A 66,916-nucleotide genomic window follows, 5' to 3' on the forward strand; every position below is an offset into this window, starting at 1 on the left:
ATACTATATAATGTTGTTGGGTCTGTAACCATGAAGAGGAGCTACTATATAATGTTGTTGGGTCTGTAACCATGAAGAGGAGCTACTATATAATGTTGTTGGGTCTGTAACCATGAGGAGGGGATACTATATAATGTTGTTGGGTCTGTAACCGTGAGGAGGGGATACTATATAATGTTGTTGGGTCTATAACCATGAGGAGGGGATACTATATAATGTTGTTGGGTCTGTAACCGTGAAGAGGAGCTACTATATAATGTTGTTGGGTCTGTAACCGTGAAGAGGAGCTACTATATAATGTTGTTGGGTCTGTAACCGTGAAGAGGGGATACTATATAATGTTGTTGGGTCTGTAACCGTGAAGAGGGGATACTATATAATGTTGTTGGGTCTGTAACCGTGAAGAGGGGATACTATATAATGTTGTTGGGTCTGTAACCATGAAGAGGAGCTACTATATAATGTTGTTGGGTCTGTAACTGTGAAGAGGGGATACTATATAATGTTGTTGGGTCTGTAACCATGAGGAGGGGATACTATATAATGTTGTTGGGTCTATCACCATGAGGAGGGGATACTATATAATGTTGTTGGGTCTGTAACCATGAGGAGGGATACTATATAATGTTGTTGGGTCTGTAACCATGAGGAGGGGATACTATATAATGTTGTTGGGTCTGTAACAGTGAAGAGGAGCTAGTATATAATGTTGTTGGGTCTGTAACCGTGAAGAGGAGCTACTATATAATGTTGTTGGGTCTGTAACCATGAAGAGGAGCTACTATATAATGTTGTTGGGTCTGTAACCGTGAAGGGGAGCTACTATATAATGTTGTTGGGTCTGTAACCGTGAAGAGGGGATACTATATAATGTTGCTGGGTCTGTAACCATGAAGAGGAGCTACTATTAAATGTTGTTGGGTCTGTAACCATGAGGAGGGGATACTATATAATGTTGTTGGGTCTGTAACCATGAAGAGGGGATACTATATAATGTTGTTGGGTCTGTAACCATGAGGAGGGGATACTATATAATGTTGTTGGGTCTGTAACCGTGAAGAGGAGCAACTATATAATGTTGTTGGGTCTGTAACTGTGAAGAGGGGATACTATATAATGTTGTTCGGTCTGTAACCATGAGGAGGGGATACTATATAATGTTGTTGGGTCTATCACCATGAGGAGGGGATACTATATAATGTTGTTGGGTCTGTAACCATGAGGAGGGGATACTATATAATGTTGTTGGGTCTGTAACCGTGAAGAGGGGATACTATATAATGTTGTTGGGTCTGTAACCATGAGGAGGGGATACTATATAATGTTGTTGGGTCTGTAACCGTGAAGAGGAGCTACTATATAATGTTGTTGGGTCTGTAACCGTGAAGAGGAGCTACTATATAATGTTGTTGGGTCTGTAACCGTGAAGAGGGGATACTATATAATGTTGTTGGGTCTGTAACCGTGAAGAGGGGCTACTATATAATGTTGTTGGGTCTGTAACCATGAGGAGGGGATACTATATAATGTTGTTGGGTCTATCACCATGAGGAGGGGATACTATATAATGTTGTTGGGTCTGTAACCATGAGGAGGGATACTATATAATGTTGTTGGGTCTGTAACCGTGAAGAGAAGCTACTATATAATGTTGTTGGGTCTGTAACCATGAGGAGGGATTCTATATAATGTTGTTGGGTCTGTAACCATGAGGAGGGGATACTATATAATGTTGTTGGGTCTGTAACCATGAAGAGGGGATACTATATAATGTTGTTGGGTCTGTAACCGTGAGGAGGGGATACTATATAATGTTGTTGGGTCTGTAACCATGAGGAGGGGATACTATATAATGTTGTTGGGTCTGTAACCGTGAAGAGGAGCTACTATATAATGTTGTTGGGTCTGTAACCGTGAAGAGGGGATACTATATAATGTTGTTGGGTCTGTAACCATGAAGAGGGGATACTATATAATGTTGTTGGGTCTGTAACCATGAGGAGGGGATACTATATAATGTTGTTGGGTCTGTAACCGGGAAGAGGGGATACTATATAATGTTGTTGGGTCTGTAACCATGAGGAGGGGATACTATATAATGTTGTTGGGTCTGTAACCGTGAGGAGGGGATACTATATAATGTTGTTGGGTCTGTAACCATGAGGAGGGGATACTATATAATGTTGTTGGGTCTGTAACCGTGAAGAGGAGCTACTATATAATGTTGTTGGGTCTGTAACCGTGAAGAGGGGATACTATATAATGTTGTTGGGTCTGTAACCGTGAAGAGGGGATACTATATAATGTTGTTGGGTCTGTAACCATGAGGAGGGGATACTATATAATGTTGTTGGGTCTGTAACCATGAGGAGGGGATACTATATAATGTTGTTGGGTCTGTAACCATGAGGAGGGGATACTATATAATGTTGTTGGGTGTGTAACCATGAGGAGGGGATAATATATAATGTTGTTGGGTCTGTAACCATGAGGAGGGATACTATATAATGTTGTTGGGTCTGTAACCATGAGGAGGGGATACTATATAATGTTGTTGGGTCTGTAACAGTGAAGAGGAGCTAGTATATAATGTTGTTGGGTCTGTAACCGTGAAGAGGAGCTACTATATAATGTTGTTGGGTCTGTAACCATGAAGAGGAGCTACTATATAATGTTGTTGGGTCTGTAACCGTGAAGGGGAGCTACTATATAATGTTGTTGGGTCTGTAACCGTGAAGAGGGGATACTATATAATGTTGCTGGGTCTGTAACCATGAAGAGGAGCTACTATTAAATGTTGTTGGGTCTGTAACCATGAGGAGGGGATACTATATAATGTTGTTGGGTCTGTAACCATGAAGAGGGGATACTATATAATGTTGTTGGGTCTGTAACCATGAGGAGGGGATACTATATAATGTTGTTGGGTCTGTAACCGTGAAGAGGAGCAACTACATAATGTTGTTGGGTCTGTAACTGTGAAGAGGGGATACTATATAATGTTGTTGGGTCTGTAACCATGAAGAAGGGATACTATATAATGTTGTTGGGTCTGTAACCATGAAGAGGAGCTACTATATAATGCTGTTGGGTCTGTAACCATGAAGAGGAGCTACTATATAATGTTGTTGGGTCTGTAACCATGAAGAGGAGCTACTATATAATGTTGTTGGGTCTGTAACCATGAAGAGGAGCTACTATATAATGTTGTTGGGTCTGTAACCATGAAGAGGAGCTAAAATATAATGTTGTTGGGTCTGTAACCATGAAGAGGAGCTACTATATAATGTTGTTGGGTCTGTAACCATGAAGAGGAGCTACTATATAATGTTGTTGGGTCTGTAACCATGAGGAGGGGATACTATATAATGTTGTTGGGTCTGTAACCGTGAAGAGGGGATACTATATAATGTTGTTGGGTCTGTAACCGTGAAGAGGGGATACTATATAATGTTGTTGGGTCTGTAACCATGAAGAGGAGCTACTATATAATGTTGTTGGGTCTGTAACCATGAAGAGGAGCTACTATATAATGTTGTTGGGTCTGTAACCATGAGGAGGGGATACTATATAATGTTGTTGGGTCTGTAACCGTGAGGAGGGGATACTATATAATGTTGTTGGGTCTATAACCATGAGGAGGGGATACTATATAATGTTGTTGGGTCTGTAACCGTGAAGAGGAGCTACTATATAATGTTGTTGGGTCTGTAACCGTGAAGAGGAACTACTATATAATGTTGTTGGGTCTGTAACCGTGAAGAGGGGATACTATATAATGTTGTTGGGTCTGTAACCGTGAAGAGGGGATACTATATAATGTTGTTGGGTCTGTAACCGTGAAGAGGGGATACTATATAATGTTGTTGGGTCTGTAACCATGAAGAGGAGCTACTATATAATGTTGTTGGGTCTGTAACCATGAAGAGGAGCTACTATATAATGTTGTTGGGTCTGTAACCATGAGGAGGGGATACTATATAATGTTGTTGGGTCTGTAACCGTGAAGAGGGGATACTATATAATGTTGTTGGGTCTGTAACCATGATGAGGGGATACTATATAATGTTGTTGGGTCTGTAACCGTGAAGAGGGGATACTATATAATGTTGTTGGGTCTGTAACCGTGAAGAGGGGATACTATATAATGTTGTTGGGTCTGTAACCATGAAGAGGAGCTACTATATAATGTTGTTGGGTCTGTAACCATGAAGAGGAGCTACTATATAATGTTGTTGGGTCTGTAACCATGAGGAGGGGATACTATATAATGTTGTTGGGTCTGTAACCGTGAGGAGGGGATACTATATAATGTTGTTGGGTCTATAACCATGAGGAGGGGATACTATATAATGTTGTTGGGTCTGTAACCGTGAAGAGGAGCTACTATATAATGTTGTTGGGTCTGTAACCGTGAAGAGGAGCTACTATATAATGTTGTTGGGTCTGTAACCGTGAAGAGGGGATACTATATAATGTTGTTGGGTCTGTAACCGTGAAGAGGGGATACTATATAATGTTGTTGGGTCTGTAACCGTGAAGAGGGGATACTATATAATGTTGTTGGGTCTGTAACCATGAAGAGGAGCTACTATATAATGTTGTTGGGTCTGTAACTGTGAAGAGGGGATACTATATAATGTTGTTGGGTCTGTAACCATGAGGAGGGGATACTATATAATGTTGTTGGGTCTATCACCATGAGGAGGGGATACTATATAATGTTGTTGGGTCTGTAACCATGAGGAGGGATACTATATAATGTTGTTGGGTCTGTAACCGTGAAGAGGAGCTACTATATAATGTTGTTGGGTCTGTAACCATGAGGAGGGATTCTATATAATGTTGTTGGGTCTGTAACCATGAGGAGGGGATACTATATAATGTTGTTGGGTCTGTAACCATGAAGAGGGGATACTATATAATGTTGTTGGGTCTGTAACCGTGAGGAGGGGATACTATATAATGTTGTTGGGTCTGTAACCATGAGGAGGGGATACTATATAATGTTGTTGGGTCTGTAACCGTGAAGAGGAGCTACTATATAATGTTGTTGGGTCTGTAACCGTGAAGAGGGGATACTATATAATGTTGTTGGGTCTGTAACCATGAAGAGGGGATACTATATAATGTTGTTGGGTCTGTAACCATGAGGAGGGGATACTATATAATGTTGTTGGGTCTGTAACCGTGAAGAGGGGATACTATATAATGTTGTTGGGTCTGTAACCATGAGGAGGGGATACTATATAATGTTGTTGGGTCTGTAACCATGAGGAGGGGATACTATATAATGTTGTTGGGTCTGTAACCATGAGGAGGGGATACTATATAATGTTGTTGGGTCTGTAACCATGAAGAGGGGATACTATATAATGTTGTTGGGTCTGTAACCATGAGGAGGGGATACTATATAATGTTGTTGGGTCTGTAACCATGAGGAGGGGATACTATATAATGTTGTTGGGTCTGTAACCGTGAGGAGGGGATACTATATAATGTTGTTGGGTCTGTAACCATGAGGAGGGGATACTATATAATGTTGTTGGGTCTGTAACCATGAGGAGGAGATACTATATAATGTTGTTGGGTCTGTAACCATGAGGAGGGGATACTATATAATGTTGTTGGGTCTGTAACCATGAGGAGGGGATACTATATAATGTTGTTGGGTCTGTAACCATGAGGAGGGATACTATATAATGTTGTTGGGTCTGTAACCATGAGGAGGGGATACTATATAATGTTGTTGTGTCTGTGACTGTGAGGAGGGGATACTATATAATGTTGTTGGGTCTGTAACCATGAGGAGGGGATACTATATAATGTTGTTGGTTCTGTAACCATGAAGAGGAGCTACTATATAATGTTGTTGGGTCTGTAACCGTGAAGAGGGGATACTATATAATGTTGTTGGGTCTGTAACCGTGAAGAGGAGCTACTATATAATGTTGTTGAGTCTGTAACCATGAGGAGGGATTCTATATAATGTTGTTGGGTCTGTAACCATGAGGAGGGGATACTAAATAATGTTGTTGGGGCTGTAACCATGAAGAGGGGATACTATATAATGTTGTTGGGTCTGTAACCGTGAGGAGGGGATACTATATAATGTTGTTGGGTCTGTAACCATGAGGAGGGGATACTAAATAATGTTGTTGGGGCTGTAACCGTGAAGAGGAGCTACTATATAATGTTGTTGAGTCTGTAACCATGAGGAGGGATTCTATATAATGTTGTTGGGTCTGTAACCATGAGGAGGGGATACTAAATAATGTTGTTGGGGCTGTAACCATGAAGAGGGGATACTATATAATGTTGTTGGGTCTGTAACCGTGAGGAGGGGATACTATATAATGTTGTTGGGTCTGTAACCATGAGGAGGAGCTACTATATAATGTTGTTGGGTCTGTAACCGTGAAGAGGGGATACTATATAATGTTGTTGGGTCTGTAACCATGAAGAGGGGATACTATATAATGTTGTTGGGTCTGTAACCATGAGGAGGGGATACTATATAATGTTGTTGGGTCTGTAACCATGAAGAGGGGATACTATATAATGTTGTTGGGTCTGTAACCATGAGGAGGGGATACTATATAATGTTGTTGGGTCTGTAACCGTGAGGAGGGGATACTATATAATGTTGTTGGGTCTGTAACCATGAGGAGGGGATACTATATAATGTTGTTGGGTCTGTAACCGTGAAGAGGAGCTACTATATAATGTTGTTGGGTCTGTAACCGTGAAGAGTGGATACTATATAATGTTGTTGGGTCTGTAACCGTGAAGAGGGGATACTATATAATGTTGTTGGGTCTGTAACCGTGAAGAGGGGATACTATATAATGTTGTTGGGTCTGTAACCGTGAAGAGGAGCTACTATATAATGTTGTTGGGTCTGTAACCGTGAAGTGGAGCTACTATATAATGTTGTTGGGTCTGTAACCATGAAGAGGAGCTACTATATAATGTTGTTGGGTCTGTAACCGTGAAGAGGAGCTACTATATAATGTTGTTGGGTCTGTAACCGTGAAGAGGAGCTACTATATAATGTTGTTGGGTCTGTAACCGTGAAGAGGAGCTACTATATAATGTTGTTGGGTCTGTAACCGTGAAGAGGGGATACTATATAATGTTGTTGGGTCTGTAACCATGAAGAGGAGCTACAATATAATGTTGTTGGGTCTGTAACCATGAGGAGGGGATACTATATAATGTTGTTGGGTCTGTAACCATGAGGAGGGGATACTATATAATGTTGTTGGGTCTGTAACCATGAGGAGGGATACTATATAATGTTGTTGGGTCTGTAACCATGAGGAGGGGATACTATATAATGTTGTTGGGTCTGTAACCGTGAGGAGGGGATACTATATAATGTTGTTGGGTCTGTAACCATGAGGAGGGGATACTATATAATGTTGTTGGTTCTGTAACCATGAAGAGGAGCTACTATATAATGTTGTTGGGTCTGTAACTGTGAAGAGGGGATACTATATAATGTTGTTGGGTCTATAACCATGAGGAGGGGATACTATATAATGTTGTTGGGTCTGTAACCGTGAAGAGGGGCTACTATATAATGTTGTTGGGTCTGTAACCATGAGGAGGGGATACTATATAATGTTGTTGGGTCTATCACCATGAGGAGGGGATACTATATAATGTTGTTGGGTCTGTAACCATGAGGAGGGATACTATATAATGTTGTTGGGTCTGTAACCGTGAAGAGGAGCTACTATATAATGTTGTTGGGTCTGTAACCATGAGGAGGGATTCTATATAATGTTGTTGGGTCTGTAACCATGAGGAGGGGATACTATATAATGTTGTTGGGTCTGTAACCATGAAGAGGGGCTACTATATAATGTTGTTGGGTCTGTAACCATGAGGAGGGGATACTATATAATGTTGTTGGGTCTATCACCATGAGGAGGGGATACTATATAATGTTGTTGGGTCTGTAACCATGAGGAGGGATACTATATAATGTTGTTGGGTCTGTAACCGTGAAGAGGAGCTACTATATAATGTTGTTGGGTCTGTAACCATGAGGAGGGATTCTATATAATGTTGTTGGGTCTGTAACCATGAGGAGGGGATACTATATAATGTTGTTGGGTCTGTAACCATGAAGAGGGGATACTATATAATGTTGTTGGGTCTGTAACCGTGAGGAGGGGATACTATATAATGTTGTTGGGTCTGTAACCATGAGGAGGGGATACTATATAATGTTGTTGGGTCTGTAACCGTGAAGAGGAGCTACTATATAATGTTGTTGGGTCTGTAACCGTGAAGAGGGGATACTATATAATGTTGTTGGGTCTGTAACCATGAAGAGGGGATACTATATAATGTTGTTGGGTCTGTAACCATGAGGAGGGGATACTATATAATGTTGTTGGGTCTGTAACCGTGAAGAGGGGATACTATATAATGTTGTTGGGTCTGTAACCATGAGGAGGGGATACTATATAATGTTGTTGGGTCTGTAACCGTGAGGAGGGGATACTATATAATGTTGTTGGGTCTGTAACCATGAGGAGGGGATACTATATAATGTTGTTGGGTCTGTAACCGTGAAGAGGAGCTACTATATAATGTTGTTGGGTCTGTAACCGTGAAGAGGGGATACTATATAATGTTGTTGGGTCTGTAACCGTGAAGAGGGGATACTATATAATGTTGTTGGGTCTGTAACCATGAGGAGGGGATACTATATAATGTTGTTGGGTCTGTAACCATGAGGAGGGGATACTATATAATGTTGTTGGGTCTGTAACCATGAGGAGGGGATACTATATAATGTTGTTGGGTCTGTAACCATGAGGAGGGGATAATATATAATGTTGTTGGGTCTGTAACCATGAGGAGGGATACTATATAATGTTGTTGGGTCTGTAACCATGAGGAGGGGATACTATATAATGTTGTTGGGTCTGTAACAGTGAAGAGGAGCTACTATATAATGTTGTTGGGTCTGTAACCGTGAAGAGGAGCTACTATATAATGTTGTTGGGTCTGTAACCATGAAGAGGAGCTACTATATAATGTTGTTGGGTCTGTAACCGTGAAGAGGAGCTACTAAATAATGTTGTTGGGTCTGTAACCGTGAAGAGGGGATACTATATAATGTTGCTGGGTCTGTAACCATGAAGAGGAGCTACTATTTAATGTTGTTGGGTCTGTAACCATGAGGAGGGGATACTATATAATGTTGTTGGGTCTGTAACCATGAAGAGGGGATACTATATAATGTTGTTGGGTCTGTAACCATGAGGGGATACTATATAATGTTGTTGGGTCTGTAACCGTGAAGAGGAGCTACTATATAATGTTGTTGGGTCTGTAACTGTGAAGAGGGGATACTATATAATGTTGTTGGGTCTGTAACCATGAAGAAGGGATACTATATAATGTTGTTGGGTCTGTAACCATGAGGAGGAGCTACTATATAATGCTGTTGGGTCTGTAACCATGAAGAGGAGCTACTATATAATGTTGTTGGGTCTGTAACCATGAAGAGGAGCTACTATATAATGTTGTTGGGTCTGTAACCATGAAGAGGAGCTACTATATAATGTTGTTGGGTCTGTAACCATGAAGAGGAGCTACTATATAATGTTGTTGGGTCTGTAACCATGAAGAGGAGCTACTATATAATGTTGTTGGGTCTGTAACCATGAAGAGGAGCTAAAATATAATGTTGTTGGGTCTGTAACCATGAAGAGGAGCTACTATATAATGTTGTTGGGTCTGTAACCATGAAGAGGAGCTACTATATAATGTTGTTGGGTCTGTAACCATGAGGAGGGGATACTATATAATGTTGTTGGGTCTGTAACCGTGAAGAGGGGATACTATATAATGTTGTTGGGTCTGTAACCGTGAAGAGGGGATACTATATAATGTTGTTGGGTCTGTAACCATGAAGAGGAGCTACTATATAATGTTGTTGGGTCTGTAACCATGAAGAGGAGCTACTATATAATGTTGTTGGGTCTGTAACCATGAGGAGGGGATACTATATAATGTTGTTGGGTCTGTAACCGTGAGGAGGGGATACTATATAATGTTGTTGGGTCTATAACCATGAGGAGGGGATACTATATAATGTTGTTGGGTCTGTAACCGTGAAGAGGAGCTACTATATAATGTTGTTGGGTCTGTAACCGTGAAGAGGAGCTACTATATAATGTTGTTGGGTCTGTAACCGTGAAGAGGGGATACTATATAATGTTGTTGGGTCTGTAACCGTGAAGAGGGGATACTATATAATGTTGTTGGGTCTGTAACCATGAGGAGGGGATACTATATAATGTTGTTGGGTCTGTAACCGTGAAGAGGAGCTACTATATAATGTTGTTGGGTCTGTAACCGTGAAGAGGGGATACTATATAATGTTGTTGGGTCTGTAACCATGAGGAGGGGATACTATATAATGTTGTTGGGTCTGTAACCGTGAAGAGGGGATACTATATAATGTTGTTGGGTCTGTAACCGTGAAGAGGGGATACTATATAATGTTGTTGGGTCTGTAACCATGAAGAGGAGCTACTATATAATGTTGTTGGGTCTGCAACCATGAAGAGGAGCTACTATATAATGTTGTTGGGTCTGTAACCGTGAGGAGGGGATACTATATAATGTTGTTGGGTCTGTAACCGTGAGGAGGGGATACTATATAATGTTGTTGGGTCTATAACCATGAGGAGGGGATACTATATAATGTTGTTGGGTCTGTAACCGTGAAGAGGAGCTACTATATAATGTTGTTGGGTCTGTAACCGTGAAGAGGAGCTACTATATAATGTTGTTGGGTCTGTACCCGTGAAGAGGGGATACTATATAATGTTGTTGGGTCTGTAACCGTGAAGAGGGGATACTATATAATGTTGTTGGGTCTGTAACCGTGAAGAGGGGATACTATATAATGTTGTTGGGTCTGTAACCATGAAGAGGAGCTACTATATAATGTTGTTGGGTCTGTAACCATGAAGAGGAGCTACTATATAATGTTGTTGGGTCTGTAACCATGAGGAGGGGATACTATATAATGTTGTTGGGTCTGTAACCGTGAAGAGGAGCTACTATATAATGTTGTTGGGTCTGTAACCGTGAAGAGGGGATACTATATAATGTTGTTGGGTCTGTAACCATGAAGAGGGGATACTATATAATGTTGTTGGGTCTGTAACCATGAGGAGAGGATACTATATAATGTTGTTGGGTCTGTAACCATGAAGAGGGGATACTATATAATGTTGTTGGGTCTGTAACCATGAGGAGGGGATACTATATAATGTTGTTGGGTCTGTAACCGTGAGGAGGGGATACTATATAATGTTGTTGGGTCTGTAACCGTGAAGAGGAGCTACTATATAATGTTGTTGGGTCTGTAACCGTGAAGAGGGGATACTATATAATGTTGTTGGGTCTGTAACCGTGAAGAGGGGATACTATACAATGTTGTTGGGTCTGTAACCATGAGGAGGGGATACTATATAATGTTGTTGGGTCTGTAACCATGAGGAGGGGATACTATATAATGTTGTTGGGTCTGTAACCATGAGGAGGGATACTATATAATGTTGTTGGGTCTGTAACCATGAGGAGGGGATACTATATAATGTTGTTGGGTCTGTAACAGTGAAGAGGAGCTACTATATAATGTTGTTGGGTCTGTAACCGTGAAGAGGAGCTACTATATAATGTTGTTGGGTCTGTAACCGTGAAGAGGGGATACTATATAATGTTGTTGGGTCTGTAACCGTGAAGAGGAGCTACTATATAATGTTGTTGGGTCTGTAACCGTGAAGAGGGGATACTATATAATGTTGTTGGGTCTGTAACCATGAAGAAGGGATACTATATAATGTTGTTGGGTCTGTAACCATGAAGAGGAGCTACTATATAATGCTGTTGGGTCTGTAACCATGAAGAGGAGCTACTATATAATGTTGTTGGGTCTGTAACCATGAAGAGGAGCTACTATATAATGTTGTTGGGTCTGTAACCATGAAGAGGAGCTACTATATAATGTTGTTGGGTCTGTAACCATGAAGAGGAGCTACTATATAATGTTGTTGGGTCTGTAACCGTGAAGAGGTGTAACAGTCCTGACCTGTTTTATGTTGTTTTTTATGTGTTTATGGTCAGGGCATGTGTTTTGGGTGGGCAGTCTATGTTATCTGTTTCTATGTTGGTTTTGGGTTACCTGGTATGGCTCTTGATTAGAGGCAGGTGGTTTGCGTTTTCCTCTAATTAAGAGTCATATTTAGGTAGGGCGTTCTCACTGTTTGTTTGTGGGTGATTGTCTCCTGTGATGTCTCTCGTGTTGTCGATGTATATTCACATTCGGGACTGTTTGGCTGTTCGTGCGTTTTGATGTAACGTTCCTGTCCGTGAGTTAACGTTTAGTGATGTGAGTTTATGTTCAGGTTTCGTTCTACGTCGTTTTCTTATTTTGTAAGTTTGAAAGTGTTTTGTTTTGTTTCGTGTGGCCGTTGTATTTTATAATAAAGATGGCTTATTTCCCTGAAGCTGCGTATTGGTCTGATGATCCTTCTCTCCTCACCTCTTCCGAGGATGAGGAGAGCGACAGCCTTAACAAGAGGGGATACTATATAATGTTGTTGGGTCTGTAACCGTGAAGAGGGGATACTATATAATGTTGTTGGGTCTGTAACCATGAAGAGGAGCTACTATATAATGTTGTTGGGTCTGTAACCATGAGGAGGGGATACTATATAATGTTGTTGGGTCTGTAACCGTGAGGAGGGGATACTATATAATGTTGTTGGGTCTGTAACCGTGAGGAGGGGATACTATATAATGTTGTTGGTTCTGTAACCGTGAAGAGGAGCTACTATATAATGTTTTTGGGTCTGTAACCGTGAAGAGGGGATACTATATAATGTTGTTGGGTCTGTAACCGTGAAGAGGGGATACTATATAATGTTGTTGGGTCTGTAACCGTGAAGAGGGGATACTATATAATGTTGTTGGGTCTGTAACCGTGAAGAGGAGCTACTATATAATGTTGTTGGGTCTGTAACCGTGAAGAGGAGCTACTATATAATGTTGTTGGGTCTGTAACCATGAGGAGGAGCTACTATATAATGTTGTTGGGTCTGTAACCATGAGGAGGGGATACTATATAATGTTGTTGGGTCTGTAACCATGAGGAGGGGATACTATATAATGTTGTTGGGTCTGTAACCATGAGGAGGGGATACTATATAATGTTGTTGATTCTGTAACCGTGAGGAGGGGATACTATATAATGTTGTTGGGTCTGTAACCATGAGGAGGGATACTATATAATGTTGTTGGGTCTGTAACCATGAGGAGGGGATACTATATAATGTTGTTGGGTCTGTAACCGTGAGGTGGGGATACTATATAATGTTGTTGGGTCTGTAACCATGAGGAGGGGATACTATATAATGTTGTTGGTTCTGTAACCATGAGGAGATATACTATATAATGTTGTTGGATCTGTAACCATGAGGAGGGGATACTATATAATGTTGTTGGATCTGTAACCATGAGGAGGGGATACTATATAATGTTGTTGGATCTGTAACCATGAGGAGGAGATACTATATAATGTTGTTGGGTCTGTAACCATGAGGAGGAGATACTATATAATGTTGTTGGGTCTGTAACCGTGAAGAGGGGATACTATATAATGTTGTTGGGTCTGTAACCGTGAAGAGGGGATACTATATAATGTTGTTGGGTCTGTAACCGTGAAGAGGGGATACTATATAATGCTGTTGGGTCTGTAACCATGAGGAGGGATACTATATAATGTTGTTGGGTCTGTAACCATGAGGAGGGGATACTATATAATGTTGTTGGGTCTGTAACCATGAGGAGGGGATACTATATAATGTTGTTGGGTCTGTAACCGTGAGGAGGGGATACTATATAATGTTGTTGGGTCTGTAACCATGAGGAGGGGATACTATATAATGTTGTTGGGTCTGTAACCATGAGGAGGAGATACTATATAATGTTGTTGGGTCTGTAACCATGAGGAGGGGATACTATATAATGTTGTTGGGTCTGTAACCGTGAAGAGGGGACTCTATATAATGTTGTTGGGTCTGTAACCGTGAAGAGGAGCTACTATATAATGTTGTTGGGTCTGTAACCGTGAAGAGGGGATACTATATAATGTTGTTGGGTCTGTAACCATGAAGAGGAGCTACTATATAATGTTGTTGGGTCTGTAACCATGAGGAGGGGATACTATATAATGTTGTTGGGTCTGTAACCGTGAGGAGGGGATACTATATAATGTTGTTGGGTCTATAACCATGAGGAGGGGATACTATATAATGTTGTTGGGTCTGTAACCGTGAAGAGGAGCTACTATATAATGTTGTTGGGTCTGTAACCGTGAAGAGGAGCTACTATATAATGTTGTTGGGTCTGTAACCGTGAAGAGGGGATACTATATAATGTTGTTGGGTCTGTAACCGTGAAGAGGGGATACTATATAATGTTGTTGGGTCTGTAACCGTGAAGAGGGGATACTATATAATGTTGTTGGGTCTGTAACCATGAGGAGGGATACTATATAATGTTGTTAAGTCTGTAACCATGAGGAGGAGCTACTATATAATGTTGTTGGGTCTGTAACCATGAGGAGGGGATACTATATAATGTTCTTGGGTCTGTAACCATGAGGAGGGGATACTATATAATGTTGTTGGGTCTGTAACCATGAGGAGGGGATACTATATAATGTTGTTGATTCTGTAACCGTGAGGAGGGGATACTATATAATGTTGTTGGGTCTGTAACCATGAGGAGGGATACTATATAATGTTGTTGGGTCTGTAACCATGAGGAGGGGATACTATATAATGTTGTTGGGTTTGTAACCGTGAGGAGGGGATACTATATAATGTTGTTGGGTCTGTAACCATGAGGAGGGGATACTATATAATGTTGTTGGTTCTGTAACCATGAGGAGATATACTATATAATGTTGTTGGATCTGTAACCATGAGGAGGGGATACTATATAATGTTGTTGGGTCTGTAACCATGATGAGGGGATACTATATAATGTTGTTCGATCTGTAACCATGAGGAGGAGATACTATATAATGTTGTTGGGTCTGTAACCATGAGGAGGGGATACTATATAATGTTGTTGGGTCTGTAACCATGAGGAGGGGATACTATATAATGTTGTTGGGTCTGTAACCATGAGGAGGGGATACTATATAATGTTGTTGGGTCTGTAACCATGAGGAGGGGATACTATATAATGTTGTTGGGTCTGTAACCATGAGGAGGGGATACTATATAATGTTGTTGGATCTGTAACCATGAGGAGGAGATACTATATAATGTTGTTGGGTCTGTAACCATGAGGAGGGGATACTATATACTGTTGTTGGGTCTGTAACCATGAGGAGGAGATACTATATAATGTTGTTGGGTCTGTAACCATGAGGAGGGGATACTATATAATGTTGTTGGGTCTGTAACCATGAAGAGGGGATACTATATAATGTTGTTGGGTCTGTAACCATGAGGAGGGGATACTATATAATGTTGTTGGGTCTGTAACCATGAGGAGGGGATACTATATAATGTTGTTGGGTCTGTAACCATGAGGAGGGTATACTATATAATGTTGTTGGGTCTGTAACCATGAGGAGGGGATACTATATAATGTTGTTGGGTCTGTAACCATGAGGAGGAGATACTATATAATGTTGTTGGGTCTGTAACCATGAGGAGGGGATACTATATAATGTTGTTGGTCTGAAACCATGAGGAGGGATACTATATAATGTTGTTGGGTCTGTAACCATGAGGAGGGATACTATATAATGTTGTTGGGTCTGTAACCATGAGGAGGGGATACTATATAATGTTGTTGGGTCTGTAACCATGAGGAGGGGATACTATATAATGTTGTTGGGTCTGTAACCATGAAGAGGGGATACTATATAATGTTGTTGGGTCTGTAACCATGAGGAGGGGATACTATATAATGTTGTTGGGTCTGTAACCATGAGGAGGGGATACTATATAATGTTGTTGGGTCTGTAACCATGAGGAGGGGATACTATATAATGTTGTTGGTTCTGTAACCATGAGGAGAGGATACTATATAATGTTGTTGGGTCTGTAACCATGAGGAGAGGATACTATATAATGTTGTTGGGTCTGTAACCATGTTTACCAGAGACAGTCTCTTCCCATTTGTATCAAAAAGATTCAGTAATAGACACATGTAATTTCAGTTCATATTGTGAGGGTTGTTTTGTTTGTGCAATGCGCTGTCTGTGCCTCAGTATATTGTCTATAAAAGGGGATCCTCGTGATTGTATTTCCCTTCCTTTTTAGACCCCATAATAAAATACTTCAAATAGTAAGCTAACATCTCTCTCCCATCTTGCTGAATTTCTCTGAACTAACATCTATCTGAATTTCTGTCGCTGTCCATTTCAGAAGAGCTGAATGTATAGGCCTAGCTCTTCGTAGCTCGTTTGCTTGCACTTGTTATACTTAGAGCTAAGTGTTAATGATAAGAACAATCATTATGAATTTACTAAACATAAATGTAAAAATGTTTGTGTATTGTTCAAAAGACAAAACTCTTGTCGACATTCATTATTATTGAAGGAGAATGTGGTTCTTATCGAGGTACACAAATCCACAAGCAGTCAGTTGAAACCATATTTATGTAAGCAACTCAGCCATATCAGCTATGTTTTTTTAAAAAGCAGAAAATGAGGCTGAATGAACTGTTTTGCTGCCAGACAAGGTGCTGCTGATAGCCAGGTGTAGCAATGGTAAGGATTCACTCCATGGTGCTGAAAAGAAAGCTCTGCTGTTGGGACAGCTTTATGTAGGCTCTAACAGTTTGTGGGCACCGTTATAGTGCAATTAATGTATTGTTTAGTGTTGTGTAGTTGCTTCGCTGGCATGTATCTAAAAAAAAAAAAAAATGGTTGAATTTGCCCCACCAACATTTACATGCTAAAATCACTACTGGTGACGAAAAATCCAATCACCAGAACTACTGCTGCTGTTGTCATACACATACTATTCAGTCCTGACAGGTTCTCTCGGTTTGCACGCAGAATCTTTCCACAAGAGATTAGGGTTAGTATTGCTGTAGCAAAGTATTTTTTATTTACTTTTATTTAATCAGGAGAGCCCAATTGAGACCAGGGTCTCAATTTCAATGGTGCCCTGAGGACATCAAATAAAATAAAAGACACAATAACAACTACATTACATTAGAACTTCACAAACATCACAGGCATCATAATTAAAGTCAATCAAAACAATTGCACACCTCGGTGAACTCATTTATCATCAGGGTTTTAAACTGCCCTAGTGGCACCAGGGAATCCAAATGTAATGAATTTTGTAAGTGATTCCAAAAATGTGGAGCGTTTCATTCTGAACAGAACCACTATTTTTTTCTGTTTCGTTCAGCTCTTTCTGACCAGTAAAATAAAGTTCTGAACCGGTTCGAACCCCCAAAAAGTACTGTTTTATAATTGTTCCTTTCTGTTCCTTTTTAACCTGTGAAATCAAGTTTTTTAAATGTAGCCCACGAAATACTTCACCAATCAGTGCGGATAATGCAGGCAAGCTAGTTGTTTACATGCGTGATGGATAGACAAGTGTGACAGACATTTTGTCGCAAGATGTGACAGACATTTTGCGGGTGGGGAGAGAGTGAAAGAGGTTTGTGGAGGAGGCTTGAACCGCTGGGCATCATCTTATGACAAACGTTATCTGAATTAGGTCCACAGAATTTTACCTAGGAGGAGCAGCTTCTATGGAGGAACTTTTAATGTCCTTTTGAACTAGCTAGCTAACAGGCTTGTGTGTGCATAGCTGCACCAGAATTTAAAGCACGTCTTACTGTACCTTTTTGTAGTTAATAAATCCAACGTGAAAACGTGATAACTAGCCTATGGTATCCTAAACTAGCATTGAAAATGTTAACCCATTCCTTTCTAGCTAATTAAAAATCTATCACCATCTTCTGAATCACACTTGTAACGTCAGTACAGTAGCCTATGCTTTACATGTGTGAGGGCAGGTAGCCTACACAGTCACACACACTGGCAAAGTAGCTTGCAGGCAGACACTGGAATACGTTTCTGAGTTACAGAGAGAGGGCTTTGCATAGGCGCTTTGTTGCGTTTTTTTGTGGAGCTAGAAAAAATGTCTGGAATGTAAAATAATGTTATTAACCGGTTCCCATGCTTTAAAAAATAACGGTTCTATTCCGGAACAGTATGGATCATTTCCCGATTCCATCTTTGTTCCTCGAAAAATGTTGTTATTTTCCGGTTCTCGGGTTCTGCTCCCTGAACCAGTTCCAGCCACTGGTTTAAACTAAAAGCGAATTTACCTAGTTCTGTGTGGATCATAGAACTAAAATAAGAACTAACAGAACTCATTATATTTCTATGGTATGGACCTGTGTGATGTAGTGTTGTAACCAGATACAATAGCTTGAATTGTACTACACTACATACAGTATCTGGTTTGAAGTTGTTTAATATAAAGTAGCATCCTTTCCTGGTTGATACTAACAAGACTAGGGTCTGCATCCCAAATGGCACCCTATTCTCTATATAGTGCACTACATTTGACCAGGGCCCATAGAACTCAAAAGTAGTGCACTGTGTAGGGAATAGGGTGCCATTTGGGAAGTGGGACTTTGAGTTCATCTACATGCAGCCCGTGCGCTTGAACAATTAACCCTTAGTCAGTTCTATCAGGCAAAGTGTTCAAATGAATGCACCTTTGATTACGTGTCATCCTTGTGAAATGGCTGCAATTTGCCACACATTAGATCACATGGACCCTGATAAAACAGAGGAATTAAACACTGAACATTAGAGTGTTCTATTCTAGACATATTGGAAGCCAGGAAAACAACCTGGGAAACACATGAATTATCCTACAGAAACCACACAAATACTCTCTCTGAAGCCCTAGTAAAGACAGGCTCTATACAATGTACCAGAATACAAGCTGTTACTCTGATTAGCTCTGTTAGAAGGTCATAACATTTTCATGAGGTCATATGGCATGATATTATAGCTTATGGCACAAAACATTTGTCAGACAGACATGCTATAAGAGACAAAATTATATTTTGTGATGAGCTGAAATTAAACTAGTGTTCTCTACCACTAATTTCTGTGTCCCCTCTTCAGAAACGCACACAGGCATGCACATTTACACACACACATATTTACAGACACAAACACACACACAATGTACAAGAGTTTATAGGTATGGATCCGGCAGTGAAACAATAGAAGATGAAGATGAATAACATTACACACTTACTTGTCTGGTGTTAAAATAGAGCTACAGTACTACTGACCAAACCTCACATCAGGTGACATTTTCACACTAGGTCCACAAACACACACACACTCACACACAGGTTTGTATTTCTCATTTGTATCGCTGGCTACATATACAGCCTGGGGGTAGAAACATCAACACCTTTATTTTATGCATCATTAGTCCTCATGGTTTTTAATATCTATAGATGTGTGCAGAGTGTTTTTTCCCCCATCAGTTAAATGTCATCAGCTTATTAGATGATGTCAGTTTTAATCAGCCGGCTGATGCATCTTTTTCTATTGTATGGTCACATCAACAGCCTGTGATAGGTGCAGTGACGTGTTGTTTTACAGGGTCAGCCTCTGGAGCAAATTAGGGTTAAGTGCCTTGCTCAAGGACACATCGGCTGATGTGTCACCTTCACGGCTCAGGTATTCAAACTAGCGACCTTTCATTTACTGGCGCAACGCTAGGCTACCTGCCACCCATCACAGGACAAGGTACTGTATAAAGAAAGGCCTTGCTATGTCTCTACACACAAACAGGTTTACATACACACACACATTTGCACACACATTTGCACTCTCTGGCTGTTGATTTAGGCATTAGGAGAAATAACAAAACCATTTATCTGAATACTGCAGAGAAAATGCAACACACACACACAGAAAGAGAGAGTCAGAGAGAAAGAGAGAGAGAGAGAGAGAGTCAGAGAGAAAGAGAGAGAGAGAAAAAGCGTGCCTCTGGGCAAAGTAATCACCTGTATGCTGTAATCACAGGCACTGGGTTAATTTATGTCTTTTGACTCAGACAACCACAACAACAACAACCACAACAACAACAACAACCCCAACCACCACAAACACAACAACAGTAATGGATATGTACAGTAGTATCTTAATGAAGTGGGCTGCTGAGATGAGGATGGACATGTTTATTGGGTATTATACTGAAGTAAAGCTAGACTACTGACGTCTTGTGTCTTCTGCTCTCCCCGCCACCTTGGGGGCTTTCTTTACATTCTAGAGGACGAAAAAAAGAGGAACACAAGGGATGCATTAAGAGACAGTTGGCTTAAGAACGTCATGTTTAAAATGCAACACTCCACCTGCATGCTATATAGAGGGGCTGGGTTGATATACTGGAGTGTGGTTTGAAGATGAGGGTGGTGTGTGTGTGTGTGTGTGGGTGGGTGGGTATATGCGTGTGTGTGTGTGTGTGTGTGTGTGCATGCGTTTGAGGTACACTGCTCACAAAAATAAAGGGAACACTTAAACAACACAATGTAACTCCAAGTCAATCACACTTCTGTGAAATCAAACTGTCCACTTAGGAAGCAACACTGATTGACAATAAATTTCACATGCTGTTGTGCAAATGGAATAGACAAAAGGTGGAAATTATAGGCAATTAGCAAGACACCCCCAATAAAGGAGTGGTTCTGCAGGGGGTGACCACAGACCACTTCTCAGTTCCTATGCTTCTTGGCTGATGTTTTGGTCACTTTTGAATGCTGGCGGTGCTCTCACTCTAGTGGTAGCATGAGACGGAGTCTACAACCCACAAGTGGCTCAGGTAGTGCAGCTCATCCAGGATGGCACATCAATGCGAGCTGTGGCAAGAATGTTTGCTGTGTCTGTCAGCGTAGTGTCCAGAGCATGGAGGCGCTACCAGGAGACAGGCCAGTACATCAGGAGACGTGGAGGAGGCCATAGGAGGGCAACAACCCAGCAGCAGGACCGCTACCTCCGGCTTTGTGCAAGGAGGAGCACTGCCAGTGCCCTGCAAAATGACCTCCAGCAGGCCACAAATGTGCAAGTGTCAGCATATGGTCTCACAAGGGGTCTGAGGATCTCATCTCGGTACCTAATGGCAGTCAGGCTACCTCTGGCGAGCACATGGAGGGCTGTGCGGCCCCACAAAGAAATGCCACCCCACATCATGACTGACCCACCGCCAAACCGGTCATGCTGGAGGATGTTGCAGGCAGCAGAACGTTCTCCACGGCGTCTCCAGACTCTGTCACGTCTGTCAAATGTGCTCATGTGCTCAGTGTGAACCTGCTTTCATCTGTGAAGAGCACAGGCGCCAGTGGCGAATTTGCCAATCTTGGTGTTCTCTGGCAAATGCCAAACGTCCTGCACGGTGTTGGGCTGTAAGCACAACCCCCACCTGTGGACGTCGGGCCCTCATACCACCCTCATGGAGTCTGTTTCTGACCGTTTGAGCAGACACATGCACATTTGTGGCCTGCTGGAGGTCATTTTGCAGGGCTCTGGCAGTGCTCCTCCTTGCACAAAGGCGGAGGTAGCGGTCCTGCTGCTGGGTTGTTGCCCTGCTATGGCCTCCTCCACGTCTCCTGATGTACTGGCCTGTCTCCTGGTAGCGCCTCCATGCTCTGGACACTACGCTGACAGACACAGCAAACATTCTTGCCACAGCTCGCATTGATGTGCCATCCTGGATGAGCTGCACTACCTGAGGCACTTGTGTGGGTTGTAGACTCCGTCTCATGCTACCACTAGAGTGAAAGCACCGCCAGCATTCAAAAGTGACCAAAACGTCAGCAAGGAAGCATAGGAACTGAGAAGTGGTCTGTGGTCACCACCTGCAGAACCACTCCTTTATTGGGGGTGTCTTGCTAATTGCCTATAATTTCCACCTTTTGTCTATTCCATTTGCACAACAGCATGTGAAATTTATTGTCAATCAGTGTTGCTTCCTAAGTGGACAGTTTGATTTCACAGAAGTGTGATTGACTTGGAGTTACATTGTGTTGTTTAAGTGTTCCCTTTATTTTTTGAGCAGTGTATATAATGTCAGATTACATTAGAGTGCGGAGGGGCGGTCTGAGATGCACTCTGTGATAAATTATAGATTAACTTAATCTCAACATGTCTTGTGGCCCTCTTGACGTTTCACCAGGAGGAAAATACATCAGCTATCTCCGGTTCGTAGACAAGCCTGACAAGTTGTGCATTTAGTTAATATTTCTGTCATAATTTATGTAACTCAAAGCTGGTTTGTGAGTTGCATCAAACTAGCAGTGGGATGTGATTATAAGGAGAGGAAGGGAGGGTCGACAGCAGGAGCTGGTTAGCACACTCCACAGTCCAGCCCCAAACGGGACCCTATCCCCTGTATAGTGCACTACTTTGACCAGGGTCCATAGGGCTCAGGTCAAAAGTAGTGCACTACATAGAAATATGGTGAAAGCGTATGTGTGTGTGTGTGTGTGTGTGTGTGTGTGTGTGTGTGTGTGTGTGTGTGTGTGTGTGTGTGTGTGTGTGTGTGTGTGTGTGTGTGTGTGTGTGTGTGTGTGTGTGCGCGCTTGCGCATGCACGTGCGTGTGAGAGAGAGAGCATTTGTGCAGATTACGACATGCCATGATGACTGAACACACATGTTTGCCTTGAATCACCACTCTACTTTATGACTGGTAGCAGCAGGCTGCCTGGGTCACTGTAAATCACTGGCTCATTGCTCAAAATGCAGCCAATAACTTGTTGTATTTGTATTTATTAGGGATCCTCGTTAACTCCTGCCACTCTTTTAAAGTAGAGGGGGCCTTTAAAACTAGCTAGCTAAATACAGTACCGCGGACCAGCGGAGTTAAAGTGTCATTGGGTGTACGGTATAAAAGAGGATATGATCTGCTGTGTTTTTGTGTCTACTGAGAAAGAGACTAGCTACCCGTACATTGAGAATGTTGTGAATGAGTGGGTGGTGTATGTCTGGCCACTGTTGTTGTGATCAGAATATTACAGTAAAGGTAGAGTAGGACATATTTTTCATCAAGTTGCCTGTGTGTGGTGTCTGTGTGTGACAAGTGTCACACCCTGATGTTTCACCTATCTTGTGCTTGTCTCCACCCCCCACCAGGTGTCTCCCATTTGTTCCCATTATCCCCTGTGTATTTATACCTGTGGTTTCTGTTTGTCTGTTGCCAGTTCGTCTCGTCAAGCCTACCAGCGTGTTTTTCCGTACTCCTGTTTTTCTAGTCCCTGTTTTCCAGTCCTCCCAATTCCGACCTTTTCTGCCTGCCCTGACCCCGAGCCCGCCTGCCATACCATTCTGACTGCCCTGACCCGAGCCCGCCTGCCATACCATTCTGCCTGCCCTGACCTCGAGCCTGCCTGCCATACCATTTTGCTTGCCCTGACCCCGAGGCCGCCTGCCATACCATTCTGCTTGCCCTGACCTCGAGCCTGCCTGCCATACCATTTTGCTTGCCCTGACCCCGAGCCCGCCTGCCATACCATTTTGCTTGCCCTGACCCCGAGCCCGCCTGCCATACCATTCTGCCTGCCCTGACCTCGAGCCCGCCTGCCGTCCTGTACCCATCTGACTCTGACCTGGTTTACGAACTTCTGCCTGTCCTCGACATGCCTCCTGCCTGCCCCTTGTCTATTAATAAATATCACAGACTCTAACCATCTGCATCTTGTGTCTGCATTTGGGTCTCGTCCTGTGTTGTTATAGACAGAGGTCCTTGATCACTGATCACTTCACTACAGCGGCTATTAATTGCCTTACAAGACATACAGTGACAGGGCCAATATCATCTTGCTCAATGCTCTTATTGAGAAATCTCCCCATAGAAGTAGAGCATCACAACATTACTCTGTAGGATCACACATCACACATCACACATCACACATCGGAATACTCCACGGTTACATCCCAAAAGGCACCTTGTTCTCACCATATGGGCCCTGGTAAAAAAGGCACCCTGTTCTCACCCTATGGGGCATGGTACAAAAGGCACCCTGTTCTCACCATATGGGCCCTGGTAAAAAGGCACCCTGGTAAAAAAGGCACCCTGTTCCGACCCTGTAGGCCCTGATAAAAAAGGCACCTTGTTCTCACCCTATGGGCCCTGGTAAAAAAGGCACCTTGTTCTCACCCTATGGGCCCTGGTAAAAAGTAGTGCACTACGCAGGCCATGAGAGTAATTGCAGAAGCACTACATTGTTATTTCTCATTGCAACATCAGCAACATCAGCCAGTCAGTAGAAGCAAAGGCTTTATACAGACAGACAGACGGGCGGACGGACACGGACGGACGGACGGACGGACACAGACAGAGACTACAGATTACAGGCAGACTACATGCAGACTACAGACAGACTACGTACAGAGACTACAGATTACATGCAGACTACATGCAGACTACAGACAGACTACGTACAGAGACTACAGATTACATGCAGACTACAGACAGACTACGTACAGAGACAACACATTACAGGCAGACTACATGCAGACTACAGACAGACTACGTACAGAGACAACAGATTCCAGGCAGACTACATGCAGACCAAATGCAGACTACAATGTTGAGATGGGTGAGTAATGAGTGCTGTAGTACTGTAGACTACAGCGTTGAGGTGTATTTGTATTTATTATGGATACACATTAGTTCCTTCCAAGGCAGCAGCTACTCTTCCTGGGGTCCAGCAACAAGGAAGTTAGTAATATACATTATAATACACTTTTTAAACATTAAAAATACATTTTACAGCAGATTTCACAATACATTAAGTGTGTGCCCTCATGCCACTACAACACACAATCCAAATGTACATGTGTGTATAGTGTGTATGTTATATGTGTTTGTCTTTGTGTGTCTGTACCTGTGTGTGTGACGCTTCACAGTCCTCGCTGTTCCATAACATGGATTTTTATCTGTTTTTTTTTAAATCAGATGTGACCACTTGCGTGAGTTACTTGATGTGGAATAGAGTTCCATGTAGCCATGGCTCTATGTAGTACTGTGCGCCTCCCAAATTCGGTTCTGGAATTGTGGACTGTGAAGAGACCTCTGGTGGCATGTCTTGTGGGGAATGCATTGGTGTCCGAGCTGTGTGCTAGTAGTTTAAATAGACACCTCGGTGCATTCAGCATGTAAATAATTCTTACAAAAACAAGTAGCGATGAAGTCAATCTCTTCTCTACTTTGAGCATTGAGAGATTGACATGCACATTATTTATGTTAGCTCTACATGTACATTTAAGGGCCAGCCGTGCTGTTCTGGGCCAGTTTTAATTTTCCCAAGTTCTTTGTGGCACCTGACCACATGACTGGGCAGTAGTCCAGGTGCAACAAAACTAGGACCTGTAGGACCTGCCTTGTTGATATTGTTGTTAAGAAGGCAGACCTCTACCCATCTTAGCTACTGTTGCATAAATATGTTTTGACCATAACAGTTTACAATCCAGGGTTACTCCATGCAGTTTAGAGACCCCATCATAGCACTGAGACTGCACTTGTGAAGGTGGTAAATGACCTTTTAATGGCGTCAGACCGAGGCTCTGCATCTGTCCTCGTGCTACTAGACCTTAGTGCTGCCTTTGATACCATCAATCACCACATTCTTTTGGAGAGACTGGAAACCCAAATTGGTCTACACGGACAAGTTCTGGCCTGGTTTAGATCTTATCTGTCGGAAAGATATCAGTTTGTCTCTGTGAATGGTTTGTCCTCTGACAAATCAACTGTAAATTTCGGTGTTCCTCAAGGTTCCGTTTTAGGACCACTATTGTTTTCACTATATATTTTACCTCTTGGGGATGTCATTCGAAAACATAATGTTAACTTTCACTGCTATGCGGATGACACACAGCTGTACATTTCCATGAAACATGGTGAAGCCCCAAAATTGCCCTCAATAGAAGCCTGTGTTTCAGACATAAGGAAGTGGATGGCTGCAAACTTTCTACTTTTATACTCGGACAAAACAGAGGTGCTTGTTCTAGGTCCCAAGAAACAAAGAGATATTCTGTTAAATCTGACAATTAATCTTGGTGGTTGTAAAGTCGTCTCAAATAAAACTGTGAAGGACCTCTGCGTTACTCTGGACCCTGATCTCTCTTTTGACGAACATATCAAGTCTGTTTCAAGGACAGCTTTTTTCCATCTACGTAACATTGCAAAAATCAGAAATGTTCTGTCCAAAAATGATGCAGAAAAATTAATCCATGCTTTTGTTACTTCTAGGTTAGACTACTGCAATGCTCTACTTTCCGGCTACCACAAAATAAACTTCAGTTAGTGCTAAATACGGCTGCTAGAATCCTGACTAGAACCAAGAAATTTGATCATATTACTCCAGTGCTAGCTTCCCTACACTGGCTTCCTGTTTAAGGCAAGGGCTAATTTCAAGGTTTTACTGTTAACCTATAAAGCGTTACATGGACTTGCTCCTACCTATCTTTCCGAGTTGGTCCTGCCGTACATACCTACACGTGCGCTACGGTCACAAGACGCAGGCCTCCTAATTGTCCCTAGAATTTCTAAGCAAACAGCTGGAGGCAGGGCTTTCTCCTATAGATCTCCATTTTATGGAATAGTCTGCCTACCCATGTGAGAGACGCAGACTCGGTCTCAACCTTCAAGTCTTTACTGAAGACTTATCTCTTCAGTAGGTCATATGATTGAGTGTAGTCTGGCCCAGGAGTGTGAAGGTGAACGGAAAGGCTCTGGAGCAACGAACCGCCCTTGCTGTCTCTGCCTGGCCGGTTCCCCTCTCTCCACTGGGATTCTCTGCCTCTAACCCTATTACAGGGGCTGAGTCACTGACTTACTGGTGCTCTTTCATGCCGTCCCTAGGAGGGGTGCGTCACTTGAGTGGGTTGAGTTACTTACGTGATCTTCCTGTCTGGGTTGGCGCCCCCCCTTGGTTTGTGCTGTGGTGGAGATCTTTGTGGGCTATACTCGGCTTTGTCTCAGGATGGTAAGTTGGTGGTTGAAGATATCCCTCTAGTGGTGTGGGGGCTATGCTTTGGCAAAGTGGGTGGGGTTATATCCTTCCTGTTTGGCCCTGTCCGGGGTATCATCGGATGGGGCCACAGTGTCTCCTGACCCCTCCTGTCTCAGCCTCCAGTATTTATGCTGCAGTAGTTTATGTGTCGGGGGCTAGGGTCAGTTGGTTATATCTGGAGTACTTCTCCTGTCTTATCCGGTGTCCTGTGTGAATTTAAGTATGCTCTCTCAAATTCTCTCCTTCTCTCTTTCTTTCTCTCTCTCTGAGGACCTGAGCCCTAGGACCATGCGTCAGGACTACCGGGCATGATGACTCCTTGCTGTCCCCAGTCCACCTGGCCTTGCTGCTGTTCCAGTTTCAACTGTTCTGCCTGCGGCTATGGACCCTGACCTGTCCACCGGACATGCTACCTGTCCCAGACCTGCTGTTTTCAACTCTCTAGAGACCGCAGGAGCGGTAGAGATACTCTTAATGATCGGCTATGAAAAGCCAACTGACATTTACTCCTGATTATTATTTGACCATGCTGGTCATTTATGAACATTTGAACATCTTGGCCATGTTCTGTTATAATCTCCACCCGGCACAGCCAGAAGAGGACTGGCCACCCCTCATAGCCTGGTTCCTCTCTAGGTTTCTTCCTAGGTTTTGGCCTTTCTAGGGAGTTTTTCCTAGCCGCCGTGCTTCTACACCTGCATTGCTTGCTGTTTGGGGTTTTAGGCTGGGTTTCTGTACATCACTTCGAGATATTAGCTGATGTACGAAGGGCTATATAAAATAAACTTGATTTGATTTGATTTGATTAGTCTCCTCAACTTGCTCAATTTCCATATTATTCATTAGAATATTTAGTTGAGGTTTAGGGTTTAGTGAATGATTTGTCCCAAATACAATGCTTTTATTTATTGTTTATATTTAGGACTAACTTATTTCTTGCCACCCATTCTGAAACTAACTGCAGCTCTTTGTTAAGTGTTGCAGTGATTTCACTCACTGTAGTAGCTGACAAGTATAGTGTTGACAAGTATAGTGACAAGTATAGTGTCGCATACATAGACTCACAGGCTTAACTCAGAGCCAAGTGTCAGGTCATGAGTAAAGATTGAAAAAAGTAAGGGGCCTAGACAGCTGCCCTGGGGAATGCTGGATTATGTTGGAGAGGCTATCATTAAAGAACACCCTCAGTGTTCTGTTAGACAGGTAACTCTCAAACCACAGTATAGTGTAAAGTGTAAAGCCATAACATATACATTCTTTCAGCAGCATACTATGATCGATAATGTCAAAAGCTGCACTGACGTCTAACAAAACAGCTTCCACAATCTTTTTATTATACATTTCTCTCAGCTAATCATCAGTAGTTTGTGTAAGTGGTGTTCATGTTGAATGCCCTTTCCTATAAGCGTGCTGAAAGTCTGTTGTTAATTTATTTACTGTAAAATAGAATTGTATCTGGTCAATTATTTCCAAAAGTTTACTAAGGGTTGTTAACAGACTGATTGGTCGGCTTTTTGAGCCAGTAAAGGGTACTTTACTTTTCTTGGGGGGGTATGACTTTTGCTTCCCTCCAGGCCTGAGGGCACACACGTTTTTGTAAGCTTAGCAGGTTTCAAAGTTATCTATAAAGGTTATGCCAACAGAGTGGCAGTAGTCTTTGAGTAAGATATAAAGTGCTAAGGGCCTGCTGAACCTTTTGCAACCGCAAGAGCCTTTCAGGGTGTTGATCAGGTCAATAAAATCCTGATTTACTCTTTTTGATGTCATTTGATCCCACATGCACTACAATAGCAGCAGCAGCTACGATATGCTTCACCATAGCCCCCGGGTAGCACAGAGTCTTTGCTCCAGGAACCAAGATGTGCCTCGCCATGGAACGACCAATGATGATGGCTGGAGGAAGGTGAGTGGTCGTGGAAGTCCGACCTTTTCTGAGCCTCCTTGAGGACAGCCTGATCCAGGCTATATCACATCAGGCTGTGTTTGGGAGTCCCATAGGGCGGCGCACAACTGGCCCAGTGTCGTCCGGGTTTGGCCGGGGTTGGTTGTCATTGTAAATAAATTATTTAACTGACTTGCCTTGTTAAATAAAGGTGAAATAAAAAATACAATATAAAAAGGACCAACGGGAGATGGGGAACAGAGAACCCACATCAATAGAAGCCCTCTGAGCTGGAGAATGATGTGTGAGGGAGCCCATGAAGTACGGGCCTGTGGTAGAGACCCCCTGAGCTGGGGGTGAGTAATGAGTGCTGTAGTAGACTTCAGTGAGTAAGTGCTTCATGAACACTAGAGTTAATTCTCTGATCCAGTTGGAGGGACCCAGAGGAATAGAGCCTGAGCCTGTAGGCTGGATGGACACACACACACACACACACACACACAGCAGAAGGCTCCAGGGCTGTAGCTCGCAGCCAGCCGGTGACAGTGCCTGAAGTTGATTAAAGTTAACCTTGAGCTTCAGAGAGAGCCTGGAGAGCGGCTAAACTGAGCCGACGGGATAGGAAACAGAAAACACAGCGAGATGGACGAGAGATAATTGCGGTGGAAAAGACTAAAGGAAATCAATGAGGAACGGATCGATGGCTATTTGATTTTGTATTGCTAATTTCTGAAGAGAGCGACAATTGATCCAGCATCCCCTCTCTGTATTGGCATATCTCACGTTATTACTTAAGAAGAAATGCACTGTTGACTGATGGATAAAGCAGCCGATACCATTAAATCTAAATAAATGATTGTGATGAGGAGAAAATGGGGCTTTATGTTAACCTTGGTCTCCCTGTTGTAAATTCTCTTCATGGATTGTAAGGCTGTGTGAGGGTAGAGTAGGTAAACAGCTTACAGTTGAATGTCCGTTTGAGCGGGATATATAACAGTAAGCCATTTCCATCACTATTGACAATGCTGAAGATACTTCCTTTTAGCTTACAATGCACTTCCCCTGAAAATGTATTTCACAAAGATATTGTTACTGAATTAAAAGTTTTTCTCTGAAACAGATGTGTTTCTTGCTCTGAACAAATGATTTAAACACTGTTCAATGTATCCATCCCAAATGGCACCCTATTCCCTTTATAGAGCACTACTTTGTAGTGCACTACAGGTGCGCAACTTTTGTTTTAGAAGTGGTAGGGCATATATTATAATTTTTATTTTGTCTATATCCACACCATTGCCTCGGATCACATTCCAATGATACAGTGCCTTGCAAAAATATTAATCCCCCTTTTTCCTATTTTGTTGCATTACAACCTGTAATTGAAATGTATTTTTATTTGGATTTCATGTAATGGACATACACAAAATAGTCTAAATTGGTGAAGTGAAATAAAAAAAAATACTTGTTTAAAAAGAAAATACTTAAATTAAAAACAGAAAAGTGGTGCGTGCATGTGTATTCACCCCCTTTGCTACGAAGCCCCTAAATAAGATCTGGTGCAACAAATTACCTTCAGAAGTCACACAATGTATTAAATAAAGTCCACCTGTGTGCAATCTAAGTGTCACATGATCTGTCACACGATCTCAGTATATATACGCCTGTTGTGAAGGCCCCAGAGTCTGCAACACCCCTAAGTAAGGTGCACCACCAAGCAAGCGGCACCATGAAGACCAAGGAGCTCTCCAAACAGGTCAGGGACAAAGTTGTGGAGAAGTACAGATCAGGGTTGGGTTATAAAGCACCATTAAATCCATTATTAAAAAATGTAAAGAATATGGCATCACAACAAACCAACCAAGAGAGGGCCGCCAACCAAAACTCACAGGCCAGGCAAGGGCATTAATCAGAGAGGCAACAAAGAGACCAAAGATAACCCTGAAGGAGCTGCATAGCTCCACAGCGGAGATTGGAGTATCTATCCATAGGACCACTTTAAGCCATTGCTTATTAAAGTGTTTGCCAAAAGGCATTTGGTAGACTCCCCACACATATTGAAGAAGGTACTCTGGTCAGATGAGACAAAAATTGAGCTTTTGGGCCATAAATGAAAACGCTATGTCTGGCGCAAACCCAACACCTCGCATCACCCCGAGAACACCATCCCCACAGTGAAGCATGGTGGTGGCTGCATCATGCTGTGGGTATGTTTTTCATCGGCAGGGACTGAGAAATTGGTCAGAATTGAAGGAATGATGGATGGCGCTAAATACAGGGAAATTATTGAGGGGGTTGAATAGTTATGCACGCGCAAGTTTTCAGGTTTTTTGTATTATTTCTTGTTTGTTTCAAAATAAAAAATATTTTACATCTTCAAAGTGGTAGGCATGTTGTGTAAATCAAATTTATTTATTTATTTTATTTTACCGTTATTTTACCAGGTAAGTTGACTGAGAACACGTTCTCATTTGCAGCAACGACCTGGGGAATAGTTACAGGGGAGAGGAGGGGGATGAATGAGCCAATTGTAAACTGGGGATTATTAGGTGACCATGATGGTTTGAGGGCCAGATTGGGAATTTAGCCAGGACACCGGGGTTAACACCCCTACTCTTACGATAAGTGCCATGGGATCTTTAATGACCTCAGAGAGTCAGGACACCCGTTTAACGTCCCATCCGAAAGACGGCACCCTACACAGGGCAGTGTCCCCAATCACTGCCCTGGGGCATTGGGATATTTTTTAGACCAGAGGAAAGAGTGCCTCCTACTGGCCCTCCAACACCACTTCCAGCAGCATCTGGTCTCCCATCCCGGGACTGACCAGGACCAACCCTGTTTAGCTTCAGAAGCAAGCCAGCAGTGGTATGCAGGGTGGTATGCTGCTGGCTTACAAATGATACAAACCCCCCCAAAATCTATTTTAATTCTAGGTTGTAAGGCAACAAAATAGGAAAAATGCCAAGGGGGTTAATACTTTCGCAAGCCAATGTAAAACTGGGGTGGACAAAAAGGCCATTTCTGAATGTCCCCCCCGCCCCCAGTGTAAGTTGTACCCCTGGTGCACTATATAGGGAATATTGTTGTGCCATTTGAGTCGCGGACACCACTGTGTTTTGAGTCCCTATCGCTCACCTTGCCATTACTCAATGAAGTATTCACGTACCTGTGGCTCAGTCTTGCCATGTGTCTGTAGAGGCTCTGTGTCTCTGGTAGGTGTGGTGGGGCTGTTCCCTACGGGGGTGTGGGTGAGGGTTCGGGTGACTCGCCCTGTTTCTGGGGGCCCGGCTTGGGGTGCTGGCTGCTCAGGAAAGGCACTGGTCAGTCTGGTTGAGGCCTACAGTACAAGAGAGTACATCACCAGTCAAGATACATCGCTCTAATAAAGATAGATGAGGTTATTGTTTGGGATATTCTATTGTCTTGGTTTCTGTCCTGTGATGTTTGAAAATAAAAAAGTCAAATTAAATCTTAAAAGTATAAAAGTGAAGAAATAGTTTAAACAAATAGGATACTAATGGAACCGGACACAAATGGCCCCGCATAAAGCTTCCAACAGCAGAGGACACAGAGTCCATAGGGTGAGTGTGAGGAGTCACTCCCTACATAAAGATGCTGAGTAAAAAAAAATGTTCTCGTTTCTTCACACTGATAAAACAGCTACGGTTGGCATTCTGTCTATGGCCTCTATGTGGAACTAACAAATCCATCTATTTCATTGCAGCGGCGAGGGACTGTGAAGCAAACACGTGTCCCAAATGGCATCCTATTCCCAACATTGACCAGAGCCGTATGGGCCATGGTCAAAAGTAGTGCACTATATTAGGGAATAGGGTGCTTTTTGGGATGTATCCACTGACTGCACCACATGGCTATCCCTTGGGGAGGGGACAGGGACGATGGGGACAATGGGAGTGAGTGTGAGTGGTGCAACCTGGTCTCAGAGCATTTCATATTATTCTGTACGTAAATCCGAGACACTCCATTTAGTATCATGTGTTACAAATTACAATTCGTATGATATGTTACAAATTTCCCAAATGTACAATTTGTTACGAAGTTGCCAATAGAACCATATGTTACGAGTTTTCAAAATGTATGATATGTTAGCTTGCTAACGTTAGCTAGGCTAGGTGTTAGCGTTAGGATTTAGGGTTAAGGTTAAGGTTAAGTTCAGGAATTAGGTTAAAGGGCTAGGGGAAGGGTTAGCTTAAAGGGTTTTAAGGTTAGGCTTAAGGTTAGTTAATATGCTAACTAGTAGCAAAGTATCTTAAAAGTAGTAAGTAATTGAAAAGTTGCTAATTAGCTAAAATGCAAAAGCTGTTCATGATGAGATTCGAAACATGCAGCCTTTGGGTTTCAAGACAAAAGTTTACCTACACTACCCCCGACCAACCACCCTCCTTTCACTTTTTGCCTTAAGTAACCATACCAAACGTAACAATTCATACTAATTTGAGTGTCCTGAATTTACATTTACTATGTTACGTCTAATCTATGAGACCAGGCTGTGTGGTGTGTGTGTGTGTGTGTGTGTGTTTGTATGCGTGTATGTGCACACAATAAGACTGACCTTCTTGGAGCTGGCTGACTTGGGTACTATAGAGCAGAACGTTTCACCTCTACCACTGTCTTGCTGAGGAGACAACGCCATGATGACATCACACTGCTCCTCCACCACCTTGGCCTCCACCTGCCAGGGTCCAACCTCTGATGTTACTATCTCACATGTTCAGAAGAACACACACTTTACAGTAGGAAAATGTCTCTCTAAAGTCCAGTCTATTTGCTTGGAATTTAAAAGTGGCCCCTATAATTTCACCCAGCTGTTTATTTCTCTTTCCTATATTGACTGCGTTTAAATGTTCATATCTCTGGGGGTCCATCCATGGACACATTCCAAATGGCACCCTTATCTCTATGCGCCCTGGTCAGAAGTAGTGCAATAAATAGGTAATAGGGTGCAGTTTAGGATGCACACCATGTTACCTGGTCGATTGGCAGGTCCACTGTTAGTTGTCCATCCTCTTGTATCTCTGCCACCCCGACCGTCTCCCTCCTCCTTGATTTGGCTTTGAACACACTGTCCTCTGAGGAGAGACCAACCAGACCATTAATCACCATTAGTCCTTCTAATGACACTCGGTCAGTCAGCCACCTAGGGCCCAAAGGGCACCCTAGTCCCTAATTAGTGCACTTCTTTTGACCAAAACCCTGTGGGGACTTTATAGGGTGTAGGGTACCATTTGGGTCACAAGCCAAGTCCGTCTGTCTGTGGTCCCATCCTCTGTTGCTCTCTCTTATTTCTCCTTTAACTGTGACCTAATCAATGAGCCTGTCAGTCAGGGTTAACATCCTGTCCACTTCCTTACACTGTCAGGCCCTGTTCTCAAACCTAAATGGTTGGCTTGAGCGCTCCTTCCTGTCTCTACCCCACAGAAACTCTGACGAAGGCCATAGGCCAATATGTAACCTTAAATAAACTAAAGTTATGACGGAAAAGAGTAGTGTGCGGGTCTTTGTTTTCTTTAAGATGCCTGTACAATCCCAAAAACTTTTAGCTAGCTAAATGGTTAGGCTATCGCTCTTGAATGCCATACATGTCTATGGCAATGTCTTTTGTGCTAACAAGAAAGCAGTAGTTCAGTCACCTGCTACAGTAGCACCATTCTTAGATAGGTGCAATGATAGCTTAATCATGTTCATATTGTCATATTCATGTTCCTGTTAATACACATGTAGCCTATGTGATAAGAGAAATATCAGAAGGAACATTTGTGTCCCAAATGGAAACCTATTTCCCACATACAGTAGGCGTAGTCCCTATAGGGAATATGTGGCAATTTGGTTCTCCGCCCATCACTAATAAGAATAGTCTTTCAGTCGACAATGCAGACAACGAATAGACAACAGTATAGCCATTATTAAAATGCAGAAAGCCATCCACAACAATCTCTTGTCTGATGGAGTTGTGATGAAAAGAATGATTGATTGGCATCCTGCCTCCACCCTATTGAATACACAGAGAAGAGAAGAGAATGAGAACAGAAGAGAGCCATATCAGGCAAGGTTGACAAGACTCTAGCAGTGAATTAATTTATGATCCTATTTGAGGCTGAGATGAGGTAAAATATGAGGTAAAATATTCACCTTGCAGCGTCGCCGCCTGGCGCTCGGGACACCTTTGCTATGATTTAACAGAGGGGCTCTCGAGTGTATTCACACCGGGCCCCCCACACCTATACACACATTTGTACGCATGAAAACACACACTAAAAAGAGATGGAGGTGCATTAAGAGGGAGAGAGACATGTGTCTGGTGAGTGATAGCATGCGTGTGTGTTACATACCCCCTGATGAGAGGAGGAGGAGAGGGGTTGAGGTGGTGGAGACTGGCTGCTGCTTCATGGCTGCTCGGGCAGCTCTCTCTCTCTCAGACTTGGGGTAGAATAGAGAGTCTGCCTGTTGTCTGTGATCTGCAAACTACACATGGAACAAAGCTACTGGGGGGTAGTGGTGTAAAGTAAATACGTAAAAACACTTTGAAGTACTACTTAAGTATTTTTGGGGGGTATCTGTCCTTTACTTTACTATTTATATTTTTGACTTTTACTTTTACTCCACCACATTCCTAAAGAAAATAATGTACTTTTTACTCCATACATTTTACCTGACACCCAAAAGTACTCGTTACATTTTGAATGCTTAACAGGACAGGAAATGGTTTAATTGACAGACTTATCAAGAGAACATCCCAGGTCATCCCTACTGTCTCTAATCTGGTGGACTCACTTAACACAAATGCTTTGCTTGTGAATGATTTCTGAGTTTTGGACTGTACACATGGCTATCCTTAAATAAATAAAAAAACAAGAAAATTGTGCCATCTGGTTTACTTAATATAAGGAATTTGAAAGGATTTATAGCGACTTTTACTTTATACTTAAGTATACTTAAAACCAGATACTTTTAGATTTATACTGAAGTAGTATTTTACTGGGTGTCTTTCAAATTTACTTGAGTCATTTTATATTAAGGTATCTTTACTTTTACTCCAGTCTGACAGTTGGGTACTTTTACCACCACTGCTGGGGGGCCCTGTAGTGAACATTCCTATACGGAGATATATCTACTGATTCTGATGCATCTCTATGCATGACAATGCTGTTCTAATGCAATAACCTGTGTGCTTCTATTACCTATTTAGTGCACTACTTTTGACAAGAGCCCTATGTTCCTCTGGGCCCTGGCCAAAAGTAGTGCACTGCATAGGGAATAGGGTGCCACTTGGGATGCACACCTTGTCTCAGACTGTCTCACTACGTGTACCTCATTGGAATTCAAATCTGTTACCTTATACATGATAAAAAATATTGTATAGTATGTCGTTTGAATCCACTTATTTATGGTTTGGTCCCACTTTGAAATAAGTGTCCTTAACATATATCTATGTATTGAAGTCACATAAGGGAAAGGGGGATACCTAGTCCGTTGTACAACTGAATGCATTCAAATGAAATGTGTCTTCCGCATTTAACCCGGCCCCTCTGAATCAGAGAGGTGAGGAGGGCTGCCTTAATCGACATCCACGTCATCGGTGCCCGAGGAACAGTGGGTTAACTGCCTTGCTCAGGGGCAGAATGACAGATTAAGCAAGCAGGCGCAGTGTAATTATTGCAGTGTAATTGCAAAGGTTACCGTTTTGATTACTTGGGGAATTTAATCTACATAGAATGTGACTCGGTTTTCATGGCTCGTGGGATACATCGACTTGACACTGACGGTGGCAATAAGAGAATCTTGCACACATACTAAAGAGTAGCTTATTCCACATGAAGGACTTGTATGACTGACTGGGTACAGTAACTGATCATGGAGAAACATGATTAATATTCAACTACACTGTATACCATGCACAGAGTTAAATAAACATGATGAATTTAATGAATTACACCCAGTATTGTTATGAAATGAGTCAGACTGCCAAGCCAACGTGTGTTTTTTAATGTCTGGCTCTTTGTTTCTACCAGTGCTCTGTTGTTGAGGTGGTGGTGCTGATTAGCTTGGCTGCTCCCCAGTGACTGACCCATTGAATGAGTCTGGTTCCAATACATCTCATGCACAGCCAATCAGTGCACTGCAAACTAATAATTTATTGATAGATTTGGAGCAGCCATTAATGTCTAATAGCGTTTGTCTCATTTAGCAGTCCTGATCAAACAGGAAAAATGCAAATGTGCTCAGAGGGGAATTTCTTTTTCCTGGGAATATCTGTCTTTTTATGGCAGCCCCAAGGCCAGTTATTAATGGAAGAAATGAGAGGAGGGGGAGGAAGGGTAAAGGGAGAGGAGGGGGAGGAAGGGTAAAGGGAGAGGAGGGGGAGGAAGGGTAAAAGGAGACGAGGGGGAGGAAGGGTAAAGGGAGAGGAGGGGGAGGAAGGGTAAAGGGAGAGGAGGGGGAGGAAGGGTAAAAGGAGACGAGGGGGAGGAAGGGTAAAAGGAGAGGAGGGGGAGGAAGGGTAAAGGGAGAGGAGGGGGAGGAAGGGTAAAAGGAGAGGAGGGGGAGGAAGGGTAAAAGGAGAGGAGGGGGAGGAAGGGTAAAAGGAGAGGAGGGGGAGGAAGGGTAAAAGGAGAGGAGGGGGAGGAAGGGTAAAAGGAGAGGAGGGGGAGGAAGGGTAAAGGGAGAGGAGGGGGAGGAAGGGTAAAGGGAGAGGAGGGGGAGGAAGGGTAAAAGGAGAGGAGGGGGAGGAAGGGTAAAAGGAGAGGAGGGGGAGGAAGGGTAAAAGGAGAGGAGGGGGAGGAAGGGTAAAAGGAGAGGAGGGGGAGGAAGGGTAAAAGGAGAGGAGGGGGAGGAAGGGTAAAAGGAGAGGAGGGGGAGGAAGGGTAAAGGGAGAGGAGGGGGAGGAAGGGTAAAAGGAGAGGAGGGGGAGGAAGGGTAAAAGGAGAGGAGGGGGAGGAAGGGTAAAGGGAGAGGAGGGGGAGGAAGGGTAAAGGGAGAGGAGGGGGAGGAAGGGTAAAAGGAGAGGAGGGGGAGGAAGGGTAAAGGGAGAGGAGGGGGAAGACGGGTAAAAGGAGAGGAAGAAGGGTAAAGGGAGAGGAGGGGGATGAAGGGTAAAGGTTGAGGAGGGGGATGAAGGGTAAAGGGAGAGGAGGGGGAGGAAGGGTAAAGGGAGAGGAGGGGGAGGAAGGGTAAAGGGAGAGGAGGGGGAGGAAGGGTAAAGGGAGAGGAGGGGGAGGAAGGGTAAAAGGAGAGGAGGGGAAGATGGGTAAAAGGAGAAGAGGAAGGGTAAAGGGAGAGGAGGGGGATGAAGGGTAAAGGGAGAGGAGGGGGATGAAGAGTAAAGGGAGAGGAGGGGGAGGAAGGGTAAAAGGAGAGGAGGGGGAGGAAGGGTAAAGGGAGAGGAGGGGGAGGAAGGGTAAAAGGAGAGAAGGGGAAGACGGGTAAAAGGAGAGGAGGAAGGGTAAAGGGAGAGGAGGGGGATGAAGGGTAAAGGGAGAGGAGGGGGATGAAGAGTAAAGGGAGAGGAGGGGGAGGAAGGGTAAAAGGAGAGGAGGGGAGGAAGGGTAAAGGGAGAGGAGGGGGATGAAGAGTAAAGGGAGAGGAGGGGGAGGAAGGGTAAAAGGAGAGGAGGGGGAGGAAGGGTAAAGGGAGAGGAGGGGGATGTTGTTAGGTGGGAGGGTAACCAATCTGCATTTCACATGCGTTAGCAACACAAGGCATCTGTGGGTGAAATATTCCCTGTTCTTTGGGGAACGGGAAGAGGAAAAGAAGAATAGAAAGTGTATGTTTTATTTATTTTCTTCCATCATGGTGCTTTTAGTTGACTCCTCGCAGGGGGATCTAGGGGTGAAGACAACTGATCTTCTTTGTGTGTCTTTCTGAAGCCTTGCACTGCAGGCATTGGTGTTTGTTAGTGCGCTAATGTGGTGTCTGTTTGGACCTTCATAAATCCCTATTTGAACTCTGAAGGGTTTAGGAATTCATCCAGATCCCCATGACATTGTGGATTTAACATTGGATGGAAACAGGGCAGAAATATAGGCTACACTGTATATACAATACTATACAACACATAGCAAGTCAAAGTGGACATCACACAAGAGACATCAGAAATGAGAAATGAACATTGAGTGAAAATACCAGCCAACTGCTATAGATACGGCAGCGACTGACAATCAGTGCATTCAATCAAAGTAGGTTAAACAAGCACGTATCACGATCACTGGTAAGATGCTGTAAGTAAAAGAGTTCAGTAGTCATGTCTTGCAGAAAAACTGTAGTGAACAGAATATTTCTGTCTGGGGCCTCCCGAGTTGCGCAGCGGTCTAAGACACTGCATCGCAGTGCTAGAGGTATCACTACAGACCCGGGTTCGATCCCGGGCTGTATCACAACTGGCTGTGATCAGGAGTCCAAAAGGGCTGAGAACAATTGGCCCAGCATCGTCCGGATTAGGGGAGGGTTTGGCAGGGGGGCTTTACTTGGCTCATCGTGCTCTAGTGACTCCTTGTGGCGGGCCGGGTGCCTGCAGGCTGACCTTGTCAGTTGAACGGTGTTTCCTCCGACACATTGGTGCAGCTGGCAGGCGGGTGTTAAGAAGCGCGGTTAGGCGGGTCATGTTTCAGAGGACGCATGACTCAACCTTTGCCTCCCGAGCCCGTTGGGGAGCTGAAGCGATGAGACAAGATCGAAAAGGGGGGAAAAAATACAAATAAAAAATAAAACACTTCTGTCTGTGTCACACTCAGCGCACTCAATAGAAACAGAAATGTTCTAATGTTCAAACCTCAACATCAGGGTTTAAAATTCATTAATGCACACCGCAGCAGAACATTTTGCAACGAAAAAGGAAAACAAGCATATTTTAATGATCAAATTCATGTAAGTACCTCCCTGTTTGTGTTGTGTTTGGTGCCTATTAAATAGAACACATCTGATACATTTCTTGACAACAGTCAAGAAATAAAAACGTCTGATGAATGATAAGCTACAGTAAGAAGAATTTTTACATTTATCTCCCCCAGCCAGCATTGCACGATCAAACACTCAGCATTAGAGTGATGGACTGGGCTAATGACCTCGCCATAGGCTCCCTTCTCAAACAGCTTTCTATGAAGGGCCGCCACACAGCAGGGGCAGCATGGACATTACATATAAAGCAGGAGTAGGCAACTAGATTCAGCCGTGGGACGATTTTTGTCGGAGCAAATAGTCTGGTGGGCCGGAACACAATTATAATTGTACACTGCAAATGTACCACAACTAAGCCCAAAAATACTTTGTATTTAAAAATAATTATTTCATACCTTGATTACATATCTCTTTTTTTTGTGGGAATACTTGGGAACATATTTCCACATGAAACTCATTTTAAGCTGAATTCCTGGTGATTTTACTGTATTTTTTTTACCAAAACCTTTTTTTTCTTTTTCTTTTTAAACCTTGGGGGGAGCAAAAAAATATACTTGCAGGCCGGTTTTGACCCGCGGGCCACTGTTGCCTACCTCTGATCTATGGCTATGGGGCCAGACAGCACTTCAATCATCATGTACTGTACAGACAAGACACCAGCGGCCGAGTAGCATTAGATGTAGCTGTAGTTAAAAAAGTGCCAGTGAGAGAAACAGTCGTGAGAAAGGAGAAAGAATGAATATGAGTTGTTGACTCTCCGAAGGGCTGATGAGTCAATAGCTGATCCTCTGTCGCCCCCGTGTGGTATGTACTGAGAAGACAACATCAGTTGAAGCAATGCAGATTTTTCAAACCAAAGATTGATTCATTTTGTTCAGGACTTGGCAAAACTCCAAAAGTAATGTGATGAAACGCTAATGAGCCCATCTGGATTATATTCAATTTATTGAAAAGAAGAGTATTGCCATCTCAAGTCCTTGTTAATCAGATATTGAAATAGTTTCAGTCAGTGTGTGAACTCTGGACAACAGTAGAGCACCATTTAGGGAATAGGATGCCATTTGGGACCAGCCTAATCTGTGTAACGTAGTAGAAATAACCAATTAGTGGTATAAAAGTGTCTCCTTGCATGATGTGTCCAATCAAAAACGTTAAGTGGCTTTAATGTCAAACCACAACAAATATTGATGAGGTTTTCATTCAGAATGGTTCAGGCAGCTTTAGATGCCCTTCAACAGATTGACCTAGCGTGAAAACACAACCGACCGACATCCTTAATTCCTCTTGAGCCAAACAATCTCTATTGTGATTAATTACAACATATGATACTCACTCATGCAAGGACACGACACACACACACACACACACACACACACACACACACACACACACACACACACACAGTGTACTGTGTGTTGTCACTACTCCTGGACACCCCGGTGTGAATAAAGATAAGTGTCTCAGATATAAGGGTTTAAATGACTGAGGGGAGTGAGCTAGTGTGCCGACTCAGCTCTTTGGTTTTTAGAAAAGGTCAACGTGAAATATCTCTTTATTACCATGGAAACTGACAGCTTAGCGCCCAACAATAACTCGTCTGATCTGAAGGACAGAGAGAGAGAGAGAGAGAGAGAGAGAGAGAGAGAGAGAGAGAGAGAGAGAGAGAGAGAGAGAGAGAGAGAGAGAGAGAGAGAGAGAGAGAGAGAGAGAGAGAGAGAGAGAGAGAGAGAGAGAGAGAGAGAGAGATGCTTTTCCTCCTTAGTGATGTTGCTCTCCTCTTCCAATGACTTGATCATGCTTCATTAACTCATTTGCAATGTGAAGTCATTTAAGCCGCAAATCATTTTAGAGGATTGTTTTAGGACGTATCAGGAGGAGTCATATATGCTGTAATTACCTGATTCAATCCCAATTATACACACATTAAATAGTGCTGTTTTCTAAAAGGACACCCTATTAACAGAACTTTGTGTATTGATGGTCTGTATTAACGGTCTGTATTGATGGTCTGTATTAACGGTCTGTATTGGCGGTCTGTATTGACGGTCTGTATTAAGAGTACTCTATTGACGGTCTGTAATAACAGTACTCTATTGACGGTACTCTATTGACGGTACTCTATTGACGGTACTCTATTGACGGTACTCTATTGACGGAACTCTATTGACGGTCTGTAATAACAGTACTCTATTGACGGTACTCTATTGACGGTACTCTATTGACGGGTACTCTATTGACGGGTACTCTAGTGACGGGTACTCTAGTGACGGTACTCTATTGACGGTACTCTATTGACAGTCTGTAATAACAGCACTCTATTGGCGGTACTCTATTGGTGGTACTCTATTGGCGGTACTCTATTGATGGTACTCTATTGGCGGTACTCTATTGACGGTACTCTATTGACGGTCTGTAATAACAGTACTCTATTGACGGTCTGTAATAACGGTACTCTATTGTCGGTACTCTATTGACGGTACTCTATTCGCGGTACTCTTTTGGCGTGACTCTATTGGCATGAATCTATTGGCTGGACTCTATTGACGGTACTCTATTGACAAGACTCTATTGACGGTACTCTATTGACAGTACTCTATTGACGGTCTGTAATAACAGCACTCTATTGGCGGTACTCTATTGGTGGAACTCTAATGGCGGTACTCTATTGGCGGTACTCTATTGATGGTACTCTATTGGCAGAACTCTATTGACGGTACTCTATTGACGGTACATTATTGACGGTACTCTATTCACTGTATCCTATTAACAGTACTCAATTGACAGTACTCTATTGACAGTCTGTATTAACAGCACTCTATTCGCGGTACTCTATTGACGGTCTGTAATAACAGTACTCTATTGACGGTACTCTATTGATGGTCTGTAATAACAGTACTCTATTGGCGGTACTCTATTAACAGTACTCTATTGACGGTACTCTATTGACGGCACTCTATTGACGCCACTCTATTGACGGTACTCTATTGACGGTCTGTAATAACAGTACTCTATTGGCGGTACTCTATTAACACTAATCTATTGATGGTACTCTATTGACGGTACTCTATTGACGGTCTGTAATAACAGTACTCTATTGACGGCACTCTATTGACGGTACTCTATTGACGGTCTGTAATAACAGTACTCTATTGACGGTACTCTATTGACGATACTCTATTGACGGTCTATAATAACAGTACTCTATTGACATTACTCTATTAACAGTACTCTATTGACGGTACTCTATTGACGGTCTGTAATAACAGTACTCTATTGACAGTACTCTATTGACGATACTCTATTGACGGTCTGTAATAACAGTACTCTATTGACGTTACTCTATTGACGGTACTCTATTGACGGTACTCTATTGACGGTCTGTAATAACAGTACTCTATTGACGGTACTCTATTGACGGTACTCTATTGACGATCTTTAATAACAGTACTCTATTGACGGTACTCTATTGGCGGTACTCTATTGACGGTCTGTAATAACAGTACTCTATTGACGGTACTTTATTGGCGGTAGTCTATTGACGGTACTCTATTGACGGTACTCTATTGGCAGTCTGTAATAACAGTACTCTATTGACGGTACTCTATTGGCAGTCTGTAATAACAGTACTCTATTGACGGTACTCTATTGAAGGTACTCTATTGGCGGTACTCTATTGATGGTCTGTAATAACAGTACTCTAAAGGCGGTACTCTATTAACAGTAATCTATTGATGGTATTCTATTGACGGTCTGTAATAACAGTACTCTATTGGCGGTACTCTATTGACGGTACTCTATTGACGGTCTGTAATAACACTACTCTATTGACGGCACTCTATTGACGGTACTCTATTTACGGTCTGTAATAACAGTACTCTATTGACGATACTCTATTGACAGTCCGTAATAACAGTACTCTATTGACGGTACTCTATTGACGGTACTCTATTGACGGTACTCTATTGACGGTACTCTATTGACGGTACTCTATTGACGGTCTGTAATAAGAGTACTCTATTGACGGTACTCTATTGACGGTACTCTATTGACGGTCTATAATAACAGTACTCTATTGGCGGTACTCTTTTAACAGTACTCTATTGACGGTACTCTATTGACGGTCTGTAATAACAGTACTCTATTGACGGTACTCTATTGACGGTACTCTATTGATGGTATTCTATTGACGGTCTGTAATAACAGTACTCTATATACGGTACTCTATTGACGGTACTCTATTGACGGTACTCTATTGACGGTACTCTATTGACGGTCTGTAATAACAGTACTCTATGGACGGCACTCTATTGACGGTACTCTATTGACGGTCTGTAATAACAGTACTCTATTGACGGTACTCTATTGACAATACTCTATTGACGGTCTGTAAAAACAGAACTCTATTGACGTTACTCTATTGACGTTACTCTATTGACGGTCTGTAATAACAGTACTCTATCGACGGTACTCTATTGACGGTACTCTATTGACGGTCTGTAATAACAGTACTCTATTGACGGTACTCTATTGACGGTACTCTATTGACGGTCTGTAATAACAGTACTCTATTGACGGTACTCTATCGGCGGTACTCTATTGACGGTACTCTACTGGCGGTACTCTATTGACGGTACTCTATTGACAGTACTCTATTGGCAGTCTGTAATAACAGTACTCTATTGACGGTACTCTATTGACGGTACTCTATTGGCTGTCTGTAATAACATTACTCTATTGACGGTACTCTATTGACGGTACTCTATTGATGGTCTGTAATAACAGTACTCTATTGGCGGTACTATATTAACAGTAATCTATTGATGGTACTCTATTGACGGTACTCTATTGACGGTCTGTAATAACAGTACTCTATTGACGGCACTCTATTGACGGTACTCTATTGACGGTCTGTAATAACAGTACTCTATTGACATTACTCTATTAACAGTACTCTATTGACGGTACTCTATTGACGGTCTGTAATAACAGTACTCTATTGACAGTACTCTATTGACGATACTCTATTGACGGTCTGTAATAACAGTACTCTATTGACATTACTCTATTGACGGTACTCTATTGACGGTACTCTATTGACGGTCTGTAATAACAGTACTCTATTGACGGTACTCTATTGACGGTACTCTATTGACGGTCTGTAATAACAGTACTCTATTGACGGTACTCTATTGGCGGTACTCTATTGACGGTCTGTAATAACAGTACTCTATTGACGGTACTCTATTGGCGGTACTCTATTGACGGTACTCTACTGACGGTACTCTACTGACGGTACTCTATTGACGGTACTCTATTGGCAGTCTGTAATAACAGTACTCTATTGACAGTACTCTATTGACGGTACTCTATTGGCAGTCTGTAATAACAGTACTCTATTGAAGGTACTCTATTGACGGTACTCTATTGGCGGTATTCTATTGATGGTCTGTAATAACAGTACTCTATTGGCGGTACTCTATTAACAGTAATCTATTGATGGTATTCTATTGACGGTCTGTAATAACAGTACTCTATTGACAGTACTCTATTGGCGGTACTCTATTGACGGTACTCTATTGACGGTCTGTAATAACAGTACTCTATTGACGATACTCTATTGACAGTCTGTAATAACAGTACTCTATTGACGGTACTCTATTGACGGTACTCTATTGACGGTCTGTAATAACAGTACTCTATTGACGGTACTCTATTGACGGTACTCTATTGACGGTCTGTAATAACAGTACTCTATTGACGGTACTCTATTGGCGGTACTCTATTGACGGTCTGTAATAACAGTACTCTATTGACGGTACTCTATTGGCGGTACTCTATTGACGGTACTCTACTGACGGTACTCTACTGACGGTACTCTATTGACGGTACTCTATTGGCAGTCTGTAATAACAGTACTCTATTGACAGTACTCTATTGACGGTACTCTATTGGCAGTCTGTAATAACAGTACTCTATTGACGGTACTCTATTGACGGTACTCTATTGGCGGTATTCTATTGATGGTCTGTAATAACAGTACTCTATTGACAGTACTCTATTGACGGTACTCTATTGGCAGTCTGTAATAACAGTACTCTATTGACAGTACTCTATTGACGGTACTCTATTGGCAGTCTGTAATAACAGTACTCTATTGACGGTACTCTATTGACGGTACTCTATTGGCGGTATTCTATTGATGGTCTGTAATAACAGTACTCTATTGGCGGTACTCTATTAACAGTAATCTATTGATGGTATTCTATTGACGGTCTGTAATAACAGTACTCTATTGGCGGTACTCTATTGACGGTACTCTATTGACGGTCTGTAATAACACTACTCTATTGACGGCACTCTATTGACGGTACTCTATTTACGGTCTGTAATAACAGTACTCTATTGACGATACTCTATTGACAGTCCGTAATAACAGTACTCTATTGACGGTACTCTATTGACGGTACTCTATTGACGGTACTCTATTGACGGTACTCTATTGACGGTACTCTATTGACGGTCTGTAATAAGAGTACTCTATTGACGGTACTCTATTGACGGTACTCTATTGACGGTCTATAATAACAGTACTCTATTGGCGGTACTCTTTTAACAGTACTCTATTGACGGTACTCTATTGACGGTCTGTAATAACAGTACTCTATTGACGGTACTCTATTGACGGTACTCTATTGATGGTATTCTATTGACGGTCTGTAATAACAGTACTCTATATACGGTACTCTATTGACGGTACTCTATTGACGGTACTCTATTGACGGTACTCTATTGACGGTACTCTATTGACGGTCTGTAATAACAGTACTCTATGGACGGCACTCTATTGACGGTACTCTATTGACGGTCTGTAATAACAGTACTCTATTGACGGTACTCTATTGACAATACTCTATTGACGGTCTGTAATAACAGAACTCTATTGACGTTACTCTATTGACGTTACTCTATTGACGGTCTGTAATAACAGTACTCTATCGACGGTACTTTATTGACGGTACTCTATTGACGGTCTGTAATAACAGTACTCTATTGACGGTACTCTATTGACGGTACTCTGTTGACGGTCTGTAATAACAGTACTCTATTGACGGTACTCTATCGGCGGTACTCTATTGACGGTACTCTACTGGCGGTACTCTATTGACGGTACTCTATTGACAGTACTCTATTGGCAGTCTGTAATAACAGTACTCTATTGACGGTACTCTATTGACGGTACTCTATTGGCTGTCTGTAATAACATTACTCTATTGACGGTACTCTATTGACGGTACTCTATTGATGGTCTGTAATAACAGTACTCTATTGGCGGTACTCTATTAACAGTAATCTATTGATGGTACTCTATTGACGGTACTCTATTGACGGTCTGTAATAACAGTACTCTATTGACGGCACTCTATTGACGGTACTCTATTGACGGTCTGTAATAACAGTACTCTATTGACATTACTCTATTAACAGTACTCTATTGACGGTACTCTATTGACGGTCTGTAATAACAGTACTCTATTGACAGTACTCTATTGACGATACTCTATTGACGGTCTGTAATAACAGTACTCTATTGACGTTACTCTATTGACGGTACTCTATTGACGGTACTCTATTGACGGTCTGTAATAACAGTACTCTATTGACGGTACTCTATTGACGGTACTCTATTGACGGTCTGTAATAACAGTACTCTATTGACGGTACTCTATTGGCGGTACTCTATTGACGGTCTGTAATAACAGTACTCTATTGACGGTACTCTATTGGCGGTACTCTATTGACGGTACTCTACTGACGGTACTCTACTGACGGTACTCTATTGACGGTACTCTATTGGCAGTCTGTAATAACAGTACTCTATTGACAGTACTCTATTGACGGTACTCTATTGGCAGTCTGTAATAACAGTACTCTATTGACGGTACTCTATTGACGGTACTCTATTGGCGGTATTCTATTGATGGTCTGTAATAACAGTACTCTATTGGCGGTACTCTATTAACAGTAATCTATTGATGGTATTCTATTGACGGTCTGTAATAACAGTACTCTATTGACGGTACTCTATTGGCGGTACTCTATTGACGGTACTCTATTGACGGTCTGTAATAACAGTACTCTATTGACGATACTCTATTGACAGTCTGTAATAACAGTACTCTATTGACGGTACTCTATTGACGGTACTCTATTGACGGTCTGTAATAACAGTACTCTATTGACGGTACTCTATTGACGGTACTCTATTGATGGTATTCTATTGACGGTCTGTAATAACAGTACTCTATATACGGTACTCTATTGACGGTACTCTATTGACGGTACTCTATTGACGGTACTCTATTGACGGTACTCTATTGACGGTCTGGAATAACAGTACTCTATGGACGGCAATCTATTGACGGTACTCTATTGACGGTCTGTAATAACAGTACTCTATTGACGGTACACTATCGGCGGTACTCTATTGACGGTACTCTACTGGTGGTACTCTATTGACGGTACTCTATTGACAGTACTCTATTGGCTGTCTGTAATAACAGTACTCTATTGACGGTACTCTATTGACGGTACTCTATTGGCGGTACTCTATTGATGGTCTGTAATAACAGTACTCTATTGACGTTACTCTATTGACGATACTCTATTGACGGTCTGTAATAACAGTACTCTATTGACGTTACTCTATTAACAGTACTCTATTGACGGTACTCTATTGACGGTCTGTAATAACAGTACTCTATTGACGGTACTCTATTGACGATACTCTACTGACGGTCTGTAATAACAGTACTCTATTGACGTTACTCTATTGACGGTACTCTATTGACGGTACTCTATTGACGGTCTGTAATAACAGTACTCTATTGACGGTACTCTATTGACGGTACTCTATTGACGGTCTGTAATAACAGTACTCTATTGACGGTACACTATTGACGGTACTCTATTGACGGTCTGTAATAACAGTACTCTATTGACAGTACTCTATTGGCGGTACTCTATTGACGGTACTCGATTGGCAGTCTGTAATAACAGTACTCTATTGACGGTACTCTATTGGCAGTCTGTAATAACAGTACTCTATTGACGGTACTCTATTGGCGGTACTCTATTGATGGTCTGTAATAACAGTACTCTATTGGCGGTACTCTATTAACAGTAATCTATTGATGGTATTCTATTGACGGTCTGTAATAACAGTACTCTATTGACGGTACTCTATTGACGGTACTCTATTGGCGGTACTCTATTGGCGGTACTCTATTGGCGGTCTGTAATAACAGTACTCTATTGACGGCACTCTATTGACGGTACTCTATTGACGGTCTGTAATAACAGTACTCTATTGACGGTACTCTATTGACGGCACTCTATTGACGGTCTGTAATAACAGTACTCTATTAACAGTACTCTATTGACGGTATTCTATTGATGGTACTCTATTGACGGTCTGTAATAACAGTACTCTATTGGCGGTACTCTATTGACGATACTCTATTGACAGTCTGTAATAACAGTACTCTATTGACGGTACTCTATTGACGGTACTCTACTGACGGTACTCTATTGGCGGTACTCTATTGACGGTCTGTAATAACAGTACTCCATTGACGGTACTCTATTGACGGTACTCTATTGACGGTCTATAATAACAGTACTCTATTGGCGGTACTCTATTAACAGTACTCTATTGACGGTACTCTATTGACGGTACTCTATTGACGGTCAGTAATAACAGTACTCTATTGACGGTACTCTATTGACGGCACTCTATTGACGGTACTCTATTGACGGTCTGTAATAACAGTACTCTATTGACGGTACTCTATTGACGGTACTCTATTGACGGTCTGTAATAACAGTACTCTATGGATGGCACTCTATTGACGGTACTCTATTGACGGTCTGTAATAACAGTACTCTATTGACGGTACTCTATTGACGATACTCTATTGACGGTCTGTAATAACAGTACTGTATTGACGTTACTCTATTGACGGTACTCTATTGATGGTCTGTAATAACAGTACTCTATTGACGGTACTCTATTGACGGTACTCTATTGACGGTCTGTAATAACAGTACTCTATTGACGGTACTCTATTGACGGTGCTCTATTGACGGTCTGTAATAACAGTACTCTATTGACGGTACTCTATTGGCGGAATTCTATTGATGGTACTCTACTGGCGGTACTCTATTGACGGTACTCTATTGACAGTACTCTATTGGCAGTCTGTAATAACAGTACTCTATTGACGGTACTCTATTGACGGTACTCTATTGGCAGTCTGTAATAACAGTACTCTATTGACGGTACTCTATTCGCGGTACTCTATTGGCGTGACTCTATTGGCTGGACTCTATTGGCTGGACTCTATTGGCTGGACTCTATTGGCTGGACTCTATTGGCTGGACTCTATTGGCTGGACTCTATTGGCTGGACTCTATTGGCTGGACTCTATTGGCTGGACTCTATTGGCTGGACTCTATTGGCTGGACTCTATTGGCTGGACTCTATTGGCTGGACTCTTTTGACGGTATTCTATTGACAGTACTCTATTGACAGTACTCTATTGATGGTACTCTATTGACAGTACTCTATTGATGGTACTCTACTGGCGGCACTCTATTGACGGTACTCTATTGACAGTACTCTATTGGCAGTCTGTAATAACAGTACTCTATTGACGGTACTCTATTGGCGGTACTCTATTGATGGTCTGTAATAACAGTAATCTATTGGCGGTACTCTATTAACAGTAATCTATTGATGGTATTCTATTGACGGTCTGTAATAACAGTACTCTATTGACGGTACTCTATTGACGATACTCTATTGACGGTCTGTAATAACAGTACTCTATTGACGTTACTCTATTAACAGTACTCTATTGACGGTACTCTATTGACGGTCTGTAATAACAGTACTCTATTGACGGTACTCTATTGACGATACTCTACTGACGGTCTGTAATAACAGTACTCTATTGACGTTACTCTATTGACGGTACTCTATTGACGGTACTCTATTGACGGTCTGTAATAACAGTACTCTATTGACGGTACTCTATTGACGGTACTCTATTGACGGTCTGTAATAACAGTACTCTATTGACGGTACACTATTGACGGTACTCTATTGACGGTCTGTAATAACAGTACTCTATTGACGGTACTCTATTGGCGGTACTCTATTGACGGTACTCTATTGACGGTACTCTATTGACGGTACTCTATTGACGGTACTCTATTGACGGTACTCGATTGGCAGTCTGTAATAACAGTACTCTATTGACGGTACTCTATTGGCAGTCTGTAATAACAGTACTCTATTGACGGTACTCTATTAACAGTAATCTATTGATGGTATTCTATTGACGGTCTGTAATAACAGTACTCTATTGACGGTACTCTATTGACGGTACTCTAATGGCGGTACTCTATTGGCGGTACTCTATTGGCGGTCTGTAATAACAGCACTCTATTAACAGTACTCTATTGACGGTATTCTATTGATGGTACTCTATTGACGGTCTGTAATAACAGTACTCTATTGGCGGTACTCTATTGACGATACTCTATTGACAGTCTGTAATAACAGTACTCTATTGACGGTACTCTATTGACGGTACTCTATTGACGGTACTCTATTGGCGGTACTCTATTGACGGTCTGTAATAACAGTACTCCATTGACGGTACTCTATTGACGGTACTCTATTAACAGTACTCTATTGACAGTACTCTATTGGCGGTACTCTATTAACAGTACTCTATTGACGGTACTCTATTGACGGTACTCTATTGACGGTCAGTAATAACAGTACTCTATTGACGGTACTCTATTGACGGCACTCTATTGACGGTACTCTATTGACGGTCTGTAATAACAGTACTCTATTGGCGGTACTCTATTAACAGTAATCTATTGATGGTATTCTATTGACGGTCTGTAATAACAGTACTCTATTGACGGTACTCTATTGACGGTACTCTATTGACGGTACTCTATTGACGGTACTCTATTGACGGTCTGTAATAACAGTACTCTATGGACGGCACTCTATTGACGGTACTCTATTGACGGTCTGTAATAACAGTACTCTATTGACGGTACTCTATTGACGATACTCTATTGACGGTCTGTAATAACAGTACTCTATTGACGTTACTCTATTGACGGTACTCTATTGACGGTCTGTAATAACAGTACTCTATTGACGGTACTCTATTGACGGTCTGTAATAACAGTACTCTATTGACGGTACTCTATTGACGGTGCTCTATTGACGGTCTGTAATAACAGTACTCTATTGACGGTACTCTATTGGCGGTACTCTATTGATGGTACTCTACTGGCGGTACTCTATTGACGGTACTCTATTGACAGTACTCTATTGGCAGTCTGTAATAACAGTACTCTATTGACGGTACTCTATTGACGGTACTCTATTGGCAGTCTGTAATAACAGTACTCTATTGACGGTACTCTATTCGCGGTACTCTATTGACGGACTCTATTGGCGTGACTCTATTGGCGTGACTCTATTGGCGTGACTCTATTGGCTGGACTCTATTGGCTGGTCTCTATTGGCTGGACTCTATTGGCTGGACTCTATTGACGGTATTCTATTGACAGTACTCTATTGACAGTGCTCTATTGACGGTCTGTAATAACAGCACTCTATTGGCGGTACTCTATTGGCGGTACTCTATTGGCGGTACTCTATTGGCGGTACTATATTGATGGTACTCTATTGGCGGTACTCTATTGACGGTACTCTATTGACGGTACTCTATTGACAGTACTCTATTGACAGTCTATATTAACAGCACTCTATTCCTGGTACTCTATTGACAGTACTCTATTGACGGTACTCTATTGACGATACTCTATTGACGGTCTGTAATAACAGTACTCTATTGACGGCACTCTATTGACGGTATGTAATAACAGTACTCTATTGACGGTACTCTATTGACGGTACTCTATTGACGGTCTGTAATAACAGTACTCTATTGGTGGTACTCTATTGATAGTACTCTATTGACGGTACTCTATTGACGATACTCTATTGACGGTCTGTAATAACAGTACTCTATTGACGGCACTCTATTGACGGTACTCTATTGACGGTCTGTAATAACAGTACTGTATTGACGGTACTCTATTGACGGTACTCTATTGACGGTCTGTAATAACGGTACTCTATTGGCGGTACTCTATTGTCGGTACTCTATTGGCGGTACTCTATTGGCGGTACTCTATTGGCGGTACTCTATTGGCGGTACTCTATTGGCGGTACTCTATTGGCGATACTCTATTGGCGGTACTCTATTGACGGTACTCTATTGGCGGTACTCTATTGGCGGTACTCTATTGGCGGTACTCTATTGGCGGTACTCTATTGGCGGCACTCTATTGATGGTACTCTATTGGCGGTACTCTATTGACGGTCTTTAATAACAGTACTCTATTGACGGTACTCTATTGACGGTACTCTATTGGCGGTACTCTATTGGCGGTACTCTATTGGCGGTACTCTATTGACGGTACTCTATTTGCGGTACTCTATTGACGGTCTGTAATAACAGTACTCTTGACGGTACTCTATTGACGGTACACTATTGACGGTAATCTATTGACAGTACTCTATTGGCGGTACTCTATTGACTGTCTGTAATAACAGTACTCTATTGGCGGTACTCTATTGGCGATACTCTTTTGACGGTCTGTAATAACAGTACTCTATTGACGGTACTCTATTGACGGTACTCTATTGACGGTCTGTAATAACAGTACTCTATTGACGGTACTCTATTGACGGTACTCTATTGGTGATCTGTAATAACAGTACTCTATATGGTACTCTATTGACGGTACTCTATTGACGGGACTCTATTGACGGTCTGTAATAACAGTACTCTATTGACGGTACTCTATTGGCGGTACTCTATTGACGATCTGTATTGTTGGTCTGTATTGGCGGTCTGTATTAATGGTACTCATTTGACGTTCTGTATTAATGGTCTGTATTGGCGGCCTGTATTAACAGTTCTCAATTGACGGTCTGTATTGACAGTCTGTATTGATGGTCTGTATTTTGTGGTGGCAGGTAGCCTAGTGTTTAGAGCGTTGGGCCAGTAACTGAAAGGTTGCTAGATTGAATCCCCGAGCTGACAAGGTAAAAATCTGTGGTTCTGCCCCTGAATAAGGCAGTTAACCCACTGTTCCCCGTCATTGTAAATAAGAATTTGTTCTTAACTGACTTGCCTAGTTAAATAAAATAAAAAAATAGGCCATATTCAGAGTGGACATAGTCAAACTACTAGTGGTTGGTGAAAAGGGAAACATGCATATGATGATGTGATCACTTTATTATAGGCAGGATTACATCAACCCACTTATAATCATATAGTATCCTCTCCAATTCTGATTAGCATTTTTTCACTCGGACTATTACTATAACATTCTGAAGCTGAACATTTCTCTGAACAAAATATCAACATCCAGCAATAATACTTTCAGCAAGCTACCTCTCTAGTTTTATAAATTACTTTATCAATAATTCAACACAAACTACTGTTATTGCCTCAGCAATGCTTAGTTTAAAACAATTACAAATATACATTTCTTAAAGTTATCACTTACAGAGAACTTACCAGTTCTCTTGTGTGCTGCTTTCCCTTCCTCATCACTGGTGGTAGAAAGTCACTGTGGACACTGGGGGGGAAAAAACATATTTCAGATGGATTCAATATTTACCCTTTTTGTGTTGTGACACACAGCAAAACATTGCCTGTAAACAAAATGGCAACCTATATTTAGTCCTCTTCTTTTGACCAAGCGCCATAGGGTATGTATTACTTACCCTAGGCCGATGTTTTGGATGAGTCCTTTCCTGGGTACCCAGTGGAAGTACGGTAGGAGCCTGAACCTCTCCACTCCTGTCGCTACGTAGTAGTGGCTGTTCTCTAGCTCCACTGAGCCGGATAATGGGGTCCCATCTAACGTGTACAATCTGACGAGAGAACACACAGAAAAGACATTGTTGGTAAGTAGACTACAGTATATAGTTTAACCATCGGTGGCGGCAGTGTTACTACAGTTAGTGTCATGCATCCAAATGGCATCCTATTCCCTATATAGTGTAATACTTTTGACCAGGACCTCTGGTCAAAAGTTGTGCACTCTATGGGGAATAGGTTGCCATTTGGGAAATACAAATATTGTAAAAAAAAGAGCCAAACAAAACACCTGTGGATAATCATTGAGAGATACAGTCTACTGGGTAGACCTACCTATGCACAGCACCAGTGCGAAGGTGCACTTTTTCCGTCACCATGGCCAGTACTCTCTCCCAGCTCCTTAGAGTATACTTTGGTATAAGTATTCGAGCTGGAGGAACCAAGACATCTCCATTGGTAAAAACACTACAACAAAACAATACAACAACACAACATTCAGTGTCTCCATCCATCAACAAGGTTGTCTACATGTACAGTAATCTTCATTTCCACTATAGCTACCCAACTGTTGAGGGCTTGAGGCTCTAGCATACTATCTGTCATTTTCCCCATTACCTTGCCATTATTAACATAAAGAACAATATCATCCTACAAGGACGTTCGGTTTTCTTCTCAAAGTTAAATGATGTGCAAGCGTTGCTGATTGTACCACGACTAGATGAACACCATGAGTTAAATACAAATGGCTTTGCAATTCCAATCCAATCTCAATTGAATCAGTTCAATGAGGCATGTGTGCAGTCTTCTATTAGTTTGACTCAGGGGTGGAATCTGTTAGTAATGGAGTGCTGTGTGTGTTCCATGTCCCAAACAGCGCCCTATTCCCTATATAGTGCAGTGTCTTTGACCAGAGCCCCATGGGCCCTGGTCAAAGGTAGTGAACTAGCTATATAGGTGATAGGGTGCCGTTTGGGACGCAGCCCGTGGAGAGTCCCATTAGTAAAGGGACGACTGGGGAAATCGGTACTGACTTGATAGTGCATGACTCATGGAGAAACTTCCTCCACCGTGCAGGCACGATCATTCTGCTATGGACCACTGGTTTTATCTGAAAGGAGGGATTAAAAAAAGAGATAACCACAACCCCATTCATTCTGTCTTCTGTCCCTTCCTCCATCTCACAGTATTTCATAGTATTCAAAATTATTTCAATTATCTGATGTACAAATGTGAAATTCATAACTGCAAGGTTAGCTACACACTGTCACTGGAAACCAACTGTATATTTTAGCTTCTTGTAGCAATGTTGCACAGCATAATTTCATTGCTGGAATGTATACTCTGCTCTTTTCCAGTATGCCTGGTAGAGGCAGTAATGGACATATCCAAAGAATACATAGCCCTTGATCACGATTCTCAGTTCCATTACATATAAGAGTCATTGGACAAAGGCATCTTCTGTAGGGAGGAGTTTGGTTAAGATCCCCGATGCTCGGTCTGAACATTAACATGCATCGCTTGCGGTATGGTTTTGGAAGCATAAGGATATCAGAAAAACATGTTCAATTGATACACACCTTGATAGGGTTAGGATTAGCGTTCCCACAAGGCCATATCTCCATTTTACAGCGCTTGTTTACGGAAAACAAACGGACGACAAGAGGTGACCACCTATGCTAATTAGCTATCTAGCATGCTCTGGAAACCTGTGTGTAATTGTAACTCGGTAAGTGTAAAGGCAGTGTAGTTTCATTGGCTGGGGGCACCTATTGTAACGGATCTGTGCAAAACTGATACGGAAACAGTGTATTTTTTATTTGAAGCATTCTTTCTCTCTGATGAAAGATGAGGGGCCATATATTTCGAAAACCATATCGCTAGCGATGATTATTGACATTTCTAAATGTTAAAACACAGTGTCGGGATTGTAATTCAAATGATGCCGTCATGGGACACTAAGATTTGTATGATATGTTGCGTTTGGCATGGTTACATAAGACAGATTACTTAAGACAAAAATAAAAGGAGGGTGGTTGGTCAGGGTGGATGGATAGATAGGTGTCTAACAACCCAAAGGTTGCATGTTCAAATCAGTTCACATTTTCCAGAAGGCATTTCTGCCAAAAAACACATTTTGATTTAAAAAAAATGTAAAGTTTAAGATGGCTCTCCTGTGAAGTCGTGACTTGCGACATATGCCTAGTTTCCTGAAACGGGTTAAAAAAAAATCCCATTGTGTTTCCTGCCTTATTAGAATAGCCAAATACTCAACTAGTTTTAGGCACTGTTATCGTGCAGTTTGGACTAGCCACTTGGCTGTTGCTGTCGGCAGAATTAATGCGGTGGTCTTCCAACATGGCCGCCAGGAGGCATTGTACATCAACTGCAAACCTTCTATTGTACTTATGGTAAATTCATAACATATTATACTAATTGTAATTCGTAAAATATCATACAAAATGAATGATGACATCCATAAATTAATACATACCATACTAACTGTAACATATGATACTAAATAGAGTGTCCCGCATTTATGTACAGAATAATACAAAATAATCTGAGACCAGGTTGCAATGCCGCCAATAGAGTACCATAGTTTGAGTCACAATACTGATAAAACCTAGTGGTCAAACAGAGAAATGGTTCCAATAATTATTCCACCATTCATTTTACCCATAGGGGATTTTTAGGGCTGTGTTTCATGCAGGCTAACCCTGGCATGACGTTTTGATAACTGTGTAGATCTCTCTAGGACAAGGTTAATGTCCTATAATGTTCGCTAAATGTAGTAATGAATAAATTATGCAAGTTTTAAAATGACACAATACCTGTTAGCAAAGGTGTCAGCTAGAGATGATATGAAGGAACTTGCAGGGATTTGTAGTTTGGCATGATGTCTATTTTTTTTAATGCTAATTAGCATTTCGATGATGTTGATGCTAATTAGCATTTTGGAATCGGACAGTAAATAGAGCTGAATGTATTGATAAAACTCACCTTGTCCAAGAGAGATTTACATGGGTATCAAAACGTCACGCCAGGGTAAGACTAAATTAAACACAAAGTTATGTTAAGGGTTTCTAAAATTCCCTATGGGAAAAATTAATGGTGGAAAAACTACTGAAACAATGTCCCTGTTTGACTGCAAGGTTTTCTGGGTATTAATGACACCTCCAATGTGGGGCTCTATAGTTTTTGAGAGCTAGAGAATACGTAGCACCTGAATGACACTTTACTTACCACCTCACTCTTCTTTCTTTGGGGTTTCTTCAAAGTGATGTGAAAGTAACTAAAGGACACCAAAACGATGTGAGTCAAGTGACATCTTTACTTTCACATGATATTGGTCTAAATCTATAGGCTTTTTTTTCTTCATTTGACTATAACAAACGTGATCATTTATTAACATTGGGCTATTGCATAGAGAAAGGAAAAAATGTTTAACCGTGTGGAATATATGGCATAAAAATGCTTACTTAATTTTTTTGAAGCGCTCTGTCCCACCAGCAACATATATCTCTCCATGCTGCAAAGTCTCCAAACTTTGAATCCGGTGTCCCTCCCTAGGTGTGTAAACATTCCGCACAGCACCGAATGGTGCCTCCACTCCTCCAGTAACGGTGTTCAGAAAGCTATCGAAAGATGACACTTGGCGCGGATTGATCACAAACCTCCTTCCGGGGAAAAACGCATCACCGTTCCTGTAGACCACCACGGTTTTGATAGGTGAGGGGTGAGAGCGAGACGTCGCTCTACCTGGGATTGCAGACATGGTTCTATATTCTAAGCAGGTTACAAACTAGCAGACAGGCAGCACAAATGGTGGAACTCCTTTCAGCCTGTCACAGAGGTCAAGTGTCAAAAGAAGTTGAATTAGCCAGTAGTTAGGTAATACCCTGGGGTATCTAGAATCAAGGCTACAGTGTTCAACCGACTGTGCAGCAGCATCTTATCAGGTATTCATGGAGTTTATCTAGGGCCAGATAGGTTTGCAGAAAGCTCTTTTGTTTGTGACACACAGAAGGTGATTGATACAGGTTATTGTCATGGAAACTAATCAGGTAACGGAGGCTAAGTGTTTATGATGTCATAATCAACCAAGGGGCATGGCATTTTTTTCTTTGGAATTTGCTTATCTGTTATCTGAATGTTACCAGTGCATACATAGAAATTAAGTCCTACCAGCGACATTTATAATCTATGGTCTTCAAATTAAGCCTATGCCCTATTACTTGATCCTCTCAATTCAATGTAACACATGACATATCAAATTCCACTCTTTTTCATCAACTAGGCCTAGTAGATTAATCTTTCTTTTCCAAGCCTCCCGTACTGTGTCTTGGCTGCTTAGTAGAGAAGGTGGAGGTTGGATGACCTCAGAGTCTCAGTCATCTAATAACCTCATCTGGGGTAATGACCAGACTCGTGTGACTTACAGGTCCAGACAGCACCAGCGAATCAACCGAACCCATAGAAGTGCCTGTGATGATGCACTACTTTTGAGCATAGCCCATAGGGCTTACTGACTATAGGGATCTGGTCAAAAGTAGTGCACTATATTGGAAATAGGGTGCCATTTCGAAACGCAGGCACATGATGCCACTACTCACGGGTCAAATAGCATGCTTCGATCTTACAGGAGTCTGGGAAGTTTCCTTCATCATGTTGACATCATGATACAGTTAGAGTAACACAAGCTCTGTCTGGTGGGATGATTTACATCTCCGTAGACAGTATGTACAGTGGGCCCATGTGTTTACCACGACCTGTGGATGTTTCCATTGTGATAGCTTGTGTAACCTAACCTGTTACATTATAATAACATGTAACCAATGCCTGTAACATTGTAATTTGGCAGGCCGCTCAAAATCTAGTAGTTGACTACAGTGGTTCAGTGTGAGTGAAAAGAGGGCACCAGGGATGGTGTGTGTGGGTCCTACCTACTCTATTTGAAATGGTTTGTCTCTATTGCGCTGGGGGTGTATTTATTACGAACCAAATGGAAGGCAACAAAAGCAAACAGACTGAAAAGGGGACCAACTTACCTGAATTTGTCCAATAGAAACTCTCGTTTTCGGTGCAAAACGTTTTCCATTTGCAGTAAATGGTTTCCATTGAAAATAATTTGGGGGTCTTGGTCTACTGAACATACGTCCATTCTACAGCATGTACCAAACTCTGAGCTCAGATGTGACCTCCACGTTTTTGGGTCTGTCTAGTCCACAGTCTCCCATCTATCGCCCATGTTAGCAGCTCTTCTCAAACCTGTAAAGAAGGTATCCCAGTTAAAATAGTCTGTAGAAATGTCTCCATTTGTATATATTAATTACAAAGGCTATGAATGAATGTTACAAGCATTTTATTTTAGCTAGGGCAGAGGTAATGTAGACCTGAACTGGGCACTGGTCATGGAAACACACCACACAGTATTATCGCAAAATAGACAGCTAGCGCAGAGAGCATGCATATCCTATGGTTATTTTGCATACAACCTTCCTACAACTTTCTGGGAATGGTGCGGGATAGTTGCTTGGGTTTGGAACTTTCTCAGCACATTTAACTTCTTTGGGCTGCAAGCCCGAAGCCGGGCACAATATGACAACAGCCCCTTCAAGTGCAGGGCGCAAAATTCAAAATATATTTTTCTGAAATATTTAACTTTCACACATTAACAAGTCCAATACAGCAAATGAAAGATAAACATCTTGTGAATCCAGCCAACATGTCCGATTTTTAAAATGTTTTACAGTGAAAACACCACGTACATTTATGTTAGCTCACCACCAAATACAAAAAAGTACAGACATTTTTCAAAGCACAGGTAGCATGCACAAAACCAACCTAACTAACCAAGAACCAACCAAACTAACCAAGAAACAACTTCATCAGATGACAGTCTTATAACATGTTATACAATAAATCTATGTTTTGTTCGAAAAATGTGCATATTTGAGGTATAAATCAGTTTTACATTGCAGCTACCATCACAGCTACCGTCACAAATAGCACCGAAGCAGCCAGAGTAATTACAGACACCAACGTGAAATACCTAAATACTCATCATAAAACATTTCTGAAAAATACATGGTGTACAGCAAATGAAAGACAAGCATCTTGTGAATCCAGCCAATATTTCTGATTTCTTAAGTGTTTTACAGCGAAAACACAATATAGCATTATATTAGCTTACCACAATAGCCAGAAACACAAGCCATTTACCAGCAGCAAAAGTTAGCGATCGTAACAAACCAGCAAAAGATATATAATTTTTGACTAACCTTGATAAGCTTCATCAGATGACAGTCCTATAACATCAGGTTATACATACACTTATGTTTTGTTCGAAAATGTGCATATATAGAGCTGAAATCAGTGGTTATACATTGTGCAGACGTAGCATATTTTTCCCAGAATGTCCAGATATTTTTATGACACTCAAATATTCTGACCAAATAACTATTCATAAACGTTACTAAAAAATACATGTTGTATAGGAAATGATAGATACACTAGTTCTTAATGCAATCGCCATGTTAGAATTCTAAAAATAACTTCATTACGACATCCAGCTTAGTTATAGCAAGAGAGTGCCCAAAATCTGGGCGCAAACTAATAGTACACATGTTCGACAGATATATGAAATAGCATCATAAAATGGGTCCTACTTTTGATGATCTTCCATCAGAATGTTGTACAAGGGGTCCTTTGTCGGGAACAATCGTTGTTTGGTTTTAGAATGTCCTCTGCTCCAGTCAATTAGCACGGAAAGCTAGCAAAGTGGCGCGAAGCTCTCCTTCGTGAACAAACGCAGACAAAGCAACACGCCTAACGTCCCGAAAAAAATGCAATAATCTAATAAAACTATATTGGAAAAACATACTTTACGATGATATTGTCACATTTATCAAATAAAATCAAAGCCGGAGATATTAGTCGTCTATAACGACAGCTTTTCAGAAGGCAATACCAGGTCCCTTCTTGCGCGTTCCAGAAAACAGGAAATTGGTGTTACGTCATGCCAAAAGATTTTATTCAACCTCAGATCAAATTATACACTCCATTTCTTCTCTCACTGCCTGTTGACATCTAGTGGAAGGCGTATGAAGTGCATGTATACTAATACATATCAAGCACATTTATAGGCAGGCCCTAGAACAGAGCATCGATTTCAGATTTTCCACTTCCTGTCAGGAAGTTTGCTGCAAAATGAGTTCTGTTTTACTCGCAGATATAGTTCAAACGGTTTTAGAAACTAGAGAGTGTTTTCTATCCAATAGTAATAATAATATGCATATTGTACGAGCAAGAATTGAGTACGAGGCCGTTTGAAATGGGCACCTTTTATCCAGGCTACTCAATACTGCCCCTGCAGCCCAAACAGGTTTTAAGGAACTTGACAAACAAGTTATTGTCTTGGTATTTCATTACTTTAACAGAACGTTTTCTAAAAGTTCAAACATGGTTACATTGGGAATGTTTTCAAATATAATAGTTCAGAGACCATTAAGAAACAACATTCTTCAGTGGGAATTTCAATACTTCAGCATAACGTTTCCTACAGGTTACTTCATGGTTAACCTCTGGTGTAGGGGGCAGTATTTTCATGTCCAGATGAAAAGCGTGCCCAGAGTAAACTGCCTGCTACTCAGGCACAGAGGCTAGGATATGCATATTATTAGTAGATAGAAAACACTCTGAAGTTTGTAAAACTGTTTGAATGATGTCTGTGAGTATAACAAAACTCATATGGCAGGCAAAAACCTGAGAAAAATCCAACCAGGAAGTGGGAAATCTGAGGTTTGTAGTTTTTAAGCCTATCCAATATACTGTGTCTATGGGGTCAGATTGCACTTCCTAAGGCTTACACTAGATGTCAACAGTCTTTAGAACGTTGTTTCAGGCTTCTACTATGAAAGGGGAGTGAATAAGTGCTGTTTGAACCAGTGGTCTGTTTGAAAGCCTTTAGTTTAGTCACGCGCACGGCTGTGAGCACGAGCTCCGTTCCTTTTCATTTCTAAAGACAAAGGAATTGTCCGGTTGGAATATTATTGAAGATTTATGATAAAAAACATCCTAAACATTGATTCTATACATCGTTTGACATGTTTCTACAAACTGTAATAGAACTTTTTTGACTTTTCGTCTAGACTTTGTGCTCGCGCCTTGTGCATTTTAGATTACTGGACTAAACGTGTGAACAAAAAGGAGGTATTTGGACATAAATTATGGACTTTATCGAACAAAACAAACATTTGTTGTCTAACATGGAGACCTAGGAGTGCCATCAGATGAAGATCATCAAAGGTAAGTGATTAATTTTAACTCTATTTCTGACTTTGTGACACCTCGCCTTGGTAGGAAAATGGCTGTATGGTTTTCTGTGGCTAGGCGCTGACCTAACATAATCGCAAAGTGTGCTTTCGCCGTAAAGCCTTTTTGAAATCTGACACCGCGGTTGCATTAAGGAGAAGTTTATCTTTAAATGTATGTTAAACACTTGTATCTTAGATACATTTTTATGATGGGTATTTCTGTAATTTGATGTGGCTCTCTGCACTTTCACCGGATGTTTGTTTGAGACAATGCATTTCTGAACATAACGCGCCAATGTAAACTGAGATTTTTGAATATAAATATGAACTTTATCGAACAAAACATACATGTATTGTGGAACATGAAATCCTATGAGTGCCATCTGATAGCCTTTTGAAATCGGACACTGTGGTTGGATTTACAAGAAGTTTATCTTTGAAATGGTGTATAATACTTGTATGTTTGAGGAATTTTAATTATGGGATTTCTGTTGTTTTGAATTTGGCGCCCTGCAATTTCACTGGCTGTTGTAGAGGTGGGACGTTACCGTCCCACTTGTACCAGAGAGGTTAAATTTAAATGAATGTTCTCAAACTGTTCAGAGAATGTTAAGAAAACTCCATAAAAAGCACAAGAAAACTTTAACAGTTGACCAGCCCCCCTCTCTCCCACCAATCATCCTTCTGGCGCTTCTTCATGTTTTATGGCCAAGATGGCCAAGACCAGAGAGCTGTGTAAGGACATCAGGGATAAAATTGTAGACCTGCACAAGGCTGGGATGGGCTACAGGACAATAGGCAAGCAGCTTGGTGAGAAGGCAACAACTGTTGCCGCAATTATTAGAAAATGGAAGAAGTTCAAGATGACGGTCAATCACCCTCGGTCTGGGGCAACATGCAAGATCTCACCTCGTGGGGCATCAATGATCATGAGGAAGGTGAGGGATCAGCCCAGAACTACACGGCAGGACCTGGTCAATGACCTGAAGAGTGCTGGGACCACAGTCTCAAAGAAAACCATTAGTAACACACTACGCCGTCATGGATTAAAATCCTGCAGCGCACGCAAGGTCCCCCTGCTCAAGCAAGCGCATGTCCAGGCCCGTCTGAAGTTTGCCCATGGCCATCTGGATGATCCAGAGGAGGAATGGGAGAAGGTCATGTGGTCTGATGAGACAAAAATATAGCTTTTTGGTCTAAACTCCACTCGCCGTGTTTGGAGGAAGAAGAAGGATGAGTACAACCCCAAGAACACCATCCCAACCGTGAAGCATGGAGGTGGAAACATCATTCTTTGGGGATGCTTTTCTGCAAAGGGGACAGGACGACTGCACCGTATTGAGGGGAGGATGAATGGGGCCATGTATCGCGAGATCTTGGCCAATAACCTCCTCCCCTCAATAAGAGCATTGAAGATGGGTTGTGGCTGGGTCTTCCAGCATGATAACGACCCGAAACACACAGCCAGGGCAACTAAGGCGTGGCTCCGTAAGAAGCATCTCAAGGTCCTGGAGTGGCCTAGCCAGTCTCCAGACCTGAACCCAATAGAAAATCTTTGGAGGGAGCTGAAAGTCCGTATTGCCCAGCGACAGCCCCGAGACCTGAAGGATCTGGAGAAGGTCTGTATGGAGGAGTGCGCCAAAATCCCTGCTACAGTGTGTGCAAACCTGGTCAAGAACTACAGGAAACGTATGATCTCTGTAATTGCAAACAGAGGTTTCTGTACCAAATATTAAGTTCTGCTTTTCTGATGTATCAAATACTTATGTCATTTTAGATTCCGTCTCTCACAGCTGAAGTGTACCTATGATAAAAATTACAGACCTCTACATGCTTTGTAAGTAGGAAAACCTGCAAAATCGGCAGTGTATCAAATACTTGTTCTCCCCACTGTATATGCATATCCTGGCTTCAGGGCCTGAGCAACAGGCAGTTTACTTTGGGCACGTCATTCAGACGGAAATTGAGAAAAAAAGGGGCCTAGCCCTATTTAAAAACAACAACACTGACTGTTAAATCAAAAATAAACAAATTAGAATAACAAATCAAATTAGAATTACAACTCTTGATATCTCCAAAAGGAAATAAATATATCCCATATGGTAATGGTAAAATAGACTTGTCACGCCCTGGCCTTAGTTATCTTTGTTTTCTTTATTATTTTAGGTCAGGGTGTGACATGGGGGATGTTTGTGTGTTTTTTGTCTAGTCTTGGGTGGTTGTAGAAAGAAGATGTATCTATATCATGCTGCGCCTTGGTCCTCTCTTTCACACGAAGACGATTGTGACAGAAATACCCACCATACCAGGACCAAGCAGCGTGATAAGCAGCAGCAGGAGCAGCGAACACAGGATTCATGGACTTGGGAAGAAATACTGGACGGTAAGGGACCTTGGGCACAACCGGGAGAATATCGCCGCCCTCGTGAAGAGCTGGAGGCAGCTAAAGCCGAGAGGCGGCGGTATGAGGAGGCAGCACGGAAGGAAGCGAGGCTGGAAGCCTGAGAGTCAAGCCCAATTTTTTTGGGGGGGGGGGGGGTGGCTACAAGGGAGTGTGGCGAAGTCAGGTAGGAGACCTGCGCCAACTCCCCGTGCTTACCATGGAGAGCGAGAGTACGGGCAGACACCGTGTTATGCGGTAGAGCGCACGTTGTCTCCTGTACGTGTGCATAGCCCGGTGCGGTACATTCCAGCTCCTCGTATCGGCCAGGCTAGATTGGGCATTGAGCCAGGTGCCATGAAGCCGGCTCAACGCGTCTGGTCTCCAGTGCGTCTCCTCGGGCCGGCATACATGGCACCAGCCTTACGCATGGTCTCCCCGGTTCGCCAACACAGCCCAGTGCGGGTTCCACCTCCCCGCACTGGTCGGGCTACGGGGAGCATTCAACCAGGTACGGTTGGGCAGGCTCAGTGCTCAAGGGAGCCAGTACGCCTGCACGGTCCGGTATATCCGGCGCCAACTCCCCGCCCCAGCCCAGTACCACCTGTGCCTACACCACGCACCAGGCTTCCAGTACGTCTCCAGAGCGCTGTTCCTCCTCCACGCACTCGCCCTATGATGCGTGTCTCCAGCCCGGTACCACCAGTTCCAGCACCACGCACCAAGCTTCCTGTGCGTCTCCGGAGCCCTGTGCGTCCTGTTGCTGCTCCCCGCACTAGCATTGAGGTGCGTGTTCTTAGCCCGGTACCACCAGTTCCGGCACCACGCACCAGGCCTACTGTGCGCCTCAGCCTGCCAGAGTCTGCCGTCTGCCCAGCGCCGTCTGCGCTGTCCGTCTGCCCAGCATCACCTGCACTGCCCGTCTGCCCAACGCCATCTGAGCTGTCCGTCTGCCAAACGCCGCCTGCGCTGCCCGTCTGCCCAGCACCGTCTGAGCTGCCCGTCTGCAAAGCGCCGCCTGCGCTGCCCGTCTACCCTGCACCGTCTGAGCTGCCCGCCTGTCCTGAGCCGTCAAAGCCGCCCGTCTGTCCTGAGCCGTCAAAGCCGCCTGTCTGTCCTGAGCCTTTAAAGCCGCCCGTCTGTCCTGAGCCTTCAAAGCCGCTCGTCTGTCCTGAGCCTTCAGAGCCGCCCGCCAGTCATGAGCAGCCAGAGCCGCCAGCCAGCCAGGATCTGCCAGAGCCGCCAGCCAGCCAGGATCTGCCAGAGGCGCCAGCCAGCCAGGATCTGCCAGAGCCGCCAGCC

General features: G+C 42.4%; 1 protein-coding gene across 1 annotated transcript; it reads right to left on the minus strand.

Moving 5' to 3' along the window:
• Positions 1–17,172: 17,172 nt before the first annotated feature.
• On the minus strand, positions 17,173–59,548 carry LOC129817641 (doublecortin domain-containing protein 2-like). Its single transcript, XM_055873090.1, has 11 exons — positions 58,399–59,548; positions 58,163–58,211; positions 55,951–56,027; positions 55,253–55,384; positions 54,823–54,972; positions 54,614–54,674; positions 35,366–35,498; positions 34,005–34,105; positions 33,589–33,708; positions 32,182–32,352; positions 17,173–20,392 (listed from the first exon to the last, which is right to left on the minus strand). Exons 1-11 carry the CDS (start codon positions 58,692–58,694, stop codon positions 20,336–20,338), a joined length of 1,347 nt encoding a protein of 448 aa, XP_055729065.1. The 5' UTR covers positions 58,695–59,548; the 3' UTR covers positions 17,173–20,335.
• Positions 59,549–66,916: the final 7,368 nt, after the last annotated feature.

This window comes from Salvelinus fontinalis, chromosome 20 (genome assembly GCF_029448725.1).
Source record: "Salvelinus fontinalis isolate EN_2023a chromosome 20, ASM2944872v1, whole genome shotgun sequence".
In the NCBI taxonomy this organism is placed as follows: domain Eukaryota; kingdom Metazoa; phylum Chordata; class Actinopteri; order Salmoniformes; family Salmonidae; genus Salvelinus; species Salvelinus fontinalis.

Coding starts and splice junctions, on each gene's coding strand:
- LOC129817641 (XM_055873090.1), bottom strand. CDS start 58,694: ATGTCTGCAATCCCAGGTAGAGCGACGTCTCGCTCTCACCCCTCACCT. Junction 55,385..55,950: donor CATGAGTCATGCACTATCAA/GTCAGTACCGAT, acceptor GTTTTGTTGTAG/TGTTTTTACCAATGGAGATG. Junction 34,106..35,365: donor CCTCCTCCTCTCATCAGGGG/GTATGTAACACA, acceptor GTCTCTCCTCAG/AGGACAGTGTGTTCAAAGCC.